This window comes from Conger conger, chromosome 4 (genome assembly GCF_963514075.1).
Source record: "Conger conger chromosome 4, fConCon1.1, whole genome shotgun sequence".
NCBI lineage: Eukaryota > Metazoa > Chordata > Actinopteri > Anguilliformes > Congridae > Conger > Conger conger.
In genome coordinates, this window is record NC_083763.1 from 6,045,146 (window position 1) to 6,115,927 (window position 70,782).

General features: G+C 45.2%; 4 protein-coding genes across 10 annotated transcripts in view; all 4 read right to left on the minus strand.

The window, feature by feature from the left end:
• Positions 1–2,325: 2,325 nt before the first annotated feature.
• On the minus strand, positions 2,326–25,780 carry ptbp1b (polypyrimidine tract binding protein 1b). 3 transcript variants are annotated; one of them, XM_061237914.1, is made up of 16 exons: positions 25,658–25,780; positions 23,956–24,009; positions 20,757–20,787; positions 13,715–13,784; positions 13,075–13,247; positions 12,756–12,902; positions 11,195–11,365; positions 10,267–10,377; positions 9,567–9,744; positions 9,042–9,119; positions 8,554–8,696; positions 6,239–6,272; positions 4,745–4,837; positions 3,710–3,926; positions 3,524–3,601; positions 2,326–3,406 (listed from the first exon to the last, which is right to left on the minus strand). In XM_061237914.1, exons 1-16 carry the CDS (start codon positions 25,663–25,665, stop codon positions 3,274–3,276), a joined length of 1,719 nt encoding a protein of 572 aa, XP_061093898.1. In that variant the 5' UTR covers positions 25,666–25,780; the 3' UTR covers positions 2,326–3,273. The 3 variants fall into 3 exon arrangements, with proteins under 3 accessions (XP_061093898.1, XP_061093897.1, XP_061093900.1); XM_061237913.1 differs by having other exon boundaries at positions 9,549–9,744; XM_061237916.1 differs by lacking the exon at positions 20,757–20,787 and having other exon boundaries at positions 9,549–9,744; positions 25,658–25,755.
• A 2,529-nt stretch (positions 25,781–28,309) lies between these two features.
• si:ch211-262i1.4 (solute carrier family 46 member 2) lies at positions 28,310–34,697 on the minus strand. The gene is made up of 6 exons (XM_061239707.1): positions 34,368–34,697; positions 32,706–33,738; positions 32,019–32,348; positions 31,492–31,575; positions 30,277–30,433; positions 28,310–29,700 (listed from the first exon to the last, which is right to left on the minus strand). The coding sequence occupies exons 2-6, from the start codon at positions 33,343–33,345 to the stop codon at positions 29,643–29,645; spliced, it is 1,269 nt and encodes a 422-aa protein (XP_061095691.1). The 5' UTR covers positions 33,346–33,738; positions 34,368–34,697; the 3' UTR covers positions 28,310–29,642.
• Positions 34,698–37,190: 2,493 nt separating this feature from the next.
• Positions 37,191–50,020, minus strand: misp (mitotic spindle positioning). Of its 4 annotated transcripts, none has more exons than XM_061240564.1 (6): positions 49,686–50,020; positions 48,862–49,013; positions 42,759–45,282; positions 41,372–41,628; positions 40,421–40,459; positions 37,191–40,219 (listed from the first exon to the last, which is right to left on the minus strand). In XM_061240564.1, the coding sequence occupies exons 2-6, from the start codon at positions 48,919–48,921 to the stop codon at positions 40,130–40,132; spliced, it is 2,970 nt and encodes a 989-aa protein (XP_061096548.1). In that variant the 5' UTR covers positions 48,922–49,013; positions 49,686–50,020; the 3' UTR covers positions 37,191–40,129. The 4 variants fall into 4 exon arrangements, with proteins under 4 accessions (XP_061096548.1, XP_061096547.1, XP_061096549.1 ...); XM_061240563.1 differs by having other exon boundaries at positions 48,862–49,016; XM_061240565.1 differs by lacking the exon at positions 48,862–49,013.
• A 4,699-nt stretch (positions 50,021–54,719) lies between these two features.
• palm1a (paralemmin 1a) overlaps positions 54,720–70,782 on the minus strand; it is a 42,296-nt gene continuing 26,233 nt past the window's right edge. Inside the window, exons 4-9 of one of the 2 annotated variants that reach the window (XM_061240933.1) lie at positions 69,663–69,790; positions 68,359–68,467; positions 67,303–67,324; positions 66,308–66,373; positions 62,702–62,833; positions 54,720–60,243 (exon numbers count right to left, since the gene is read on the minus strand). In XM_061240933.1, the coding sequence (XP_061096917.1) occupies positions 59,720–60,243; positions 62,702–62,833; positions 66,308–66,373; positions 67,303–67,324; positions 68,359–68,467; positions 69,663–69,790 (981 nt within the window). In that variant the 3' untranslated portion in view covers positions 54,720–59,719. The remainder of the gene's footprint in view (positions 60,244–62,701; positions 62,834–66,307; positions 66,374–67,302; positions 67,325–68,358; positions 68,468–69,662; positions 69,791–70,782) is intronic. The other variant, XM_061240934.1, reaches the window with a different exon arrangement.

A 70,782-nucleotide genomic window follows, 5' to 3' on the forward strand; every position in this document is an offset into this window, starting at 1 on the left:
GTTATGGTCCAATTTGGTAAAGTTCAGGTAGAATGTTGCATACAATTACCTATTGTATATATACACATTTCTGACTACAGACTTGTGTGTGGGCCAGCATGCTCATTTCTGTAATATTTGAATAACGCCAGGAAGAACACCAAACATGCACCTTAACTGAATTCTATCAAAATCCCAGCAGTGTAGTCCAAACACCGTCAGTCATCATTACTGTTATTGTGATCTACTCAAAATTAAAGGAAAGAAAGAACAGATACAACGAGCACATCACATTAGTTTGTAAAGACACCATGAATACGGTTAAGAGTGATAAAATGTACACAGAGATAAAGGCAACAAGAAGCCAGGCGTTACACGGTACAAAAAAAAGTCATGGCAAGCACACGCAAGAAAAGAGAAATAGACTAGATGTGGAAGCAGAAATAAACGAAAGATTTATTGAAGGCACAAGATCCAGAAAGGAGAAAGTCATTACCAAAACAATAGATTACGTGGGGAAAATATAAGACACATCTTGTTAGAAAATATGTTTTAATTTCTTTTTGTTCTTGTAATACAAACTTAAATGGCTCCACAATGGCCCGAAAACAACCTTGGTTGTAGATGTAATCAAAATATACATTGGTTTTATCAGATATAAAACTTGTGTATTGCTTCCCAAATCACCTTCTGTGGTACAAAAGCATGACTATGTACAACTTCCCTCCCCCCCCCCCCCCTCCCCCAAGCTGATCCTGTCCATTACTGCCCTTGGAAATGTGAACAGCGCATTACAGGGTCACTATATTTTAACTGAGGAGGCTTTGCAACTGTGTGCAAGTCTCCATAATTTGGTAAAGTCCATTTCTTGCCAGCTTTGTACAGCAACTTTCCTCCCCTGCCCTAATCAAAATATCCATTAATGGACTGCTGGAACCAATGACAATCAATTCCTCTCGACTTAGTTGCATGAATGTCACAAGGTTTTTACAAAATATGGTTTAAATATCCAATTCATCTAGCGCAGAACCCAGTTTCAGCACACGTTTAACACATGCACAATCCATTTCTGACCACTGTAACGATATGGGCCAAGGCCATACCATCCAGATAAGACAGCCATGGTCCAATGCGGTTTTCCAAATGCTATAGGAAAACAAGCAGGCTACACATTTGGGTTGATTAAACAGAGCAGAAGTATAATAAAAAGGCTACACGCAAAACTCTAGGACGGTGGGGGAGAAGAAAAAAAAAAAACGAAAAAAAAACACTTTGGTCCTAGACATATCGTCATTACCCTGAAGAGATTGCAATACGTTATTGCTTTGCACCTGAACTATAAACTTAAAAATCAGAACAAAACAGATGTGTACTTTCTGATCAATAGAAGGGATCCGTTTTGTGGGATGAAGGTAAACCTCTTTAAGGTTTCACAGTCTCTCCTTCCGGGGAAGGCAGCGCAAGAAGGAATGACTCAGGAGTTAAGACCTAAAATTCACAGTGGTGATCCAACTGACTAATGTGGCATGAGCATCAAATCAAGCGCAGCGTGTCGCCTTCACCGAGGCACTGTCGTGTGATAAGCACCCCTCAAAGTCCCCACCCTACGGTGGCCAAGTCACTGCAATACTTTAAGGACACTTATGAAAGGGAACGCGGGACTGGTCAAAGCTCTGATTAAGAGCATAAGCACATTTTTAGATACGATGGCGTTGGGGCATTTAAGGTTGGACTGGTACTTGCGCAGTGTAACAAATATTCACCGAATGACAAAGCACCGGAGGCACCTTTTAAAAACACGAAACATTCCAAGAGCATCACAGCCGTCGGGACCCAAAATGTACCAGCGCAGAGCGGTTATGAGTTACAGCCCTCTGCAAGCCCCCAACATGGAGCCGAAGGATAATGAATGAGTGAACGAATGAATGAAGGATATGAATGAGTTTCTCGTTTCCTGGCATCTCAGTAATGCTACTTTCATAATAATAATAATAATAATAATAATAATAATAATAATGGTTGAGTCACTTATAAGGCAAGCGGAAACTTATCCACTCGTTATAGAGCTTGCAAAGGGCCTTCGTTTTGGTTTTGAGCTTCAGAAAAATCAGAAAATGATGCAGGCAATGCAAATTGGATGGGAATTGCAGAGGAACTTAAGACTAGATGCATAACACAAAAGAGAGTAAGACACAGTAACCAACACAGGCAAGTAAAGTCTCAGAGCAATATAGACTTCAGCAAAGGCACAGTGGTAAAAAAAAAGGTAGCCACTGACCCAAAGAGACCTACCAACTATGAACTACAGTATAAGAATGATACAAATATACTCCATACAATATTGGATTTGTACAAAAAAAAAACGATTGCATAAATTTAAAAATATAATGGAATGAAAATGATCTAATCTAAATATAGATACAGTAAATAAGATTTATAGGAATATAAACCCCACTATTCAAGGAGTCTTTCTTTTTTGAAAGCTAAATAATGCAACTGGGACAGTGAATGGTCCAAACTAAAACAAATAATCAAACTTTTCTTTGCAAGTTGACCCAAAAACACTACTTTTCTATCATTTCATATAACACCAATTGAAAGTTGGACTACTCAAAATTGCCCCTAGCTGCATGAACCGCTAGCAAGACGTTTAAACCCCATCATATCTCCAAACACGCAATATTAACAGAAATAAGCTGTAAACAGGATATTTGTGAAGACGTCTTAAATCGACCGGGAGTCATAACTGAAGGGGATTATTAATTATAAAAATGCCAGTGCATTTACTTATTGGAGAAATGAGCAGTAGGAATAGTATCGAGTAAGGCACAGGGCACTGTAGAGGCAGAACTGACATTCAGAACTCAATGGAAACACCAAGACCTAGTGGTACAAGTCCCTGACAGGAGAGAACAACAAACAAATGCAAAAGGCTGAATGATTGTGCAACCTGACTGCCCCCAGCACAGGAATCCTGGAGACCAGAGGGGTAAACTATTTGTACTTGAGGATCACCCGTGCGCAAACATGGGATCTCTTATATCAGCTCAAAACAGAAAGGGGGGGAAAATCACTAAAATTAACTCTTAAAAAGGCCAATTAAAAACCTATATCATTTTCTTCTGCGTGGTTCAAATTGGCGTTTCATATAGATCTACATATAGACAAATATTTAATAAAGGAATGATGGAAGTGAGTCTTGTGAACAAAGTCCCTCTGAACGAGTTCAGCGTTGAAGTCTAAAGTGACAGCCAATCGCGGCCGGCCGCCCGTCCGTCCGCCCATCCGCTCTGCTTAAATGGTAGATTTAGAGAAGGACACCCTCAGATGGTGGTTCTCGCCGAGGTCGTGATTGTGGAATTCAATCAGCGACTGGATCGCCTCCTCTACCGAGCCCATCTGGATCAGCGCCATCTTGCGATCTTTCCTGAGCGGAGACAAAATGGACGCCGATTATGAATCTCCTCGCATTCAATACGAGACCGACTGCAGTTCCACATTGGAACAGGAATTTACATGGAACAAATTTTGAAAATGTACTTACTGGAAGAACTTGAACGCCTTGACCAAAGAATCAGAGCTTCCAAACAGCGTCTTCAGGTCATCTTCAACCACGGATGGTCTGAAAGAACAAGCGTGTAAAAAAAAATCATTATGAATTCCCCCCACCCCTCGATTAGACAGAAGGACATTGAAAAGAAACATGGATCGCGTGGTGGCTCAAACGCACGGGATGTTGGAGAGGTGCAGAGTGGCTGACGGTGGGAAGATGTTCTGGTAGTTCTTGGAGCCGGGCTTCTTGAAGCGGTGAAGGGGAGAGTTGCTGAAGTCCTTGGTCAGGCCCTGGTCTTCCTGGCCTTCCCGGGGAAGCTGCACGTTGGTGTGCTTGGACAGGGTGACGCGCACCGCCTTCCCGTGCAACTTCTGCCCGTTCAGGTGGCTCATGGCTGGGGGAGGCGCCGACAAAGTATTATTAATCCATCCTCAACCTTTTCAGTGCCAAGCCTAATGTGAAGTGGCTACACCCAAACCAAAGAGGTTTCGGCTTCGGTTGAGAAAATGGATAAAGTTGAGAATTTAGTTTTATAATGGGGACACAAAATGAGTAGAGCAGCCATTTTGATTGGTTGAAAAGGTCCAGAGTGTCATCAGGCCTCTCGGGACCGAGCAATAAAGCCAGCCTGAACATTATGACCACTTTGCCCTAGCATTTTCAAATGCGTAGCGTTTTTAATCCGGTTACGTTTCTTAGTCCGTTCTATTAAATGTTTGCATATGTATACATTTCAAATGCAAACATTTTGTACTGCACTTTAAAGCAACTATTGCCATTTTTAAAATGTGGTTTATAAATAAAAATAACCCGCTTTCTAGCCTGACAGTTTGAGCCAAGCGCAAGTGAACAGGCTATAATGACACATGCACTTAATACAGATTCACAATTAACAGACTTTAAACTTCTACATTAATAAAAATAAAAATAAAAAAGTCATGCAAATTCCTGCTAAAGGGCATTTTAGAGGATTAAAATGTTAGGGAAATAGCATTTTATGCTCTCTCCCTGTACTATAAAAACCTTTTAACTCAGAGGGGGCGTTTTCCAGATTAAACTGTGGTGGAAAATAAAGCTGCAGATAAACAAATATTTAAAATTACCGTGACTCAAGACAGGTTTGTGTGCATTGCTGCGCACTGAGTAGGGCTAATTAACCGTTTTTATCATTTGGTTCCCAATATCCACACCCACATTTCTCACAATACTTACCCAGCTGGGCCTGTGTGGCATCTGCCATCTGCACCAGGGCATTCTCCTTCTTGTTGAAGAGGATTTTTACTCTCATGACATCACCGTATACACCTTTACAGAGTGCAGGGGAGGACAGGGAAGAGGGGAAACCATGAGAAACACTTTCTGTTTCAGCCCCTGCCACTAGCAGAGCCATCTGGGCAGGGCAAAAAAAAAACAATGCTACAAGGCTTCAATTATAAACACGGGGGGAAGCTGCTATATACAGTAACTTTTGTTCACAATCAAGTCACTCCATTTGTAATGATTCTGTAACACTCGATAGACCACTAACTGGGTCCCCATGCACCGAATGAATTCAAGGATGGCACTTGTGAAAGCCATTTCTGGTACCTCTGTACACAAGCTAGGCTAACGGGTTGCTAAGATTGTATCAGACATTAATTTCACTTGTATGCAACAATTACCCGTGACATTAAACCGTAACCACAAATTCAATCCAAAATGAAAAACTCCCAACAGAAAGTTTGACGAGTGTGGAAAATTTAAAATAACTTGTTTTTTCGAGCTCGTTAAATCTGGATTGCAGAAATGTGACACTGCAAAAAAAAAAAAAAAAAGGCGTGATGAAAGGGAAGGCAAGAAAAAGATAAAGTAACTCCAGCCCTTTGTCCAGGAACAACGGCTTTTTGTAAACTAGCAAAGAAGCACATTCCCTTTCAGACAGAATTGTGCCAGCCTAAACTATAAGGGCAGGGGGGGGGACAAGGAGACTAATCAAGGTTGTGAGAGGACAGCCATGGGTAAGAGCAATGTACAAGAGAAGAATCAGAAGAAACGATTCAGTCTATTGTACTTTATACACAAAATGGAAGCCTTGACCATAAACAAAAAGCAACTCCGTATTATATTAAAAAGCATGCAAACCCATTAAACATGCAAATTTGTAAAAATGGAGGACAGTCCAAGCCATTTAAAATTATGGAAATAATCTCAAAAAATCAAACAATGCAAAGAGGCAAAAAGATACAGCATCTCCAGAATGGCAAATTAGAACAATACACTGAAGAGAAGGGACAGAGCTTTCAGAGGCTTTTAAAAGATTCAGTTTGAGCCTTGCACTATAGATGGACTAATTATATATACACTACAGTCCCAGTTATATTTTTCACTTGTATAACTGCACCAAAGCAAATTAGTGGTAGTTTCTTCCTGACTAAATGCAATTTGCTGGAGCAGAATCACATTTATTCATTGTTCCACGCCAGACCCAATGGAAGGAACATTTCACAAGGGATTAGAAATAAACCCAGAAAATGCTGCAGCTTTTTGCCATTCCTTCAAACAGGCAAAACAAAATCCCAAAAAGCAGAAGCACTCATCACTTTAAAAATCAATTGGTTTAAAAAAAAAAAATAAGAAATTAATAAAACAAATTAAACCAGAGCAAAAAAAAAAAAAAAATTATAACTGAACAAACAAGTAATAAAAAATATGCTAATGATAACATACCGAAAAGAATAAAGAGGCATTGGGGTGTAACTCTCTTTATAGGACAGCAGAGGAAGGCAGCGAGGTAGGAAGGGACAGGGAAAGATCGGAGGCAGGAGAATGGAGGTTGAACAGATCATCCACAGCGAGGCAGATCCACGGGGAACGGCATAAAACGGTGGTTCAATCATGAAGATGGTTAATATTTTTTTTTTTTTTTTTTTTGGAAGTAGAAGATGGAGGGAGGGGGAGGGAGGGGGGAGGGGGGCATTGATGTGGTACAATTAATATTGTGTGTGTGTGTGTGTGTGTGTGTGTGTGTGTGTGTGTGAGAGAGAAAGTATGTGAGTGTGGTGTGTGTGTGTGTGTGTGTGTATTGGTGGGAGTATGTGCGAGAGAATGCAAGTGTGTGTGTGTGTGTGTGTGTGTGTGTGTGTGTGTGTGTGTGTTGGTGGGAGTATGTGCGAGAGAATGCAAGTGTGTGTGTGTGTGTGTGTTGGTGTGAGAGAATACAAGTGTGAGTGTGTGTATATTGGTGTGAGTGTAGGAGAATGCGTGTGTGAATGCGTGTGTGAGTGTGTGTGTGTGTGTGTATTGGTGGGAGTATGTGCGAGAGAATGCAAGTGTGTGTGTGTTGGTGTGAGAGAATACAAGTGTGAGTGTGTGTATATTGGTGTGAGTGTAGGAGAATGCGTGTGTGAATGCGTGTGTGTGTGTGTGTGTGTGTAATTGCACACAGGAGGCAGATGGCAGGGGAATAAATGGGGCGTGCAATCAGTTGGCAAAAAGAGGATCCAGGGTCAGGGTATTGAAACAAAAAAAGAGGGGAGAGGGGGAATGGGGAGGGAGAGAAACAAGGAAAAAGGAGGTAAAAAACAAGGTCAGTATACACAAAGAAATGTGGTGTCCCATCCTGCAGAGCTGGCTCATAAACGCTTTAATCAATAAAATGGTAATGAACCTAGAGGAACACCAAAATGAATGTTTAAACATGGCACACAGAAAAAGAGCAGACAATATTTCCCTTAATTTTACTGTGGCTGCTGAATTAGAATGGAACAATTAACGTTCAATTAAAATCATAATCAACAATTAGGAAGAAATGTCAATATTTAAAAAAGACTGTTGAATCCAATTTGCTGGAGAACATTTTACGGAGCTTTAGAAGTAGTTCTGAACTGCTGGGAGATTGTGGTACAGTGCACACCCACTGACAAACGCAGTAACATAACCATTTATACAAGTAAGCTTACGGAATTTTATAGGGAGCAAATGGGCAATATTAAAAACAAATAGTTTAAAACTCAAACTAAAGACTCTAAAGGCTCTAAATGACCAAGACCGGATATGTGCGTACATTAATTTTAGTAATGACTGCAAGTTACTGCACAATCTATTTCCACCATTGCAGACTGGCTTGTTTGGTTTACATTTATCAAACAGCAATCACTGGAGTCTCTGGGGCTGATGATAGAAATACCGTGGGGCCAAAACAAGCAATTCTGGCTACGTATAAAAAGACAATAAAACTCAAGGTCTACAATGAAACGTGTATACAAAATGGGGCCGGAACCTTTAAGTCAAGATGGCCGCTGAATAACAGTCGACTGGAATGATCAATTAAGACTTTCTAATTTACTCCCTGCAACAATACAGGTTTTCTGTGGGAAAAGTATGGCTATTGCTCAGTGACACCATGCCGGGAGAAATTGGAAAAGGAATGGTACGATGTTTAAGATGGAGCAGGACAGGGAATGAGGGGGGAATACTCAAAGGGGGGGGGGGGGGGGAAACAAAACAAACATAAAAATCGAGATGCCACAAAAGCTCAGCTGAACAAAACTGAATTCTTAAGAGGAGCAGCAATAGGGGAAATGGGAAGAGGCAGTGATAACCCTTCAGCGTACAGAATATTCTGGGGAGGCTGTAGTGGGGAATTTATATATAGAAACTAGGGAAAAAAAAAAAATACACCTGCCTTCAGTGTACTGGTAGTGCAGGCGGCTTCAACAACTGACATTCGCCTAGCTTAGCTTAGCGTAGCCTAGCCGAGGTTAGCCTATCACAGCTTAGCCTAGCCGAGGTTAGCCTCACACAGCTTAGCCTAGCCGAGGTTAGCCTCACACAGCTTAGCCGAGGTTAGCCTATGACAGCTTAGCCTAGCCGAGGTTAGCCTAGCCTTAACCTAGCCAACTTTAAAAACAGGAGCGGGGCCTACACATTCACATTAATATTGGTTTTAAATGTAGTGTATTCAGCAGGGGGCGAGCCAGGCCTCAGTGCGTGTGTGTGTGTGTGTGAGTGTGTGTGTGAGCTCACAGGGCGGCGGTGCTAACCTCAGGGTTCAGGTTACTGACGAGCATAACGCAGTGGCCCCCGGTGAGGCCAGAGAAGCCCAGCCGGCCGGCGGCTGCAGCAGCCGCAGCGCTGGGGAGGGCCAGGGAGGCCAGGGCCCCCGGCATCCCAGGGATAGACAGCCCTGAGGGCACACGTCCGACAAAAGGGGGAAAACAAACGGAAGAGTCGGGTTATTCAAAACGCAGTGAAATCACCGGCACTATTCCATCCCTTTCAGCGGTTTAAACTCAAAACCGTCCCCCCCCCTCCCAGTTCTGTGACCCGAAGCACATTTTCTTAGCATTTGCGAGTCGTTGAAAACTAGGGACACACTTGTCATTGATGGGATGGCAATGAGTGCTAACGGTTCCCCCCTTATGGAGAATCTTTAGCGTGCTAATCGGGAGCGAGCGTGCGTGCACGGTGAGTGGGCAGTCTGGTCCGTGAGGCGCTAGAGAGGGAAGGCGGTTAAACTCGGGTCACTGACCTGCCTGCTGAATGGCGAAGGCGGGAGGGAAGCCGTGCGCTCCGGCGTACGGGTTGGCAGAGATCAGCCCAGGGGCCCCTGCAGAGGAGAAGAGCCACAGAACGGCACAGTCACACAGGGGGGCCAGCGAGGGCCGAATACAGGGGCACACAACAAGGTTCAGGATTTTTGTTCCAACTTCCGGTCTTAATTATTCAATTGACTTAAACATATCTTAAATGCCAACCATTTATCTGACATGAACCCTAATGTCTATAACAGTAAGTCCCGCCCACCCTACTGTCTGTAATAGTAAGTCCTGCCCAACCTACAGTTTGTAATAGTAAGTCCCGCCCACCCTACTGTCTGTAATAGTAAGTCCCGCCCACCCTTCAGAGTGCAAGTGTATCCTAATGATTTCACTGCGCTCAAGTACAGGCTAGAACCAGGGTAATTCAGAGGAAATTTTTAAAAAATCAGGTAACAGGTAAGAACAAAAAGCAGCACGCAGAGCGGCCCTCCACCTACAGGAGTGCAGCGTCTCACCGAAGGCGGCAGCCATGGCGTGGTGGTCCAGGGTGGGCTGGCTGTCGCCCGTGGGCAGGTCCGGCCGCGTGTAGTCCCGGCTCTTGTCGTTGTTGTACTTCACGTTCAGGCTGGTGAGCTTGGAGAAGTTGATGTGCAGGGTGCAGCAGGCGTTGTAGATGTTCTGCCCGTCCAGAGACTGGAGAGAGAGAGGGAGAGAGAGGGAGAGAGAGGGAGAGAGAGGGAGAGAGAGGGAGAGAGAGGGAGAGAGAGGGAGAGAGAGGGGGAGAGAGGGAGAGAGAGGGAGAGAGAGGGAGAGAGAGGGAGAGGGAGAGAGAGAGAGGGAGAGGGAGAGAGAGAGAGGGGGAGAGAGAGGGGGAGAGAGAGGGAGAGATCCATCAATGTGGAGAAAATTCCCCAATTACATTACATTAATGTCATTTGGCAGACGCTCTTATCCAGAGCGACATACAACAAGTGCAAAGTGTATACCCATAACCAGGGATAAGTGCGCTGAGACCCTAAACGGAAGTACAAGTTCAACGGCTACCTGTACAACAAATTCCCAATCCTTCACAGTAAAAATAATATAATTATAACAACATCATAGGTGGAATGAAAAACTAGCCGAACAACTTGTTTGTTTCACACACAAGTTAAATAGGGCAAGTCAAATGATTCGTGCAGTACCGTCTCATGGCAGGCAGAGGGCGCCACTTACCAGTTTAGCATGCTGCGCCGTCAAGCCATCAGAATACTGCAGCAGGGCTTGGAACTGGTTATTCTTTCTGAACGTGATAATCTTCAAAACTGTGCCAAACTTAGAAAAGATCTGCGGAAGCAATTATACATGGGGTAAGCGGTTGGCCTGAATAAGTCTACCATTTTCAAAAATGGTAAATAAAAATTGGATAAAAGCCTGCTGTAAATGCAGGGGGTACAGTATCAGGTACAGTACGTAGGTACCTGGTGTAGCTCGCCGGTGGAGCGTGTGTGTGTGTGTGTGTGTGTGTGTGTGTGTGTGTGTGTGTGTGGTGAATGAGGCATTCATTGTAAAGAGTGTTGGATAAAAGCAAGTTGTAAATGCAGCAGGTAACTCACCATAGGTGTGAGTGAGAGTGAGAGTGAGAGTGAGAGTGAGAGTGAGAGTGTGAGTGTGAGTGTGAGTGTGAGTGTGAGTGTGAGTGTGAGTGTGAGTGTGTGTGTGTGTGTGTGTGTGTGTGTGTGTGTGTGTGTGTGTGTGTGTGTGTGAGTGTGAGTGTGTGTGTGTGTGTGTGTGTGAGTGTGAGTGTGTGTGTGTGTGTGAGAGAGTGTGTGAGTGAGTGAGTGAGTGAGTGTGTGTGTGAGTGTGAGTGTGTGTGTGTGTGTGTGTGTGTGTGTGTGTGTGTGTGTGTGTGTGTGTGTGTATGTGAGCGTGTGTGTGCGTGTGTGTGTGAGTGTGTGTGTGTGTGTGGGTGGGTGTGTGTGTGTGAGTGTGTGTGTGTGTGTGTGAGTGTGGGTGTGTGTGTGTGCGTGTGTGTGTGAGTGTGTGTGTGTGAGTGTGTGTGTGTGAGTGTGTGTGTGTGAGTGTGTGTGTGAGGTTAATTCCAGGCATTGTAAAGTTTGCTGTAAATGCAGTGGGGACAGCATTAGGGACAGCGGGCGGGTACCTGGTGCAGCACGTCCAGGGTGACGGGGTAGAACAGGTTCTCCACGATGATGCGCAGGACCGGACTGTGTCCGCCCATGCTGCCGGGGTCGGCCACGGCGGCCATGGTCATCCCGCCCGCCATCCCGCCCGTCTGGACCGCGTTCACCGCCTGCAGGGCCGCCTGAGCCCTCTGGGGGGAGACAGAGAGTGAGCCGGGCCGCCAAAACCACCGCCATTATTTTCTCAAGCTCATTTCCTGCTCGTTCCTGCTAGTTCCTGCTAGTTCCTGCCCGTCCGCGAGACTGCTTAGTAGCGCCACTGTGGTTGGCTCCAGTATGGGTCATTCAGACCCGTTTTCAATGCAAGGGTCAACGGGGCGAAGTCTATTTTCGTACGACGACAGCAGATATCCCCCACCCCCACAAGAACAGTCGGTTGTAATTGGGTGTTTTTTTTTCCCCCTCAGATAATGTCTCCCCATGCGTCCCCCCTATCATTAGGCCGGTACAGTAATACTTTGCGGGAGAACCAGGGAGAGATCACGTCACTGCGAAGTCACGCTCAGAGGAGCCACAGTCAGCTGCCCCCACTGCGCAGTCTCAGGCTCCAAACCGTACAACACGGGGGCGTCGGTAAACCCGATTTCCACAGACTCAGAACGCTTTTCACTCGCCCCCCGGGTGATGTAACAGGCATTTGATCCATAATTCCTCTAGTCTATGGCATGAGCACATTTTCCATCGCTCCCTTTCAAATGCCAGGAACACCAAAGTAGGTTTAACAAACTCTGAAAGCCACAAATTCTTTACGGAAAAAGCCAAGCTGGCACTGACTCATGCTCAATACAAATCGACCTGCCAGATTACTACAGCCCGGCATCGACATGGACCATAAATAAATACAATTAAAACGGCAGGGCGGGTAAAGCGGCAGCAAAAAAAAGACTTCAATCTTTTAAGAATTAGACCCGTACTTGCAGGATTCCACACGGGGTTTCCAAACCAAACTCAGCCTTCGGGGTGGTAGATATTCGTGCAAAGCGCAAACACAAACATCTAGGAATGCGGCGTGTTATCACTGGTTTAAATAATATTTACACTAAGGAGGAGCGGCCAGGGAGCGAGTTTCACTGCGGTTATCAGCTAAGAGGCCGCGGGGGTGAGGCACAGCTGGAACTAACAGCTCTGATGGCATGCCGTTTCCCAAGAAGCTATTCACAGGTAGGGGGGTGGGGGGCACGACTGCCTGGAGTAAAATGGTGCACAGCTCCACAAGGTAATCAAACCTGGGGCCTCGCAGAGACTCGGAACTCTACAAAAGACAGGAAACGGGAACAGCGTCAGCAAAACGGGGCTCATTGTTCGACGCTCCACTGCGTGGGAGGATGGGGGGGGAGGTTTTATGCGACACGGGCGCACAATACACGGCCAAAGTTCACTTCGAAAAGAAATCAGAAAGCCGTACCCACCTACGTACACACAACCGCCAAACACACAAATCCCTCGGGAAACGCCGACGCTTCGCACGAAGACGTCAATCCACCTGAAACGGCCGGCAAGACTCGCGCGTCTCCAACTCACCACCTGGTTGGGCGAGTTGTCGGTCTTCAGCTCCTTGTGATTGGAGTACTGCATGAAGATGGGGTGGTTCCGGATGACGGGGGTGAAGGAGGCGTAGTAGCTGACCATGGTCTGCGCGGCCTCCTCCGTGTTCATCTCCAGGAAGGCCTGAAACGAGAGACACCGTCAGGTTCCCCCCCGGTCAAGACCGGAAACCGAGACCAGAACCACACGAAAAGGCAGGGCCGGGCAATATAGCCGTTGCGGTACACTGAACAGCTTTTTTTAAAACGCAGTAAGAACCATCTCTGGCAGGCGGCGGTAGGGCCCGGCGCAGTACCTGGTTCTTCCCCTTCAGCATCAGCAGGTTGGTGACCTTGCCGAAGGGCAGGCCCAGGGAGATGACCTCGGCCTCGTTGATGTCGTTGGGAAGCTTGCGCACGTGTATGACGCGGGACGGGATTCCCGGGCTCCGGATTTCACCTTTGAACTTCTTGGTGTCGTTTCCATTCGCTGCAGGACGAGAGAAACAAAAACAAGACGCTTATGACAACTCTGTCTTGTTAGCAGTCCCATATTGTACACCAGCGCTATTCAACCCCTTGTACTGTGGGCCTCAGTATCTGCAGGTATTTTCTCTTACAGTACGCTACACCACCTGATTTCACCAATTAGCTTATCTGAACCAAGCAGCTCCAATAGTGAGTGAAATCAGGTGGTGTAGCGCAGGGTCGAAGCAAATCCCTGCAGACACTGCGGCCCGCACTTGACTTCCCTTTGGTTTGTTCTGGCTACAACGGTGGGGCAAATTAGCGTATCGTTGTGATGTCACAACCACACGGAAGTCCAAAAGGCCCGTTTAAAAGCACATTTTCTTCATACGGATTGTGTGGATTTGGCGACTGTGCATGCCAGTCGGTTTTTTTTTTCATATATAATACAATTTCCCACAATATGGACCTTCATAAAGCAAGGCTCACCTGGTCCAGAAGCGCTCATGATATAGGGTCCGTTAGAGACACAAGAGGAAAAAAGCTCGTCAGATCCTCTCTGCAATAGACAGAAAAACATCAAATTTACACAGTATTACAAAAAACTGCAGCTTTTACAGGCCTTTCAGAAACATTCCACATGCCGTGCACATTAAGCTCATAACCTGAAGGCAAACCAGTGACAAACCCCTAATGTGCCAACAAACAGCACTGTTAAAAAACAATTAAAACAAAAGCACTGCAATCACACTGGACATTCACTGCAGATCAGGCAAAAAGCGGTTTAGCACAAACCTTCCCCTTTGAACCTCGTATCGTACCTAAAAAATTGTTTGCGGTCGTCACGGGGCAACTTAAAATCGAGCCGAATACAAACGGGAACACATGTTCTCGTCCCAAGACCACGGGCCAGAGCCTAAAGCAGACCCGTCTACACAGGGGCAGTGCCCACTGCTCGGGATGCTGGGAAAGTAGGCAATCCCACAGGGCTCATCTCCACGCCATTCCACAACAACCCGTACAGAGGGGGCACCCCGCGACACGACAGGCATCCTGCGGGTACCCGTAGGACTGTCAGCGGGGACTTTTCATTGATGTGCTGTAGAGGGGGGGGGGGGGGGGGGGGGGGCCCTAGGCCATCGCTTTGAAGTGTTCCCAACCGTCCGCCATTAAAAACTCTACCCAGTTTTACATGTCCATTCTTCATGAACAGGCTGTTTTAGTGTTTTAAGGCTCACTGATATCACGTTCTGATTGGCCGGCTTAAAAGCCGAACGCAGACTGCGCCGAACGCTGGGATCCGTTCCGGCTACAGGGTGGGCGGGGCTGAAGCAAACAAGTTGTGAGGTCACAGCTTCACCGAAGTCAAAACAGCCAGTTTAAATGCATATTTGCTTTGAATTTATAGGGTGGGGGGGACGACGACTGCGTTTTGATAATGTATTTTTATAACCCCCTCAACTCCTTTATAACCCAAGGGAAGGGAAATGTGATTTTCCCCCACAATGTGACCTTTTAAAAAGCCTACGACAACATCGAGAAGAAGCAGCGTTCACAAAAACGCCCCAATTCCTGAAGCCGTGTCAGGACTTCAATAAAATAAAAAGTAGTGAGGGACAGCGCAGATCACCTCCCCAGCAGGAAGAGCTCAGATCACCTCCCCCGCACCTCCACTGCAGGGAGGGGGTCGTGTAGCGCCCCACGGATCGGCACGGCTCCAGGGGAGGAACACAAGCCTCAAAAAGGAGTCATTAATTCCCGGGTCGTCAAGCAGCAGGAATGAGTGGGAGGGAAGAGTCCAATTCCACAACCTCCCTCACACACACCCCCTGCACTAGACCAGGTTTCAGGATCACAGAGCTAGCAGGATAACCGCATCGAGTAAAAAAAAAAACATTTTAAAAAACCCGAAACCCTCACAAATCCGTAACTTAAAGAGCGGCGACATTTTCTGGAAAACTGCAATCTGCTCCGTAAAATACCCCCACCCCCCCACCCCCCACCGCCTGCTTATCTTAAGAATCTTAAAGCTCTGGGCTTCCTGTTTTCAGGCGATTCATTGTTCTGCAAGGTCCCATGTCGCAATTTGCGCTTGGATTGTCGTGCAAACGGTTTCCAAACTTAGAAGACTCCCGTCATCACAATGCAAGCGAGACCAGAGGGCCAGGAACACGAACAGCAAATAGAAAATAATGAAAAGGAAAAAAAAATTTAAAACGAAACCCACACAAGCCAGTTCACTACCCAGCCATTTAAAAAAGGACCACAATCTCATGCTTTTCAGTGCCGTTCCTGGAATAAGGGAAGTTAACCAAGGCCTAATCGTTGGCATACATCGTAAACTCCCCTCCTCGATAAAAAACTAAAAGCCACAAAAATGACACCACTGCATTTGGTTTGCAGAACTACCCGTAGATTTCGAACAGATGCACCCAGACTAGATACGTTAACATACAGTTATGGACTGTGTACAGCGAGGCCCGAATCAAAATTCAGGAAACGGTAAGATTGCGAAATAATAAAATGCACACAAAAAGCAAAAAGACAACACCAACGCCTTGGCCTCTCTCAATAACTGGACATGGCGATTCCATTAGACCGCATTGACATCACACTCCAAACGCATTTCCAGATTTGGCCTTCCACAAACCGAGCCAACGGCAGCAAAAAGAAACCGTCGCTACGCCTCATGTCATTACACCGCATCTATATTCAGGCGTTCAATACCCTTATCCTAGCTCGTACTTCATCACACAATTCAAATAAATCAGGTTAAATGCCTTAAATACTATGCCAGACGCAATACTGGCACTTCAGTAATTACATTAGTTTGGAATGCTCGAGGACCCTCACCCCATGACCTCTGACACGATGTGACTTCTGACTGGGAGTCAGTTTGCAACCCAGATTCAACTGCAGTGGAAGACCACCAGCCAGTGTGAGAAAAGTAAGCTATCGTATGCCACCTCAGAACACGCTACAGAAACCTACATGGAAACGCAACATTAGCCTAAAGATCCCCCCCCATTTTATGCTATAAATAATTTTGAAATGCTCCCTTCACGCAATTGGGATTGTTGGGAGGTCTAGGTAAGAGTGTTCTTCACGGCTCTTCTCTCACTTCTCTCGCCTCAGGCAGCAGCTTCAAGTGCAGACAATAACGGACTGTGTTAGACAGCCCCGCCCGCAATAAAACGGGCGTTGAACATCTGTAAACCGGTCTGGCAATCCCCGACCAGCGTCCCAAGATCCCAGAGCAGACGAACCCTGAAGAGACGCATCCCATTGGTCAGGTTCCAAGGAGCCCGGCAGACTGGTCGGTCGTGATTGGCTGGGAGCAGCTGAGCACCGTGTTAGCTGAGCCTAGAGAGCCCTCCACAAGACACTTCCTCGCAACTTTAAAATGTAGTTTTATTTCATTAATTTATCTATTTTTAAGTATCCGTTTCAGATATTTCCACACAGATTCCCTTTCCAGCCGCACCCCCCCCCCTTACCCATCTCACCCCCTTCTCTATACCCAGAATTTCTCATATATGCAGGCGGCCTGTAGCGTAGTGGTTAAGGTAAATGACTGGGACAGGCAAGGTTGGTGGTTCGAATCCCAGTGTAGCCACAATAAGATCCGCACAGCCATTGGGCCCTTGAGCAAGGCCCTTAACCCTGCATTGCTCCAGGGGAGGAGCTTAGTCTAGTCAACTGTACTTCGCTGGATAAGAGCGTCTGCCAAATGCCAATAATGTAATGTAATGTAATGTAATATATACCTATGTATTTTCAGCACATACCACTCATCAGAAACGGTCATTCTTCTCTCCAAGACCCCTTCACCCCCCTAAGGACAAGCACGCACTCCTACACAACTCCTCCCCCCCGACACACACACACACACACAAACACACACACACCACCACAACTCACATTTTAAAATACCAGCAGTGTGGTAACCCAATCAAAAACACATGTGGACGCGAGAGAGAGAGAGAAAGAGAGAGAAAGAAAACATTTAGCGAGTTCAGTCGCGGCGCGGCGCGTTCCTGCGTCCGGAGCCCCTGAGGCTTCGTGCTGCAGCCGGGCGGGAGGCCGGGGCAGAGCCGGGGCGCACAGACCCCGCTTTGTGTCCGCGCCATAATATCCCCACACAGACGGTCCTCGCCTGGAGGAGGGCCACAGCCTCTCCGCCAGACCGTCCTCCGTCTGGAGCCCCGGAGAGAGGCGGCTCGCACCACTGTATTCACAGAGCACTTCACAGGAGCGTGAGCGCGCAGGGGGGGGGGGAGCCGGGGCCCTTCAATGACCGCTTTTGTGCGTGCGAAGAGGGCAGAAAGATCAGCGTTGTACGCGGAAAAACAACACCGTTATCTGCGTCCGCATCATCGCTAAATAAGGCCGGTGGAAATATGAAACGGGACTATGAAAACGGCAACCTGCAGAAGCAGGAGGGGGGGGGGGGGGGGGGGGAGAAAACGGAGGGGGAAGATTTAAAGGTGAGGCAGGCAGGGAAAGAAAAGGGCCGAAACGGCCACTTAACAATGCGTTTGAGAAACGGGAGCCGTTGCCATGGAAGCACTGAATGTCACTCTCACCATGGAAACCCTACCCTAAGGCTTCCCAGGGTCATTTTAAACCCCACCCAACATTCTACGGCAGAAAGACAGCAGTTGTGTATCACGCAGTGATCTCACCTGCCCGTGTAAAGCCGTTCGGGCGCAACCTGCCTAACCCAGGAGATAAAAAAGGGACCAGCCCGCAATCACATGAATAATACAGCAGGGAGAAACAAAGGGTTTGTTTAGAGGTTGTTGTTTTTCCCATTTTGCTCAGGGTAGTTAATTTCAGGGAACTCCCCCCGCAACGGCGTTGAACAGACTTAACCCTTTAAAGATGCAAGCTAACAAATATGCCATTAGAATGTTCTGAACTGGACATTCTAATGATGACACAATCGCTACTGGCAACTGAACGCAATGGGAGTTCTAGAACACTGGCTTGGAATTTTTGAAAACATTCTGAAAAATAAACTATTCTCCAAACGGTTAAGAGTTCTCGGTGACGTGGCTAACCACTGAACTCTATACGCTCTGTGGCTGCTACACAAAAGGAACCGCCCAGCCCCCTAATGCCCCCCCATCCCAAACCCACGTCAGAGGGGGTGCTCATCATGGCCAGGCTAGCCCAGGTCCAGTCATCTCAGGGCCCGTTTCACCCCCTCCACAGGCCCGTGCCGAGCCTCTGCAGATCACCCCCTCTGAAGAGGATCCTGAAACTGACACATGCAGGAGAGGAACATGTGTGTTGATAGAAGGGGGCCCATCATATTTGCATACGATGAATGGACCCCATTCATCCCTTCATCGCGTTAGCGGAATCTCCCGTCCTTGGGGGAATGCTTTTGAGGGAAGCCATCTTGGGTGCTAAGGTAAACAATCGGCCGTTTGCGCTCCGAGCCCTTCCCCGCCCCCCGGCCTTTCACAGGGCGGGGGGCCGGACACCGCCCTACGTCACACTCGACACGCCCCAAAACAGCCTGGAGCACTGCTGATGGGCACATGATACCAGTAATCTGACTATGGAGAATGGGTTCAGGTCACAAAAGGCTTGACAGTGCAAGCTATCTCCCCTGTGGGAAAACTGACAAAAATACAAACCATTCAAAATGAGAATGGCCTTATTACCACTATACTGCAGCCTGTAAATTTAACTACCCCCAGCTTTCATTTCAAGTTTTCATATTCAAATGGTAACACAAGAATTGATGGCTGGTGCATGCGTACAATCTTACAAATCCTGCCATGTTCTTTTAACAGTGAAAAGCAAGATTGCTACTTTAACTATAGCTTACTAAATTACCCTAAAAGAGCTGGAATTCTTCAGGGCGAGAGGAGGTTTTCATTTTAGTTTTTAGACAAAATTGCCACGGTCGGCGGTTAGGAAACTTCAGAACGGGGGGGGGGGGGAATTCTCCTAAAGTGAAGCCATCCTTCAGTAGAGTTAGTAACGGGACGCCGCAGGGCCAGAGGAAACAAGACAAATACGGGTTGGAAAAAAAAAAAAAAAAAAAAAAAAAAAAAGGGCAGCTCCCCTTCCTGTGCAGATAAGACAAAGGACACTGTCATAGTGAGCCTTTAAAAAAATGCGTTCTCGCATTACTCTCATCACCGAGATATCGTCTCACAAACACCGTCTGCAACAATCGCCCTTTGTTCCGCACCTAGGTCAGGCCGGCGGGCGGCATTCCGCGTGCGATTATCTCTCACAGGCCACTGCGGCGCGCAAGCGGAGCGGAGTGCCTTTGAAGGCCGGGAGGACTGCGCCAGAACGGAGGTTTTAAAAAACCAATTACTATGACAGAAACGCGCCGCTCCCCGAATAACCTGCGCATTCCCTCAAATAAATCAGGAGCAGGACGGGCCTCTCGTTCGTTCGTACATACGTACGTACACATGTACGTACGTACGCTTAAAGCCAGAACCGAGTTCGGCCTCCTCGGACCGGAGCGCAACAGTACACTCCCCGCGCATTGTCTGGGAAAAGGCGCAGTTGCGGCGGGGGCAGGGTAAGGTTATTCATTTCCCCGACAGGAATGAAGAATGTAACAGCGCAAGCACAACGTGTACGGGCCTGTCGACAGCATCCTGTGACAAAGCGGGAGCGCCCGAAAAAACGCGGAGAGGGTCGGGAGAGTTTGGCGGAATCTGGGAGCCGGGGAGATTGGAATGTACCAACGGCATTCCAGGCACAGTGCCCAGCGAGCCAGCAATTACCGTTTCCACGGAAACAGCCATGTTCAGACCACTCCAGATGAAAACAGTTTAGTCAAGGGGTGGTGGGGGGGGGGGGGGTTGTGGGGAAGACTACAATCTTCTTGGGATGTTAGGAACTTCAGTCAAACCAAGCTGAAGAGTCATCATTTTATGCAGTCAAAGCTCAACTCTTGCATTCCTTTAATTTAATTTAATTCTGTGCCGGGTTGCGCCTTCTCAATATCCCACAAGCTTTTCGTTCCGTCAACCTGGACTCAATTACGGCATGCTAAAAAGCAGTGCGTGCACAACTGCATTCTCTGTGTCTTACCAAACCGTTTCTCTTTTAGCCAGTCTGCGTTTCTGAAAAACCTAATTTCCGGAAACACACAGGCAATGAGGTTTCCTAATGGAATACAGCTTCCTCACGAGTCTAGAGGACATCCTTTAAAACTGGACGAATCCTGTCACTGGACCCATTCATATGGGTTCTTCCTTGAACTGAATATTATACAATTACCCAAGGCCTTTAAACAGCAGCGATGAAACAAAAGTACTGGGTTTGCCACCCAACACCTGCTTAAAAAAAAAGAAAAACAGGTATGGGAAGTTCAACCCCAGAGCTCGGGTTACTCCACTCGGTAACGTACACCTGGTCTACATGGGGCACTGTTTAAATGATCACGCAGTACCCTCGTTTACGAAAAAATCTGATATGAAGGACTCACAGTAATTCCATTCAGCAAATATGGGGAGAGGCAGGAAATATGAGAGGAAGAGGTGCCTACCTTTGTACCAACTGTAATATCGTGGACACTGCTGTGAAGAGAAGGAGAAAGGAATGTTAGATAGCTAGCAGTAAAGATGAGAATTTAATTTGTAAAAGATACTGGAGGTTAAATAGTTAATGGAGGTCACAGATACATCCAGGGGTTGAGAGAAGGTTGGGGACTATGAGAAAAGGCAACAGTTTTGCAAGATCCAAATTTGAAGTTACCTGTAGCACACAGAGCATTAAAACGGAGAAACGGCAAAGCAATGGAAAAAAAGGATGACAACAGAAGTTTCGAAGCAGGTATGCCACACAGTTCAGCAGATAAGAATGAGTCTAGTCCTTCAGGGAAACAAGATTAAAAGGTGGCTATGAAATCACACACACACACACACACACACACACACACACACACACACACACACACACACACACACACACACACACACACACACACACACACACACACACACACACACACACACACACACACACACACACACAATTGGAGGAAGATGAAACCCAGGCATCAGTCCAAAATAAGCTTAGTCCTGTACGCAAATGGAAAAGCTGTGCTTTCAAAAAGTTTGTTGCTTCCTTTTTGTCAGATATTTAAAAAGACATGTACAATGGAGCTCAGTAAAAAATCTAGCCAATAATTTGTAAAAGCAGCATTTAATGAAAACAGGAGACAGTCAGGAAATGTGTATCCTTTCATGCAGGGAGTGTCTAACAAAGTGGACAAACTAGTCTCTTCTGCAAAGACTTCTTTGTATAGTACGCTTCAGAATAAGGACAAACTAGGGACTAGAACAAGCACTAGAGACCAAGACCGACATCTGGATGCAACTATAAATCTGCTATTACAACCAGCTATAATAGCAATGTACTTCAGCAATGTGTTGCGGAAGCCAATTACAGGGAAAGACTACTCACTATTAAACCAACATAACCATAAGCCACTAGTACAAATGCACTAGTCAGCACTAGTACAAATGTATTTAATATTCACTACAAAGTACTAACGGTACTAAGTCTTACTACTGGAAATGACAGCACCAAACCAGTTTTTAGTACATCCAAGAATTTAATCTTGCATCTCCTGGCCAAGAAAAAAAACCCTGCATTTGCACCAGCACACCTTGGATAAAGTCGGCCAAACGACCAACGGGTTCCACTTCCCACAGGGCTACTCTGTTCCTGAAATATGAGCAGAATTTCTGCGCACTGCCCTGTTGACACCGGCTCACATTAAACTCCCGTTCACATCCTGTTTCACATGGGCCCCGAGAAGGATACAGAGCAGTAGAGTGCTCATTCACACACAGCCTAAAGCAAGTATCCTATCCATGTTTCACAACCCCCCTCACACACAGACAGAGGGGAGATTATCCATCACAGCCTCCTCAAACACTCAATCCATAACACAAACTTCTGCGTTGATACACCTAGCGGGAAAATATCAAAGCAAGCAAGTATTCACAGGGAGTGCTAGCCCACAATTACTACTAATGCACATTACCATTATGAACCTCGCAACAGACAGAGTTCAAAAGCAATAGGTCATTTTGAGAAACGTAGGACAAATATACTTGGTTATTCAGGCCGACAGAAAGTCCACCGCACAAACAAAACGACCCAGAAGTCAGACAGCACAAATTGTGGTTTCCATTAGGCAAAAAGCAATGCAAAATGTCTAACAGACTTATGTGAAGCATTGAAACAAAACAATAAAGACAAGATTACATCTGTATTAGAATACCATTCCTCAGTTCTCCTCATTGGCCAAGTTCAACATTGTTCAGAAGAGAACACAAAGGCCATCACAGTAACGGCTAAATCCCTGTAAACAAGTTTATACCCTTTGACTCAACAGGCATGGCTTAGACACCAGTGACGCATTTATTTGATAGCAATGATTTAATCACTTGGCCAAACCCTAGATTAGCTACTTTCATTTACCTAAGCTCTTTACAAACACTTTATCATAAGCAAACCCAAAAATAGCTTAGGTCAACTAAAACATACTAGAGAGGCATGCACATCCGGAAATAGAAAATCTAGGTCTGTGAACATTACAATAAGGAAAACTGCAAAGATTAAAATGTACACACAATTCATCCTCTACTTCCATAGAAGCAATTTAATATACCAATATTATTTCACTCTCTTAGCCCAGCCAAAAAGAAAAACCATAGGACACTGGTATGTGCTGTGGATGTTAGGCTAACTGCAGAAGTTAGATTATGTCCCAGCCATTCAAGCTTGCAAATAATGGGGCAAAAATTAGGCCATACCTGGGTAATTATCCCAAATTAATTAACCTGGAGGGTTTAAACTCATCTGTCCATAGTCCCACTATTGTACAAAGCTGGTTTATAGTACTCATATTTGGCACATCACCATACCATCAAAAGTGGTTGGGTTTTAAAGCACATTTTCTGCCCATCAGCAAGCAAGCTTCACTAAATTAGGCCACCTTTTTCCATGTGGTGGAAATGGAAGATAGAAAAAGGTATTATGGCTTGAATCATATCCATGAAAGCATGCTAAAGGGAGGGATGAATATTGTGAACAATTTGAATATTCACTGGGCCAATAAATCTAATGTATGCAGTGCTACTGGACTCAGCTTTATGTCTCCAGTTCTGCATTGAATTGTCATTTCGCAATTTAATGCAGTAACAAGCATTCATTGTTTTGTTGATTAAATCCCTTCATGAATAATGAATTACAACAACAAGACCCTCCCACAGTTAGGAGCCAGATGTGTTGAATTCATAAAACTTGAGTTGCAAGGTTAGGCTAAAAGGTTAGCACCTTTTAAATTCAAAGATGGGTGCAAAAGTAATGGACGGAGACACACACACACACACACACACACACACACACTCTCTACAGTTTATAGATGCTGGCAACAATATTACCCGGTAAAACTCAATCACAGTGCACATAACAAACCTTCAGGGTTTTTTGTAATTTTTAACTTTCCGCATTCACATTCAGGAATGCAGGAAACGGCTCAAACTTTATCAGTAACTATTGAGGCGCTAAGCGCCGGCAGAGACCACATCAACAATTCTGCACATTCCAAGACAATTAACACAGGAAGGCGGCTGAAAAACGAGGTTAAAAAAAATTACTTCCACAAGCAGAGTGGAAAATGGTTCCATTCCAAAGGACAGCATGCACAGGTGAAAAATAGTTGAACTTACTCTATTTCCGTAGCGTAACTAGATCCCATAGGATACAAATCAGTCTCTAGACGGCTGTGGAAAGAGGGAGGAAGTTACACCACAATGCATTTTACCAACCACAGTAACTTTACTGTTATACAAACGCCAAGGTTTAAACTTTAACTAAGGTAATGTCAGCATACATGTTGATCTAAACACCCAAACATACCCTATGCTTAAGCCAGCATTGGAATACCAACGGGTGTCTGAGTCTCTTGAGGCAAACATTCCTTTAAAGCTTTATTATTTTTTTAACAGTATTTCTGTTCAGCTTGGAAGACAAATTAAATACCATGGTTATGGGTGTTAGCCAACATATCTTAAAACAAATGTAATGTGACACTAGGCACACCCGCCACAATCCAGGGCAGAACGTTAACATGGCGACCTGCAAAAATCTTTCCTCTTCATCGAAAGGTTTGAAATGTCTGTTATTTTGAAAAATACATTTCTGTTAGCAGGTCGTCTTCCTAAATCTATCGATCCATACGGTTACATTGTTAATCAATTCGACGATACGTTGATGTCTACAGATTCATTCTGCAAATTAAACAAGTCGGTTTACATAACGTCACTGGATACTGGATACGATAACGTTTTCGTGAATTTAGCCTGGTGCATCAAAAGAAGTAGCTAGCTACTAAACAACCCGTCAATTTTGATAGCCTGAAATCTAGCGCAACTGGTCGAACAAGTTGCGTGACAGTCAGCCTCATCAGTTTGATGTAATCAAATCAAACTGAACAAGGTTGGTGAATTCGATTTCAACTAGATTAGTCCAACGCCTTCCAAAGCTTGTAAGCTAGCTGGCAACGACCAGTCAAGTCTGTGTCGCCTAAAGTTGGTTAGTCTAGCTAGGCTATATAATGCCTGTTAAGTGGCTTGCTGTTTGTTAAAGACGATCATTGTTAAATATATTACGCGTATGATACGAATATTAGCTAGCTAGCTACGTTAACTTACTATATTACTGTGCACATTGCCCCCTTGGTCGAGTTGTTGCTTAGCTAAGTTAGTCGCATAAAACAGGAAACCAGTGATGCGTTCAGGGTTCTGCCACCCAACACTGTGCAAGAAACGGGAACGCAGTTGAAGATACTATGGCAAGCGCCAGTTTACACCCGAATCATACGTTTATAGTCCAAGAAAGTTAACGAAACAACGTTGTTAGGCTGTTTTCTGGAAACTTTAAAAATCCTACAGGTGGCTGGCATCGCAATTGAAGAGAAGAGTATTGGCCAACTAGTTTAATGTTGCTAATGTTGGCCATCTTTAAAAAAAAAAAAAAAAAAACTTTGTTTGCCCATACTGCTCACTAAATTACACTGATCAGTTTGCTAGTCAAGTAACTTAGCATGAGCTGAGCTAAGTGTTAGCTAAGCACAAAAAGCTAGCAATCTCGCTAGGCTAGCCCCCCCCCCAAAAGTTAGCCAGCCTGCCCAGCATCGCCGTGTTTGTTGTAGCCTGGAATAAGGAAGTTTCTATCGCAACGAAAGAAAATGTATGCTAGCTAAATTAGCTAGTTGCTAGCTGCATTGAACAGTTAATGAACGGCTACGTTAGCAAGCTCAGGTGAAAGTTTTTCAAAGTATATACAACATAAACACTTTTATCACGTGTTCGATTTTAGTTTGTAATAAATTCGAATGAAAAGCACAGTAATCTAATCTTTATTACTTACCCGTCCATTGCACAATACAGAACTACAGGTCAGAGCAGCGAGTGTGCAGTCTGGCCGAGTTTTCTTATACCCCTACAAAATGGCGGAGTAAAGATGCACTCTGATTAGCCCAGCGACTGGAGAGAACCAAAAAAGAGGTGGGCGCGGTGGGCGTCGAAAAACAGAAGTGCAAAGTGGTTGGACAAGACGACGATACCTCACAGAGGGCGGTCAAAAAAGTTGCATGTGAAGTTTGATTGTTGGCAGTAGTTGTCGATTAAACCTCCACCTTCGCGTTTCAAAAGGCTGGTTGGTCTAGGTACCCAATCTATCAAGTCAGTAGGCGGTTCAACCCTGTGTTGTTTCAGCCCAGGCCAACCTCGAGAGAAAACGTGTCTCGTTGTGCAAATCTGGGAGTGGGAGTGTCTACAATTTATTGTGTTCCAACAATTTCTCATCAATGGTCCACCAATTCATTCTAAAGAATCGTAACGCTAGGTTATTCAGTTCAGTCAATCCAAACATTGGAGTACATTTTTTTTGTTCTCAAACTGTCGTTTAAGCTGATGTATTATGCTCTAATTTTGGTCGTAAATTAAACATTTGTGTGTGTGCGATTTGTGTGTCGTGAAAGTTTTACATCAGATTTTAAAACGAATACAAAATGTCGGTCATAATGGCCAGGTGGTTGGCGAGAGTGATTATTCTCGTCAAACAGGAAAAGGACGGGGAAAGTGATACAATTGTTCACTTGCTAAATATTTAAAACGAAACGGCTAGCTTCCAGGAAAATGTCCTTGATACAAAACCCACACATTCGAACATCTGTCTGTCGACGCCCCTCCCAATTGTTTCGACACCACAGTAGGATGCTTGTTGACTGGAATTTAATTATAGGCTTATGTGCTCCACTGCTTTGAAAATCAACTTGTTGGCCCAATGCAGAGTTGGGACTACAATCACCAGTGAGTGTACTTCTAAAATTGTGGCTAACAGGAGTGCTGCTGTTTTTTTAATTTATTTTATTTTATTTATTTATAATTTTATGAAGGATCAGTCACACTAGGTTGAATCACCATGAAACATGATCAGAAAGTATCAGGCTTAAGGATACTCCATGTACTGCAATCGACAATCATGACAAAGTGGTTTATAGCCAATGTTTGATGTTGTTTCTTTTATGATTTCACATCCTCTCTCATTATTTAAATGAAACATGGACAGCACAATGAGAGCCATAAAAATTCCATACAAATTCAAGTGTAACGTCCAAACGTTTTTTTTTCCAAGCTGGTCCACCATATACTACTTAAGGAATACAATTTTCTTTGCTATTGAAACAGTAGAAAATCCACGTATCAGTGGCAGTAGTTGCTGCCATCCTTCTTTTGAGGTCCCATGAGATGTAAAGCTTGGTTTAACGAGAGTAGTGTATTGGAAAACGTCTTAATGAGCATAACGAGGTTGCTGAACACCAGAAAGCAAAATTACAAGCAGTCAGGATTGCTTAAACCCTTTCTCGGGCTTTGCTGTGTCAGTCAACGCTCTGTCAGCACAGTTCCCCGATCAGACCCTCGTCTAGCCGGATTGCTGTCGATTTGATTTCAGCCTCACCTGACATCAAAGCCTCTCCAACTCCTTTGATGTATAAAAGCCTCTGGAAAGGAAAGAGGCAGTGGTGAGATGTTGAAAAGAGAAAAGCAGAAGAAGAGGAAGAATTGTGCGAGTGTGTGTGTGTGTGTGTGTGTGAAAGAGAGAGATAGGTGTGGGGGGGGGGGGGGGGGCAGCTGTGTTAATATGATCACTAGTCAACATCTGATAATGGTTAAATTATCTTGTTTTCAGGAAGTTACTTTTTTTCACTGCCTAGAAAACACTTTTGAAAAACACATGTTTTTGATTGTTGCATTTAGTTGAGGAAAAGCCCGTGCTTACTTTTATTCTGTGGCATTTGATTGTGCTTAAGTATCATGTATGCTTTCAGAGCTGAAAGTGCTTGTTAAATGTTAGTTATGTCTTCTTACATATCGGCACAGCTTACATTCCTTGTCATTCCCACATCCAACCCAAAACCGTAATATATAATTTAGCCCATTCAGGGAAGATTTACCCTTCCATCAGTCACAAGTTCACATGCGTCGTCTTGGTACAAAAAGCTAATGCATTACAAGTGAAAAATGGCCAAAAGTCATAGCTTTAGCCCTTGGCTTGTTTAACGTCTGCTCCATGGGAGTAGTCTGCTGTATCGTGTAACAATATCAATACCTCAGCGACTCCCTTTCAGGAAATTACTTTTCCGTGTGGTTGCAGGTGACACACCTGTCCAGAGATGAATAATTTAGAGACCCCCCCTGGAGACAATACCAAAGCCTTTTGTCTCCATGGCAGCCGGCCATTCAATGCCAGGTCAGGTAACCAGGACCGGTAAGATAAGCTCCCAAAAGAAGGAAATGAGACAGATATGCAAATAAATGTCAACAGCACAAAATGAAATGTTTTTTTCAAAAATAGTTCCTTTGGAAAAGATTTGCAAAAATATTCAATAATTTAAGTGTATAATTGTGTATAACTAAGGAATATGAAAACTTTCACTTGGTCTTTAACTTAAACATAACACTTTGCATGATTTGTTATGTAAACAGAGAATTAAAAGATACAGAAGCACATGTAAAGTAATAGTTACGCAACAATTAAATTGTTCCTTTATTTCAATTCAATTTCAATGTGTATTGTGCTACAGCCTTTGACTGCAGGACATGGCAGACAGTCACAAGTCACCTTGTGTTTGACACGCTTAATGGAGGGCCCCATTAACAACAACTTATTTTGAGAACTTTGTTTTCCTGCCTTGTGCTATTTACAGCGGACTGTAGACAGCCCCTGGGTGGAATGGCTAGTGCGGTGAAATAAAAGGTTTTCTTTTTCTTTTTCTTTTCAAATTAAATGTTATGACATAGCAAATACTTGAGAATTTTCTGCTCCCAATGACAGTATTTAAATATTCCAATGTTCTAGCGCCACCCTGTGGCCAATTTGCCATTCACAGAGGGAACACATGAAATGTAATGTAACACTTAATTAATGCAGTTAAAAAAGTAATTTCTGGAAAGCAAATTAAGTATATCCATGATAGCAACTCACAATATTAATTAAGAAAATGCAAGTTTTCCAATATATCTGAGAACTATGTTTAGGTATTTTAGTCTGAAATATTAGTCTTCAAATTTATTTTATTTTATGTTGTACAGTTTCGAACATTACGATTTGTTTTCTGATTCCTGTAAGAATATAAAGAGGACTAGCTTATTTATAATAGCAATTTTCCAGCAGTCATAAAAATACATTCATATCTACATTCAGTGAGCACTTTATTAGGTATTTATTAAACTTATTTTTTAGACTTCTACTGCTGTAACCTATCCACTTAGAGTTATGATGCGTTGTGTGTTCAGAGATGCTCTTCTGCATACCACTGTTGTAATGTGTGGTTATTTGCGTTACTGTCTCCTTCCTGTCAGCTTTGACCAGTCTGGCCTTTCTCCTCTGACGTCTCTCATTAACAAAGTGTTTCTGTCTGCAGAACTGCTGCTCACTGGATAAAAAAAAATGTTCACCATTCTTTGCAAACTCTAGAGACTAGTGTGCGTGAAAATCCCAGGAGATCAGCAGTTTCTGATATTCTCAAACCACCCTGTCTACCACCAACAATCATTCCGTGGTCAAAGTCACTTAGATCAATTTTTTCCCCCAGTCTGATGGTTGATGTGAACATTAACTGAAGCTCCTGACCCGTATCTATATGATTGTATACATTCCACTGCTGTCACACAAATTGGCTGATTAGATAATCGCATGAATAAGTAGGTGTACAGGTGTTCCATACAGGAGTCTGGAGTCCTGTAGGTAGTTCACATACGACTGCTTTTTGTGCAGTTTACGTCATTGATGCAGTAGGCTATCTCAGGAACTGGAATCTGGAATCTCCAGTGTAGAAAAGGTGTTAGGATTAGCTGTTGACAGAAATGGGCATGTATCCTTTTCTAGTTCCTCTGCAATGGAGATACCTGTTGAAAAATCGAGGAGTGGACGTATTATTTACCATGTAGATTTGTTTTATTCAAAACAGATAATATACGGTATCTCTGTGTTGAGAGGACCTTAGATTGAATGTCTTGTACATGTATTTTATGAATTATTTAGAATAACTGAAAGTGATACAGTCTACATGGTACTATGAAAATTTCAGGAAATTAATATCGTTATGTTGGCAAAATTTGTGTGAAATATTAACATTCACAGAAGTATTTCTATGTTAATATGGCATTGAGTAATAGGGTACGTGTAATAAAAAGGATACCTATTCCTTTGGCACTCCACAAAACTATTAGTGGTCATTGATGTCATGTCTAAAATATCATACTGGAGTTTTTTACAGAAACAAAGACAGCATCGATGATCTCATAGATCTCATTGATAAGACTGTTCAATTCAAGGTTAAATAGATGGGTAAATATTAGAACAAGCCTGAATTCAAAAAAAGTTTGTGCCAGTCTGAGTTTCACTGTAAACCAACATCGGAGAAGTTGGTAAAGGTCAGTGGTTACTGGAATACTGAGGTCAGTGGTTACTGGTATACTCACAGTATGGGGATGACACTGAGGTAGCTGATGGCACATGAGGTTAAGAAGCAGAAGCCACTGTACCAGCCCAGGGTAAGGGGGTAAATGGAAGTGAAGAACAGCCCAGACAAGACTGTAGTCAAGGCCAAGGTGGCCTGTAGCCAGCCAAATACACGCCCTGAACACAAACACACAAAGAAGAAGGGTTGTAGTCATGGTTTTCCCCTGCTATCTGCCACATTGCTTTAGGCTGATGATGAAGAAACAAATGTTTTTTCCCTGAAGATGTCAGGCATCAACATGTTGTTTGCATTGTTTGGTATGTATTGGTTGCCATCAGAGTAGGTGATTCAAATGTCCCAGGAGACTAAAACGTTCATACTGTATATGTTCAATATCTTGTTAGTCATGGAAACAAACAAAAAATATCTTAAACATAGATTAAGTTCACTGTACTTAATTTTGTGATCACAATTTTGATAAAAATGTGATCAGATAGAACCCTTTTTAGTTACAAAATTACTTCTGGTGTCCTTGTGAATCATTTGTGTTTATGCATGCTATTTAAGCTTTGGTAAAAGTAGCTAGTAGTTTTAATAGTTTAAAAACAATATCAAACAATCTTGAAATTACTTTTACATTTGCAATTACAATCTATATCGGTCTCTGTAATAACAAGTGGGACATACTTACACAGACCCACTGTATGTTGTTATTGTTGCTTCTTTCTTGTAGTAAACAACCAGTATGTTATCAGTGCTGCTCACCACATAGGCATATATTGCTTTATGATATAATCTTACTCATTTCCTTTTCTCAAACCCTGGCTGTGGCTATTATCTGATCTGATTTAATTTCTGGTGATGTGTGTGAGGGTGGCACGGATGGTGCAGTGGGTAGCACTGCCGCCTCACTGCAAGGAGGTCCTGGGTTCGAATCCCCGTTGGCTGGGGCCTCTCTGTGTGGAGTTTGCATGTTCTCCCCGTGTTTGCATGGGTTTCCTCTCACAGTCCAAGGACATGCAGGTTAGGCTGATTGGAGAGTCTAAATTGCCCATAGTTATGAGTGTGTGAGTGAAAGGTGTATATGGACTGGTGACCTGTCCAGGGTGTATTCCTGCCTTTTGCCCAATGTATGCTGGGATAGGCTCCAGCGACCCTGTTCAGGATAAGCGGGTTAGGATAATGGATGGATGGATGGATAATGAATGAATGATGTGTGTGCACCTTTTCTTACCGTAGGACCGAGCATCCAGCTTTACGGACATCTGTGCTTTTATTGTGGGCATTGGGATACAAGAAAACATCATGATTCCACGCGCTGTTGGCACAAGAGAGATGTCATTGAAGCTATAAGTAACAGAATGAGCATTTCTGTTAAAACATCACCTGGTCTACTCTGTATGTATATGTATATGTGTCAATGTGTTTGTGAGTGTATGTACACTCAGTGACCACTTCATTAGGTAGATCTGCGCAACCTGCTTGTTAATGCAAATATTTAATCAGCTAATCATGTGGCAGCAACTAAATGCATAAAAGCATGCAGACGTGGTCAAGATGTTTTTTAGACCAAAAATTAGAATGGGGAAGAAATGTGATCTAAGTGACTTTGACTGTAGCATGATTGTTGGTGCCAGACTTAGGATTTAGGATTTAGTATCTCAGAAACCGCTGATCTCCTTGGGATTTTTCACGCGGAAACAGTCTCGAGAGTTTGCGGAGAACGGCGTCGGCCGTTCCCCTGCGCGTAGGCTCACTCACCGAAGAAGTAGACCCAGCTCCGGGTGGCGAAGGCCATGACGGCCATGCCGGTGCAGTTGGACGCCACGCCCAGCAGGATGAGGGCCGTGTCCCCCAGGGCCCGGGAGAGGAGCACCACGCCCAGGAAGCTGCTGACGTACATGGCGTTGGTGGCGGCGCTGCCGTAGCCCAACCAGACCGAGTCCCAGCCGAGCGGCGGCTTCTGCACGTAGAGCGTCAGCACGTCCTCCGCCCCGCTCATCCCCAGGTCGAACACCGCGATGGACACCAGGAGCAGGACCACGCCGCTCCTGTCCGTCCGGGCCGCCCGCCGGGACACCTCCAGCCAGCCTAGCGGAGCCTCCCCCCCGTCGGGCTCCGGGCTCTCCGCTCTCCCGGGCTCCGGGCTCTCCGCTCCTCCCCCGGGCTCCGGGCTCTCCGCTCTCCTGGGCTCCAGGCTCTCCGCTCTCCTGGGCTCCAGGCTCTCCGCTCTCCCGGGCTCCAGGCTCTCCACTCCCCATGGCTCCTGGCTGTCCTCTCCCCGGGGCTCCGGGCTCTCCGCTCCCCCGCTGGGCTCCGGGCTGTCCTCTTCCCCGCTGCCAGGCTCCAGGCTGTCCTCTCCCCCCCCAGGCTCGGGGCAGTCCTCTCCCCCCCCGGGCTCCGGGCTGTCCCGCCAGCGGCCAGGCTCCGGGCTGCCCCGCCCCCCGCCGGGCTCTGGATTGCCCTCCCCGCCGCCGGCGGCCCCGGGGATGGTGAGCAGGAAGGCGGAGTAGAGCAGACTCCCCACGCAGAGCAGGATGCTCATGACGATGAGGGGCACGCCGGCCCGGCCCAGCGGGTACAGGTGGCCCGACAGCAGGCCGCCGAGCACGGCCGTGGTGCCGTAGCAGAAGTCCACGGCGTTGATCTTCAGGCTCCGGCGCCGCTCGCCCGAGGTGAGCGAGGCCAGCGAGACCAGCGCGCCCCAGTACGCCGGCGTGCCCCCGCACAGCCCGTACGCCGCCGCCCCGGCGTACAGCGCCTCCAGCGGGAGCCGGAACAGCACGAAGGCCAGGAGCAGGCTCTTCCGCGCCACCGTGCCCACCTGCGGCAGCACCAGAAGCAGGCGGGGGCCGTGGCGGTGCGCCAGCCAGCCCAGGACCAGGGTGGAGACGAACGACAGCAGGGAGCACAGGCTGTTGTAGAGCAGCAGGAAGTGCGAGGCGATGGCCTGGGCCTGGTCGCTCCGGCCCTCCGCCAGCTCCAGGGCCCGCTGGTACACGGACAGGCTGAGGGCGGTGTCGTAGAAGGCGCTGCCCATGGTGTTTAAGATCACCACGGGTTCCACGAGAGTCCGGAAGCCCCCCATCGCTATGGTGGGAAGCAGCCCGTCGCCTAGCGGCTAAGGCCGAGACTGGGACCCCCGGGAGGTTGGTGGTTCAAGCTCAGGTATAGTCACGATAAGATCTGCACAGCTGTTGGGCCCTTAACCCCACATTGCTCCAGGAGGGATTGTCCCCTGCTGAGTTTGATCAAAAGTCGCTTTGGCTAAAAGCGTCAAGTAAATAACAGATCATTATTATAGAGGAGACCAAAGTGGATGCAGTCAGTACTGTGTTGTAGCCGAGTGTTGTGGACAGGTCACTACACCAGGCTATTTGTTTGTTTTTATGCGGTCTATCGAACGGGCAAAAGTTAACCAAACATCAGCTTGTTGGAACTTATCCAGCCTTCTTCAATGCAGGATGACCACCACAGGTGTCTGTAAGAGTGAGGAGAAGTAGAAGGGCCAGACTGGTCAAAAGTGACAGGAAGGAGACAGTAGCACAAATAACCACACATTACAACAGTGGTATGCAGAAGAGCATCTCTGAACATACAACACGTCAAACCTCTAAGTGGATAGGCTACAGCAGCAGAAGACAATTCTAATAAATACCTAATAAAGTCCTCACTGAGTGTAACATCTGCATTATGTAAACTATATGTTTCTGGCAGACATACTGTACCTTGGAAATTAGCCAGAAATACCATGAAAATTGTACATTGTCCGGGATCATGTGATGGAGATAGTTAGCCTACTGTATTCCAAATTTTGCATATAAAATTTTGCTCTGAGATCATTTTTTAGATTCCACGGATACAGTCGGCACTGCAGAGATTACAATCCACTAACAATGGCCGCTTCCAAAGGACTAGGTTGTAGCTAGGCTACTTGTATTTACTCTTAGTCCGGTCTGACAACACAAATCTATTGTGACGATTCCTGATACATTCTATGACATCACCTGACACCTTCCTCTTCTCTCTCTCTGTCTCTCTCTCTCTACCATACACAAGCACATACACAATGAATGGAGCCTTGAAAAATGCAAATAAAGTAAAACACACCGAGTTAGCGTAAACCTCTGTCCTGCAGTGTAGGTTAAATGGATACACTAACTGCTGATTTAAACACATGTCCCGGCAAATAGGGCAAACGCTTGCTACGCTAGCACCTCATATATAATCCAAGTGTAGCTCTGTAGTGGAAAAACGCTCAGACCTCGTGCCTCGACACTCCCGAAAAAGCCGCCTGACTGGTTCATCCAGACAGTCAGGTTTACGGGTTTTGCTTCCTGTAAATGATCTATTTAATGAAGGGAAGCCCATTAAAAAATATATTTTTCTTTTTCCTGAAATGCTAGAGAGAACAGTTCCAAAAGGGCAAGCAGATTTAAACCGGATTCAGTCATCCTTTTCATCCATCCCAACTGCCATGGGAGCGACATGGCTGAGGCAGTAAGAGCAGTTGTCTGGCAGTCGGAGGGTTGCCGGTTCGATCCCCCCCCCCCCCCCGGGCTGTGTTGAAGTGTCCCTGAGCAAGACACCTAACCCCCAAATGCTCCTGACGAGCTGGTTGGTGCCTTGCATGGCAGCCAATCGCCATTGGTGTGTGAGTGTGTGTATGAATGGGTGAATGAGAAGCATCAATTGTACAGTGCTTTGGATAAAGGCGCTATATAAAATAAAATGCCAACCAACCATGCTCACTGTGTTGACTCCCTGTGACATTACTCTTCCACCAAATCCTAGTTTTCAATCAAATACAAATTTTGATCTGATAACATTTCTTGCATACCTTAAACTTATTCTTGCACTGACATTGAAAGGTACTGTCACCTTTCATGTTTGTCATGTCATGTTTTATGTTTAGTTATTGTCTTGGTTATGTTATTGTCATGTCACGTATTATGTTAGTCTAGTATCACGTTTTTTATGTTTCATGTCATGTTATGTTTCATGTTTAGTTGTTGTTACGATTTAATTGTTAGTCTTGCCATGTCATGTTATTTAGTTTATTGTCATATTTCGCAAACTTGTTATGTCACAATTTATGTTTCATGTTACGTTGTACTGGTCATTGATTAGCATACACTTTTTCACGTCTTTCTGCAAATCTTGCATTCCTGCTTTCTCTCTCTCCCTTTCTGTCACTCACACCCTAATTGTTTCAATTTCCCTTGATCTACTAATGCTAGATCAGGATTGGGTAATACTAACATTGTAATCATGTGTTCATGTTACCTTACGTTTCTTGTGCATTTACTCATTTACTAATGCTAGGGCAGGATAGGTTTATTACTAACGATTACTAATTACCTCGTTAACTTGTCAATCCTCCACACCTGATTTCCATTCTCTTGCTGTTCCCAAGCTAATTGTCTACACCTGTCTTCACCTGCAAATAAAGCTCAGTTTCATGTCATGTCCTGAAATTGTTGCCTCCTGTTTGTCAGTGCGTCTTTTGACCGGTTTTGTCAGACCATTGCCTGCACCATGTTTACCATGTTTTTGCCTGCTGTTTTTGTATTTTTGCCCTGCGGAGCAGACTTCGGTCTTGACTCTTGCGCCGTCATCAACCCTGAGCCTGCCTACCTCCCGCCTGTACTTCTGCCCCGCTGGCAGCTTTCCTGGCTACCGGACGTCTTGCGTGGTGTACCGATTACGAGACTGCCTTCTCCCTCGGTACTGCGCTTTGGTTTTTTTGGCTGGATTTCTGCTTTGGCAGCACTGAACAATTGTCATAACACTAAAGCCTGTTTGAGCTTTAACCCTGACCCATTTCAATAGCATGAAAAGTGAAAGCACATGTAAAGAAGTTTCTTATGAAGCACTACATACCCAGCTGCCTTGGAGTCTTCGGCACAATGTTTTGAATGGTCATGACTCATCACCACTGAGTTTGGTCCTCCTGCTTCAAAGTCTTCCCACATAGACATACAATGTGAAGAATGGTAAACGGTAAATGGTCCACATTTATATAGAGCCTTTATCCAAAGTACCGAAGAGGAAGGAACTGACATGTGGAAGTAAAAATGAAAATAAAATTGCAGTGTTACAGTAACCAAAGCGACTGCGCGGGGAACACTATCTGGGCTAAACCTGATGCACTGGGCCAGTAGACACATGAATGCATTCTGCGGTTGATCTAAGAATTGAAACAATTCAGCAAACAGCATGCACACAGAAACAAATGATCAGCACAAGCTGGGGCATATCGGTTCTGGCGGTAGTTGTGAGCAGGATGAAACAATAAAACCGACTACCCAGAGGCAGGAGGCCAGCGCCAGGAAACAAGTGAGAGGGCGGTTTTTAAAAGGCCAGGACTGAAAAGGGGAAGGCCGCTTACTACTCGCTCAACATGGCCCAGGACTTCCTGCCCCTGGACTGTCTCATTTCCCGTTTCCACTGAATGCAACTGGGTCATTACCTTTCTTTAAGTCATCTGCTTTTCCTTGCGGTGTGCCATTGTGACAGTGCTCACTACTTCATCTTTTGTTTAAAAAAAACGGGGAACCACCAGATTAACCCAAGAACTCCCAACACATTGGTCGCAATGACCTATATATCAGTATAAAGCAAAGAAAGGAGAGCAATGCCATATTATTTGGTTTAAAGTAAAGTACTGTAAGAAGCTATAGGTAGCTGTGGTCATTAAAAAAATGTTTGTTCATTTTATTGAAAGTCTTTCATAAGTCAGTTCCTTCACAGACTAGCCAATGTTTTGTTTATTGCAGTGTGTGGTTAGCATTCTCTCATTGTCTTATATTGTTAGCTCTACGTACCTGTAGTGCTACTTTGTTGTATTGACTGAGTGCAACGGCATTTTCTTGTTTTCAGCATATTCCAAAAAAAAATTTCAAACACAACCAGAAATTAAGGACCCAGGAGTGAGATTATTTCATTTTATTTGTTTTCGCAATTCATCAATTCAATTAGCTTTATACAAGGAAATATATATATGTATTATTCTGAACAGGGTCGCAAGGGGGCTGGAGCCTATCCCAGAATACATTGGCAGGAATCCCAGCATACAAAGCATACAGCATACAAAGGCAGGAATACACCCTGGACAGGTTGCCAGTCCATTGCAGGGCACACACACCATTCACTCACACACTCATACCTATGGGTAATTTAGACTCTCCAATCAGCCTAAACTGCATGTCTTTGGACTGTGGGAGGAAGCCAGAGTACCCAGAGGAAACCCACGCAGACACGGGGAGAACATGCAAACTCCACACAGAGAGGCCCCGGCCGACCGAGATTCGAACCCAGGACCTCCTTGCTGTGAGGCGGCAGTGCTACCCACGCCGCCTATATGTATTATACAAAACTCAATTATTTCAAATATTTATCTTAATTTAATCACTTCATAATCTTTTTGTACCTTTCGTAAAACTCATATTGTACAAAAAACATAGTGTACAATAGATTTAAAATATGCCTTGTGTGCACTGTAGCTGTTCAAATGATGAAGTGATGTATCGCATGTTAGTAGCAGCCGATAACTGACTTATTGGTGAGCATGATGAAAACAAGAGCAAAGGCCACTCATGAAAGCCACCTAAAATGGCTTCCGTTGCTGGTAGTTGTGGTGATTGGAAACGCATATGATCGGGGCCGTGGTGGTGCAACAGGCTAAGATGCAGCAGACTTGCGGTTGCAGTTTGTTGCAGTTGCACACCAAGGACTGGGGTTTGGCATAGTTAGTTAGTTAGTGGAGCGGCATAATTGGCTCGCTGCTCCAGAGGGAGGGACTTGGCAGGGTTAGCGGGTCGCCACGCTCAACAGGGATGGCTGGTACAAGATCGGGAAAAAAATGGAAAATACAGAAATTAATGTATATAAAAATGCATATGATCCTCATCGGGAAAGACTGAACATTTTCTAGGCAACTTGCAGAGCTTTCTAGCCATACACATAATGAGCCAAGCCCCTGAAGTGAGGACCGTCTGTGAGCCCCTCATTCAACATCTCTCTTTAGCCTTCTAAGACCCAGGGGGAACGTATTACACGTTTGCACAATACAAGTGTCTACAAAAAAAAAACACGTTGCAGTGAAAATGTTTTCAAAAATATATTTTAATTCATTTTAATTAAATGTCCCTTATCTTAAGATAAATACTGTGTCAAGCTCACGAAAAGCTGAAATTGAATATCCTCCTTTGAGGATGCAGGATCTCAGGAGGTTAGATGCTCCCCTTAGGTAATGTATATTAATTTCAGGTTTCAGAGTTTTCTAGCTACACTCAAATATGATTTACTTAGATTCACTATCATAATACAAACTGCTGCTTTGATTCTTAAAAGTATTACAAGTGGCAGAGGACATTTTACAAATGTATTACATTTTATTGTGTAAATCATTTAAATTATCTTTACAGCAAACATGCAGCTTTGAAACTATCAAAAGCAGATGTACAATCCATACAAAAAAAGATATTGCATGCCATCCTAAAGTAAGAAAGATCGACCTGACAGTCAAATAAAACATTTTTTTAAACTATTTTCGGACCATGTTCAGAAAAAGGGCCTTGTTTTGTAACCCAAGCACATACATGACTAAGGTCCTAAGGTCTAAATTATATATAACTAACATGTCGTGACCAAGCAAAATTTCTCTGGCCAGTGTTTTTAATAAACTTCCCTGCTGAAAAACAATATTGCTCAAGCTAGGTTTTGAAACAGCTGGTAGCTGGTTTACCCATTCAGACAGCTCCATACTCAACATTGTTTGACCAGCTCATATTTTCAAGCTGTTCATAGCTGTATTTTACACCGGGGCTAATCTCACATTTATCAATCCAAAAACAACACACAGAGCAAATAGAGTCACTTCATGGGAAAATTGTCTTGAGCACGTAAGGAAAACACAGACATCTTAGCACTTTGCTACCTATTCCTATTCAAGTCTATTGTGAAGACCAGAAGAGATAATGGAAAGTTACATTCTAGGAAATTAGTGCCTACATCTCATTGTATGTGGAATGAATTTAGCGTAACTGATTTAATTCGTGTTAAGATATGGAGCTGGCTCTACCATGTTTGATTGTGCTCTTGTTATAAATAACCTAAGAGGAGGCTCTGTTCCTGTTTAATACACAATGCAGAGTCAGGATGAAAGCTCAGAACTCCCCTGCATTGGCTGGAGAAAAAAAAAAAAAACAGCTGACGCATGTTTTTTTTGTTTTGTTTTTTTCCTTTCGTTTTTTGGATCACTGCACTTTGGACATACTTGCCACTATACCCATCAAAAAAAGCCAATGCATTCTAAGCAGGCACTGTACTCAGCATGCAGCGTGTTCCACCTTCACTACATTCATATTTTTCCAGTGCGCAGTTAATTACCGTTTTCTCTGCTTCGATGGCCATCCATTTTGTCACTCTCTCATTCCTTCTCTGCTTCCTCCTACATTTCTCCTTGGAAAAAGAACCCCCCTCCCCCCAGTCACGTGCAGATAGAGTCCGGAATACTACACAGGAGAGAGAGATTTCATTGGCCAGCATAGAAATCGGAAAGAATTGGGGGACTGTTTGCTTCGGCAATTTCCATGACAACACAAATCATAATTATTATCCAACATTATCAGATGGGGCTTCAGCTGAGCTGAGCATCTCTGGACGGGGGTTTGTTCTCGTGGGGAAGCAGACCTATTTATTAGTTCAGCCAGACCAGAAAACTATAGCGGCCGACATTTGGTGTGACTGCAGAGAAGAGTTGGGAAGACAATCTTTTTGTGTCCTCGGAGCTGGTTGTTGAAGACGAGTGAGACGTCTTCCTCTCGCTCTTCCTCCTCACTCCCAGTAACAGACGCCGGGCGGAGGGCTCAGTTGGCTTCCTCGTTGGCGTATACCCCTGCCTCCCAGCGCAGAGCCTTCATGTTTTTGTGCCTGATGACTCGTGTGGCTTCCAGAACCTGCAAAGGAACACAAAAAAAAAAAACCCTCCTGAAATCAGACGCCAGTTGTACAATCCAGAAATAGCATTACAGACCTGAGCCATGCAGGCTGTCGTGTTACGGATACTACTGTGTGGTAAGAACTGCGATTTCAGCAGCCTTTCTAACACAGTCCTGGCAGTCAGTGCGCTTTAGCAAAGACAAAATGAACTCTCTTACCTCATTATTCACCTCATCGGTTGGCTGTATCCCTGCATACTACAAAAAGGAAAGGAAAAAATGCTCAGTGAATCCATATTCTAACACTTAATAACTAGCAGGATGATATGTCTTTATATGAACAGACTAAAGCCTTCAGCCTTCTAAAGCGGAAACGGCTCCTCTCTGAAAACATTTTTGCTCACACGAGACATGTTCAGTCACATTCGTTGTGACTTCCTTGTGAATACATTACTTGCTGGATACACAGCATAGCATACAATAAACTGTCAGAAACAGAGTGACAGTGGAGGTACATTTTTCCCACAGCACGCCATGCAGCTGGGGGCAGAAAGTAGGAAATTCAGGACACTCACTCACTCACTCACACACTCACTCACTCACTCACTCACACACTCACTCACTCACTCACTCACTCACACACTCACTCACTCACTCACTCACACACTCACTCACTCACACACTCACTCACTCACTCACTCACTCACTCACACACTCACTCACTCACTCACTCACTCACTCACTCACTCACTCACTCACTCACTCACTCACTCACACACTCACTCAGGGACAGTTTGCACACAGCCTGCACCAGATGCCCTCTAGAGGGTCATGGGTCTGCACAGGATCTGTGCTTGTTCTTAAAGGATGAAATGAGTACAGTGGTATTTTCTTTTGGTACAAATGAGTACCTTTTCCATGCAAAAAAGGTACAAATTACTTATATATGGCTGGTTCTGGGTACAATTTGATGTACCTACAGGGTACTGCCCCTGGGGAAAGCACTTGTACCTATTTAGGCAGTTTTCATACCTATATTTCTGAGAGTATATAATGATATAAACACTACATTCTAAATAAGGGCTCCGAAAATGACACGGCAGAGAGTTTTGCACACCTAAAACCTGTTATTGTGTGGAATTAAAACCTAAAATCTACAAACCCACTCACCGAGCTCTCCTCCAGTTTCAGCTTGGCCCGTCTTTCTTCGAAGTCCTCCAGCAGCGTCTCCGTGAGGCCCTTCTGTGTGGCAGAGCCCCCGGCCTCCGGCCCCGAACCCTGGGGCGTCAGGGGCGAAACCCTCGGGAGGGCCGGAGAGGCCTGGCGGTTGGACACCCACGGCTGGGGTGTCATCATCGACACGGAGGGAAGACGCATCGGCAGGTGTGCAGAGGGGGAGGGAGAAGCGGAGACCTTTATCCTTTTGTCTGGAAAAAAACCCCCAAAAATCATTATGAAATTATGCCATTGTGTTGCCTAAGAAAGTCTGAATGGTAAAATACTTCACTCCACTGTACAAGTACAAGAGCCCTCATCACTCTTAGCACATTGCAGAATATAGGACAAATGGATAAACATAGGTAGGACAAAGAAAAAACACATTATAAATGGTATATAGTGTTTTAGCATGTAATACATAATGTCTGTGAATGAGTTCATTGTGCTGTCAGAGTAATGAACAATCCCCAAGTACATCCTCCTCAGACAGACTTTTACTGATCTGCAAAACTATTCTGTCTATATTCTGATGTTACAGGAAGAACATCCACGTTATAGCTCTTTACAAGTGCAGTACACCACTTTCACCACCAGGTGGTCCACTTTCTCCACAACGATCTACCCACAGAGCAAAATGGGAGTTGAATAAGCTATTCTGTGCTTATACTTTGGTGTGTATTAACCTACTCATTCACTAGGTTTCGCTTTACCATTTTTGCTGCACAGGAAAATCCTTTCTTTCAATAATTAACAGCAATACAGCAGAGGCATTTCTTTAGCCTGCGCCACATGGCCAAAGTTCAGACACTAATAAAAAGTTAGTTGTTTCATCCAGCCTCTGAATTGTTGGGAGCAAGCACAAGTCAAGTGATTATGATCTCTGGTATTTATGATAATGAGAACATTGCAATGAGGGTTTATCCCAGTATTTATAACAGAAACTAGAAGCACTAAGGTCACAAACCTGGTCCTGCTTTTACGCTGTGCATTGGTTTTTAATTCTTCTATTTTAGTGGTGTTCCCAGTTAGGTTGTAATTTAGCCCGTGTAGACAGAAACATTTACAAAGAGCAATTAATAACCCAGTGGGTATTGAACAAGTAATCTCACAAATCATTATTGAAAATTCAAAACCTGGCCCTTGAACAAATAAAATTATATGATTAACATCACATTTTCATAGTGGAAAGGAAACCAGCACAGACCGTATGCCTCCTGGACCAAGAACTAAATGACCTTAAGCCATTGCAATTAACCTATGACCTCTACAATGTACAAACTCTAGTTATCCCGAGCACATTGATACATGCAACATCAAAATTGGAATCAGAGCTTCCTACCTGGAGTGAGAATTGAGCTGGTTAAGTGACTCTCTCTGGAGTCAACGGTGTCTGTGCTCCAGAGGGAAGTCTGACCGGTACTTTTGGCTATCCTTTCCTCAGGGAGCACAGTGCAGAGAGGCTTTTCCCGTTCGAAGACCTCATCCCTCAAGCCCTGCGGAGATGTTCCACCATCCTCCACACGTTGCGAGGGGTTTGGATCCATTGCGGTGGAGGCCGTCTTGTCCACGGTGTCGAGGCCCCCTTCGAGGGGCAGGGAGAGGCCTCCCGATTCGCGCAGTTTACGGAGATCCTCCTCTCGCTTCAGGTCCGACTCGATCTCCTTGCGGATGGCATCTGGGGTATGTAGACTGCGAGGCCTCAGGATGACCTGCTCTGAGATCCCGGGCCAGTGCAGACCGGGCTGACCGACTATAGACGGTACCAGCAATGGTGACATACTGCGTATGGAGGAGGGAGATGGGGAATCCACCAAAGAAGAATAGCTTTTCGATGATCCTTTGTTTTCCACCCGCCATGGCGAATGACTAAATGAGGTGCTCTGGGAAGTGATATATCTTTCGCCGAGTGTGTTATAACCCTTCTTCTGGCTGAGAGGGCTTTGTATCGAATACTCCGGACTAGTGATCCACAGTGCAGCTTCATCAGGGTGTCGGTGAGGGCAACAGGGGGAGAGTATCTCAGTCTCTGGGCTCCTAGTCCTCTCTACTGACGCCATGGCCTCCGGAGACTTCCTGTCCTCTTCGACACACGGCCTGACCTGTCGGGTGTCCACTAAGGTCCCGGTGAGGCTCTTCTTGGCAGGCGTGACTGGAATCTGGTCTTCTTGTAGCTCAAAGACTCTCTTCCTCTCCCCCAGCTCCTGGGCCATTCCACGGTCGTATAAACCCGGCACTTTCCCTTGGTGCTGAAGATCCTCTTCTCTCCGGCTGTCTTGCTCGATCTCTCGCTGTATGAAGAAGCTCACCCGGTTCTTCTCCCTGGCTTTGACGGGTGTCAGTGCGGGGCTCGCCGGAGAGAGCAGAGGCTTAGTCTTGATCTCCACCATCTCCTTTACATCGGTTCGCATGATTCCACGTTCACGCCGGAGGTTCTCCTCCCTCTCTTGGGCGATGCGGATCTCTCGCTCGATGGGGGTCTCTCCCTTACTTCCATGTTCTTGCCGGACGTTGTCCTCCCTTTCTTGGGAAATGCATGTGTCGTGTTCGGTGGGTGTCTCTCCCTCACTTGTGAACGAGACCACACCTCCAGTTCCTACTTCGAAAACATCATTTGAGGCATTGCCATCATAAGGATACCCACCACTTGGGTCCAGCGACTGATCCCCCAAACCAGAGTCAAGGTCATCGAAGCTAGTCTGAATCTTGGTGCTTCTTTCTTCAGTGATGGACACAGTCACAATCTTCCCTGCGAACACCCAGTTGATGTCCGGATTGGACTTCGGGCTTTGGCTCAACTCGAGCTCCTCAGGGAAACCACCCTCTTCCGCTTCCCTTGATGTGCCTGTAACCTCTGATTTTGAAGGGGTTTCGTGGTGCTCAGGAAACTGCAGGATCTGCTGGGGACTTTGCAGGAAGGGGTTGCGCTTGGACTGTTCCATCTTCAGAAACTGCTGTCGCGCTGCACTGAAGCTGATCTGCTCGGTGTCGACGGTACCGGACTCGGCCCCGCTCTGGAGCACCTCCACTTTGACTGGGCTGTAGTTCAGGCTCAAGCCCTCCAGCAGCCTTTGCGGGGAGTAACTGAGGTCCAAGCTCTCCAGCGCACTATACTGCTCTTTGAAGGCAGGTTTGAACTTGGGGGCCTGGCTGCGAATGATCTCCATTCTCTCCTCCGTCGCTTCCTGCCCCTCCGTGTCCTCTCTATCCTCAACCCTGTAGCGGGAATCGCTGTTGGCCTCCTCAAACAGCTTCTCGGGCCTCCGCTCCTCCACATACGCCCGCAGTTTGAAGTCGTTTCCCTCCTTCAGAACCGATAGCTTGGCCCCTCTCTCCGGGGAAGACATCCAAGCCTCGGTCCGCTCTGCCTCGGCGCTCATCTCCGCGAAGGAGTAGAAGCCGCTCTGGGATCCCGAGCTACTGCTAGGGCTGCAGGGACAACTGGTGCTGCTGGCGTCCGAGCCGTCGCTGCTGATGCTCTCATCCGAGACCGCGACCTGCTTGGCCTTCACCACCACATCCCGCGGACTGTCCCCCTCGTTCGACGTCACCGTCACGGAGGGCTGAGAGTGCATTATGGTGATGCTCCCGTAGCCGTAATCGCGCGGCTCCAAGGTGTCCCCCTCAGCCCGCTTGGTGCCGGGGCTCAGGATTGTTCTGAGGTCGTTCATGTCCAGCTTGGGAGAAAAGGGTTGCATTACCCACTTCTTGGGCGCGCTAGCCATTGGTGAAGTGTGTGGCGAGCCCTCCGGTGTAGACCAAGGAGCTTGTGTAATAGGTTGGCCGGAACGGATCAGAACGACATCATCCTTCTGGGTCAATGGCGATGTATTCTGTAGGTTGCCTGATGCAAGGCCTGAGTGTTTCTATAACCGGCAAAAGAGAAAAGCAAATCACAGGAATTCTTATTTTCTTTAGGGACCCCAATGTTTAGATATATTTATGCTAAACTTTGTTAAATTGCTAACTGTATTCATTTAAGAGGGATTAAATATAGTTTTGTAGTGTAAAAGCTGTGTAAAGCTGTTATCAAACAAAACTTTACCCTTTACCATTTGCTTAATAACACAAAACACATTAATGCAATATTAATATGTTTTGGCAATAAAATCAAAAGCAGAAGTAATTGGTTTGTAACAGTTTGCAAATAAAAGTCAGTTTGTAGTAAAACATGATGAAAATGAAGCATATAAACTGTGTTTAAAATATGAAATATAGAAATATGTCTGAGGAAGGACAGATTAAACTGTTTGACATAATGCATATCAGATTAATGGATTAGAGAAAATATTTAACAATCTAACTTTAGGTAAAGGGTGATGTGAGAAACCTGGATGATCTTTTTTTCCACAGAGACCATGTGGAAACAATGATCAGTTTCAGTTAATGCTCAACTCCTGTGAACTCACGGAAAATAAATGTGTCGAGGAAAAGGAAAACTTTATGGTCTTACAGTATACATTCCTGCCTGCGATGATCAGAACAGAAGTCATAGGAATAGAAGTAATGACATGCACCACTATCAGCAAGAAGGCCGGCTTGAAGCAAGGGTGTAACTCTCCTTTGGATACTGGGGGACTTGAAATGCATAGACCCTGTGAACTGCAATCCAGGGGCATACCCACCTGGTTGAATTTATTTTAAACCCCCCCCCCAAGCCCCCCCCCCCCATAAATTACACCCTCTGATCAGAATACTCATTGCCTAGGGCATCAGAACTATTTCCTTCAAGCTCTGTAGTACTTACTTGGCATCACAACATTGACCTTTAACAATGGAGACATTTGTCATAAAGCACCCCAGCAAAGAGAGAGACGGGGTAAATCACAAGAGCAAATATTATTTGCCCTTTCCTCTGGCTCGGAAACACCCCAGGGCTGTATGTTAACTTCTCCTCAACAGAGTTTCAGATGACGGTTTCTGGTCATGCAGCCAATTACCTACAGCGCTGTGTCTTAATGTACTTCCTGTGAGGTCACTCTCTTAGGGACAAAAATAGCGACATAAAAGCTGGCATGCTCAAAAAGAATTTCTGAATTTCTCATATTTTTTCTCCTCCATGCATTTTGGTAAAGGCTGTTATACTGTATTGTACTGTATGTGTCTTCATCCTGCCAGCAGAACTTTAGTTAATTCTGATAACAGCCGAATCCTTTGCAGTGAACTGAGTGCCAATGAAATAAGAAAGTAAATTGGTCAAGTCTAGTATTGAAATAAATATTTTAAGAATTGCTTCAGTGCAGAAGACATACTTTTCAAAACGTATACAGGCTTGGTGAAAGACAGGCTTATATTCAAACTGAAAGGACAAACAGTTTGCGTTGAGAATTTGCAGCTGTGTTTTTGCGGGAGGTGATTGTGTTTGTGTTTTAGAGTTGGGCTTCATAGGGCAGTCGCATGTTAATAAGAGGGACTCCTGGAGAATCCAAGGGAGTGAGAGAGGAATGTGCGCTCTTAAATCACACGGGATGAGGAGATCGCTGACGCAAACAGGGGACGCAGGATCTAACCAACAGCAAGACAGAAGCAAGATTCCGCCTCTTAATGAAGCAGCTTCACAAAAAATATTCTGGGACTGACATTATTCTTCTGAAATACCTGGCTGAGTTTGGTTTAAAAAAAATTATTTTAATAGCAGCATTTTGAAGAGTGTAGAGAACGAAAAATACATTCAAATCATCTGTATAATTTAGTAAAAACAGTGGCCCTCTTTCTGTGGATTTTGATTGTTATGTAAATTCGATAGAGCACTCATACTGTACACCAGGGACCTATGGAACTTTCTGTTGTATTTGAGACTTGAAATGTCCTGGAAAACTGGACGGACTAACTTGCCTGATCAGGTCTTCTGCGACATAATTAATTTACAGTGTTGTTTCCCCACATCTCGTACCATTTACAGCATACAATGAGAATTCTTAAGGTGCCACAGTGATAAGAGTGGCTAAATGCCCAGATATTGCCACAAACACACCACTGAACATTGCCCTCTTAATCGCAACAGTCATCCCCATTAGTATACATCAGGTATTATGTACATCAGTAATTATATATTAGATTTTCTATTAGATTTTGGCAGTGGTCTCACAACCATTCGCATCTCTGGGTTACTGCAATTGGCCTCAGTTAGAACATACACAGGTCATAAACCAGAGTACAATGAGCCTTGCACATTCCTGGTATACAATTATTAGTGATACATAGCTGCACTCTCAGAAATAATGTGACAGTGGAGGCACTTTCTTTGTTCTTCAATGATCAAAATTTCCAAATGTCTGTTTAGGAAAAAAAAAAACTAACTTTTGTACCTTCTTAGGCAGTTTTCATACCTTAATTTCTGAGAGTGAATGAATGTTCACTCTGTATGCAAGATAAAATATCTATGTAACATAAAGATCAGTCCAATAAAGTCCAATAAAGATCAATGTAGCTTGCAGTGCAGGCTGACTTTCACACCCTCATTGCAGAGAGCACAGTGTTGGAGGAAACCAGAAAGAAATTAAATGCCCTCAGATGATTTCCATCTACTCATTCCAAAGTCCACTAATAAAATAATTCAATTTAGCACGCATATGTAGAAAGATAGCGGTATCTGCAAATACTGGTTTGCTAATATTCAACAAATACCTACACCTTGGGTTTTGTGTCATATTATTTCCCTCTTGGTGTATGTTTTCAATGGGCCCAAAGAATTTTGGAGTTCCTTGATACTTGCTTTAGACCCCAAACCCCCGAATATGCTCCTACACCTGCCATTGTAAAGCAGGAGGCCATCAATTCAGAACTTAAAATGAGTTCTAATACAATATAACTCTGTTATGACCACTAGGATGGCTTTCGGGGTTCTTGCGACATGCTGCTTCTCAGGTCTATTGCTGATGACTCACGTAGGCCTGATGGCCTTTAACCATTTAGAGCAAACACACCTGAATATTTCAGGCAGTAATCGTGTGTATTCCGAGACCATATTGCAACATATAGGAACTACAACAAGAAAACAGCAAACACCCACACTAAAAAATTGTGCTTGCAGCGCATACAGCATTTGATATGCTTCCATCAGGGAGCTTCCACTCCATGAACTCACCTTCCAAACGACGGGTGGAAAGGAGTGCTCTTACGCAAATGTATTAGTGCTGCGTTTTAAAAATAGCGCTCCCTGATAAAACAGTGATCTGCATAATAGATAGAGTACCGAGTAGAAGCAGAGAGAGATGGGAACATTGATCTGATAGAAAGGAAGGTTCCAGAGTCAATACACATTATACGCTTGGGTTAACTCACTCCAGTCAGTCCCTAGTTTTTGCCCCTGCTGAAGGTTACAGTGCCCAGGTGCCCTCTTGGAGTGTCACAGTGTCACTGTGAAGAACACGCTCTCCGTCTCGGAGTGTGTGTGTGCGCGTCTGTGTGTGTTCGCCCGTGCGTCTCACGTTGGGACTGCGTACCCCAGATAAGCGCACTTCGTCACTGCTTCCAGGAACTGCCGTGCCCGGCCCGTGCCTCATTGGCTGAGCCCGGGACAGCGGGGAGCCGCTGAGTGGCAGGAGATAGAGCCACACCGCTCACATATGAACCATCTCCACCCCAGAGCAAAACCCTGCTAGAGAAATACAGCAGCGGGGGGGGGCAGGCCACAGTGGGCCACAGCTCACTTTTAACACTTTTAACTCAAAGAAACAGTAAATACAGTGTAAGTGTTTGTCAAGATTTAGTCAGGGATTGCAAATTCCCTTAAAAGTCTAGCCTAAACGTTGTCAGCTACAGCCCAGAGTAACATCTTCCGCAGTGTGCCACCACTCACTCTAAACCCCAAGAAGCAGTAAATGTACATATTTGGGGAAATGTAGTCAGGGATTGGTTACTCCCTGAAAGGTCTAGCCGAAACATCTCCAGCTTCCAATAAAAAAAATGCTGAATGATTTGGTTGCACTCAAATGTGTATACAGTGATAAAAAACAGTAAGACAGACGCAGCCAAATTGCCCTTAAATTGAGAGAGGTCACAGAAGTCCTACAATGAGGCAACCAGTAAAGACACCCCAGAGACTGACAAAGAGGCATATTGGTAAATGTACAAGACCACGAACGTGGAGAGATTCACTGCCGAAATAATGCCATCTCCCTGTGACACACTTCCTCTACCAAATTCCAGCAGCCATATCTACCACTTTTACCACAAAAATAGCTGAGTAGCAACTTAACAGTGGGGCAGCTATGGCATACAATAAGACAAAAATATGTTAGTTTCAAATTTAATTTAAAATACTTACCTCAATCTATGCACGTATGTTATCGGTAGTGAGAAAATGTCTCTTGTCAGTGAGTCAGAATTTCGGTCTTCCTGTCTCCTGAGCCGTCGGGACTTTGTCTTTTTGCAGGCAAAGTTCAGTTTATATCGCGCCACGCGTCAGTAGCCTACCACACCCTCCCACTAGAGTGGGAAAGAAAGCTAGAAACTACAGACTTTTAAAACAATTGAGGAAGAGAGATTCTCCAGAAAACACCAGGAAAGACTACAGACGATTAGATAAGATGTTCTGCACTTTTCAGATGAGTCCACTGAAATTTGTTGTGAAAGAAAACAACGGTTTCACAGAAAACGTTTCATTGGCCTTCCTCCCATCATGAAGCAGATAATTTATGAAGGAGCCCGCCCTTAGCAGTGCCACCTGAATTTCTGTTCATACCCTCTCAGGAATAAAGGTACAAAAAGTGCCTAAAAGGGTATAAATGCTTGTCACTGGGGTGGTACCTATAGGAACATAAAATTGTACCCCGAGCCAACAATATATAATTAATTTGGATTTGAAAATGTACTCATTTGTACCCAAAGAGATCCTGACTGTACTTTCAGGGTACATTTGGGAAATTTGATACTTGAAGAACAAAAATGTACCTCCACTGCCACTTTATTTCTGAGAGTGGGGTTTCTTTCAATAGCACTGTATATGGTCCAAACTGTACAGTCTTTGACCTACACTGTACGAGGTAAGGACCCTATTTTTAATACATTACATTTAAGAATATGTGAAATTGATCTGTTAATATTATTAATATTTATCCCTTATCTTACCTTATGATAAGGGCAAACATCCTACCTAATGTATTGGATTAGCCATTGCAGTCTACTTCTCAGATAGAAATACACAGAAATTAATCATTCTGGAGGGACCGATATTTGGAATACAATCAGCAGGTTCATCCTGTGAATGCATCGACACAGAGCTCATCCACCGACTTCCCTCTGTTACTGAAGCGCTGAAAGTGGGAAGAGTTTTAGCGCCCTCTAGTGCCGATGGTATCCGTAAGGCCTTTGACTGTTACTTGTTGTAAACAGGCGATTCCACTTCACCAGATTCAGCGCAGAAAGCAAGGGTATTCACGGGTCTAGTGGTTGCACAAAGACGATCGCCATCATGCGGATCATATAGCTGCAGGTGTATTGGGGAACCTAAGGCCTAACGTTTGGAGTAAACTTCACGTTGCCCTCTCAGACATAAAGGTACAAATTGTCGCTCAGGCGTCACCCTTTAGGTACATGAAATTATGCCCCCATATATTATTCATCAGTATCTTTGTTGCCTGGAAAATATACTCATTTGTACCCAATTTGTCACTGTACTTTCAGGGTACATTTTGAAATTTTGATCCTTGAGGAACAAAAATATAGCTACACTGCCGCTTTATTTCTGAGAGCACGTTATCACTGAGGTAAACAGAGGAAATAACACAGAGGATCCCGTAGGGAATGGACGGATGCCGGCAGGTGTCTCTTACCTTGGGGTCATGATCCATGCTCTTACACAGGACCTGCCATGGCGGTGTGTATTTGAACATCCTGCGACTGGACTGTGCACTGTGTGTGTGTGTGTGTGTGTGTGTGTGTGTGCGCGAGTGCGTGTGTGTGTGCACTTTATGCTGGCAACCAGTAAAGACACCCCAGGGACTGACAAAGAGGCATATTGGTAAATGTACAAGACCACGAACGTGGAGAGATTCACTGCCGAAATAATGCCATCTCCCTGTGACACACTTCCTCTCCCAAATTCCAGCAGCCATATCTACCACTTTTACCACAAAAATAGCTGAGTAGCAACTTAACAGTGGGGCAGCTATGGCATACAATAAGACACAAATATGTTAGTTTAAAATTTAATTTAAAATGCTTACCTCAATCTATGCACGTATGTTATTGGTAGTGAGAAAATGTCTCTTGTCAGTGAGTCAGAATTTCGGTCTTCCTGTCTCCTGAGCCGTCGGGACTTTGTCTTTTTGCAGGCAAAGTTCAGTTTATATCGCGCCACGCGTCAGTAGCCTACCACACCCTCCCACTAGAGTGGGAAAGAGAGCTAGAAACGACAGACTTTTAAAACAATTGAGGAAGAGATATCAAAAGATTCTCCAGAAAACACCAGGAAAGACTGCAGACGATTTGATAAGATATTCTGCACTTTTCAGATGAGTCCACTGAAATTTGTTGTGAAAGAAAACAACGGTTTCACAGAAAACGTTTCATTGGCCTTCCTCCCATCATGAAGCAGATAATTTATGAAGGAGCCCGCCCTTAGCAGTGCCACCTGAATTTCTGTTCATACCCTCTCAGGAATAAAGGTACAAAAAGTGCCTAAAAGGGTATAAATGCTTGTCACTGGGGTGGTACCTATCGGAACATAAAATTGTACCCCGAGCCAACAATATATAATTAATTTGGATTTGAAAATGTACTCATTTGTACCCAAAGAGATCCTTACTGTACTTTCAGGGTACATTTGGGAAATTTGATACTTGAAGAACAAAAATGTACCTCCACTGTCACTTTATTTCTAAGAGTGTGGTTTCTTTCAATAGCACTGTATACGGTCCAAACTGTACAGTCTTTGACCTACACTGTACGAGGTAAGGACCCTATTTTTAATACATTACATTTAAGAATATGTGAAATTGATCTGTTAATATTATTAATATTTATCCCTTATCTTACCTTATGATAAGGGCAAACATCCTACCTAATGTATTGGATTAGCCATTGCAGTCTACTTCTCAGATAAAAATACACAGAAATTAATCATTCTGGAGGGACCGATATTTGGAATACAATCAGCAGGTTCATCCTGTGAACGCATCGACACAGAGCTCATCCACCGACTTCCCTCTGTTACTGAAGCGCTGAAAGTGGGAAGAGTTTTAGCGCCCTCTAGTGCCGATGGTATCCGTAAGGCCTTTGACTGTTACTTGTTGTAAACAGGCGATTCCACTTCACCAGATTCAGCGCAGAAAGCAAGGGTATTCACCGGTCTAGCGGTCGCACAAAGACTATCGCCATCATGCGGATCATATAGCTGCAGCTGTTTGGGGAACCTAAGGCCAAACGTTTGGAGTAAACTTCACGTTGCCCTCTCAGACATAAAGGTACAAATTGTCGCTCAAGCAGCACCCTTTAGGTGCATGAAATTATGCCCCCAAATATTATTCATTAGTACCTTTGTTGCCTGGAAAACATACTCATTTGTACCCAATTTGTCACTGTACTTTCAGGGTACATTTTGAAATTTTGATCCTTGAGGAACAAAAATATAGTTCCACTGCCGCTTTATTTCTGAGAGCACGTTATCACTGAGGTAAACAGAGGAAATAACGCAGAGGATCCCGTAGGGAATGGACGGATGCCGGCAGGTGTCTCTTACCTTGGGGTCATGATCCATGCTCTTACACAGGACCTGCCATGGCGGTGTGTATTTGAACATCCTGCGACTGGACTGTGCACTGTGTGTGTGTGTGTGTGTGTGTGTGTGTGTGTGTGTGAGCGAGTGCGTGTGTGTGTGTGCACTTTATGCAGGTCGGGTTATGTTGTGCAAGCTTGTGTGCCACAGGTTCCACGGTGAGATGCGGGATCCAATCAAATGCAACCAGGCGTGATCATTCTGAAAGTCCGGACAAAAGTGAGAAAATTAAGAAAACACCACATGGGACAACTCATACACCTTGTCATTGTTTGTGCTTGTTTGAGTTCATACACTGTACACACATGAAATTCAACTTCATTTAAATGAAAATGACCCCCTCCTCAAACCCATAATCTGTAGTAAAGGTGCTAAAATAATTAGCTATTAGCATTCGCCACACTGACACAATTGTGTACTCATTCTCCATTCTCCATTTAAAGCTATTGAAAGATCAAAAACTTTGACGGTGTTTCCTTGGGAATGTCCACAATTTCAGAGAACAGAGGAGCTGGACACACACACACACTCCAGAACCCACCTCGCAGTCCGTGACACGCCCGTTGTCGAAACCCCAGGTTTCTGCGCCTCAGCTCCGGGGCGCGTGTCCCACTCTCCAGCCCGTCTGTCCGAACGCAGACGCTGGTCGGCTGGAGACCCTGTGCTTCCGGCCTTGCCCCGGGGGGGGGGGGGGGGGAGTCGATGGCTGTATTGGACCAGGATGCCCCAGAATAGCTCCTCCTTTTGGGTCCTGTGTGGGCATACCCATTCCACCCCCCCACCCACCCCCCCTGCCTCTCTCTCTCCTGTCCATCAAACCTCACTGGAGGTATACAGGGCCTCTGAGGGGTTCCCGTAGACAATGCCGGGGTGGCGTGACCGGACAGCTGTTTTTTTCTGGCCGTGTGTGCGTGCTGAGGGCAGGGGAATTGCGCTGGAATGCTGCTGACTGTCAGCAAGATCCCAAACAAAAGGCAAACAATTCTCCCCAATCCTTCCCCACAACCACCTCCCCGAAAAACATGACCACCCCGGTGTAGAATCCGGCTTGGACCAGCTTGAAATACCAGCTACTCGCCGGTTCAAAACATAGCGTGAGCTGGTCAAACCGTGTTGAGTGTGGAGCTGGTCTGAGCTGGTCAACCAGCCACCAGCTGTTTAAAAACCTAGCGTGAGCTGTTATTTTCAGCAGGGCAATGACCAGACCACTCTGCGGTCTTTCTGCTCCAACCGAGTAACCTACGATTCAGGCCTGAAGTGCTGTGTGCTCAGGAAGAGGGGGATGTAGGCTCACCTTACTTGTCACTCTCAACAGGAAGGTGCCGCCATTTTGTGACAGGGCGAGGCAGCTACCCAAGAGCGATTGGCTCCAGGGGGAGAAAGCGTAGACACAACCCGACCCCTTCCCCTGAAGGGACATCCAATCAAAATGAAATAAAATATGTTTTAAAATATTTTTGTTATCCAAGACAGTTGTATTTTGTAAAATACTTCAGGTTTTTCTTTTTTCTTCTCCTGGGTCTCAGGAGGTTAAAAGGAAGTAAACCAAAGTGGGGGCGGGGGGAATAAGGAGATACAACGACATTTTGATGCACATCACATTTTATTTTTCATCAACACTTTCTACATCACTTTCCAGTCAGAAGAGAGAAAACCTTCACAGCTAACAGAGCAACAGGACCATCGAGCAGCGACATCGAGCCACTGCTCATCTTTCGCCAAAGCACTGACCGAAAGAAGGGGGAAACGGAGGACTCCACTACAGTAAGAGAAGGAGACATTTTCCTTTTTTTTTTTCCACAAGAACAGTTATTTGTATAGATATATACTTATAAAAGGCATGCACATTTACAAAAGAGGCCTAGCCGGAACCAGACCACAAGGCATTGGGGGTGTGTAGCACATCATAACTGGAATGTTAGTACAGGAGTGGGCGCGGTGGAGTGCAGGTCTGAGGTTACTATGGCGATGACGAGAGCAATGGGAGCCAGCGGAACACAGGCCGACCGCCAGACCAGCTCCACGGCAGCTACACCAATCCCAGCACTGATGGGCAAACTCTCCTTACTTCCTCTCGGGCAGGACGTCTCGCTAATCTGCCAGTGTAGATCGTTTAGATTTTACCGGACGAGGTTTAGAACGTTTAGATCTACCGGACGAAGTTTGAACCTTTCGATTTACCGGACGAAGTTGGAACGTTTAGATCTACCGGACGAAGTTTGAACGTTCGATTTACCGGACAAAGTTAGAACATTCGATTTACCGGACGAGATTTGAATGTTTGATTTACCGGACGAAGTTAGAACGTTTGATTTACCGGACAAAGTTTGAGCATTCGATTTACCGGACAAGATTTGAATGTTTGATTTACCGGACAAAGTTTGAGCATTCGATTTACCGGACAAGATTTGAATGTTGGATTTACCGGACAAAGTTAGAAAGTTTGATTTACCGGACAAAGTTTGAGCATTCGATTTACCGGACAGTTACCTCACAGTTACTGCCATCCCACTTTCGTTCTCCCCCCCCCAAGGAAAGCCCATCACAGCCATGAGGGCTACGGGAGGAAGTCTGTTCTGATCCAGAATGTTAAACGGACCAAATTAAGTACAGTTCCCTGGTGTTAAATCCAGCTATGACCAGCTTGAAATGACCACCAACCAGCTGTTTCAAAACATAGCTTGAGCTAGTCAAACCATGTGGGGCAGGGAGCTGGTCTGAACAGGTCAGCCAGCTACCAGCGGTTTGAAAACCTAGCTCAAGCTGTTTTTTTTTTTTCAGCAGGGTTTAGTCAATTTAGTTTACAGTTCCTTAGAGGAAATGCACTGCTGCTTGTCTCATTGGACTGTGGGTTGAAGGGCGCGGCTGCCATTTACACTCCACATTCAAGTCTCTACACTGAATGAAAAGCACGCTGCATTGTATAATGGGTTCCGCCATTTTGTGTGTTCGATCTTTGTTCATTTCAATATGCCTGTAAGGTATTAATTTACTGCTCTTTAGAGGCATAACGTGTCAAGCCTTTTGTCCAGATCTCTTACGTTTCCGCAGGTTTCCCGAGCTTAGTTAACAGAATCGGGTTGCTTTTGTTAAAAAAGCTGCACAAAAAAGATTATGCGGAGCTTTTACAAGCGGAGGACCGCAGGACTACAGAGCTGGACACAAGGGGCATTCCAGTTCCTGACCAAGAGAGGTCAGTCCGTGAATGATCTCAAACGATAAGCACCCCAGTGAGACACAGAGCCAAGTCCTCACTAAGATGGCAATTCCTGTTCTATGCTCTCGGCAGAAGACGCATTCAGACCGGCGTACATTCAGTTTGTCTGCCAACGTGTCGTATTCTGGAGCTGAAATTAAGCAGAGAGAACTTGCCGGCAAACCCCACCAGTGCTCACCAACACTTCAGAGATACGGGATTACCACAAGTCCTGTCAACGAGAATGTGGAACTACACCCGTTCCCCACATTTTAGAAAGTCAGTCAAATATCTTACTCAACTTGCTTATGATACATGTATACAGTACTGTTAGTTTTATTTGAAAATGACAATTCACAGAAGCTGGATTTAATGACACATTTTTTATGTACAGTACAGCATGAAAAAGGTGGTATACCTGTCAAGCAATATTTAAAACACTGTCCTTGTAACACGTACAGTGCATTAGTAACATCAGGGATCTTGAGCGAGGTGCGCATGTTGTGTTTTCGTTTTGTATCCACGCTCAGATATGGAAATGGATGACCCAGGCTAGTGACAAAATGAAGAGTGAGCTTGCATGCTTGTAAATGTTTTGCATAGGTGTGGATAGAAAAGTGTGGGAATATTACTCAGCAGAGCTCAGCAGTCACCAGCACGGACAGAGGAGGATCAGGTCAACACCTCAGTCTGTTGGAGTTAGTGTGCTGGCTGGGCCACGCATATATTTCCACACCTTTTGCGTATGGTATTGAAAACCGGCATCTGTTTCTTCCACTGGTACCAGTCTTAACACAACCAAAGTGTCTTGTATTTGGTGTAAGATGTTCTCATGTCATCCTTCTTCTTATCACTTCACCCTTACTTTAATACGCATTTAACTGCTCCTAAGTTACTAGGATGGATCAAATGCAGAGGACGCATGTCATTGCCTTGGAAGGAAAGGACAATATAACTGAATCTAATTGAGTCCAATTAGTTTGATCAAGCTCACCTCGGAAGGCCAAGTGTTTTTAATTGAGATGATCAAATTTCCGAGTTAATACTTCATAAACATTGTTTCATGTGGACTATAAAACAATACACACCACATACCTATCTAAATACTGGTTAAAATAAGGTTAGTTGTCTCTTAAAACAGAATCTACCATGCATTTGTGATGTCTTACGGCAGGCTTAAGATTTGAAACCAGACCATCCACTATTCAGCCAACTGTTCATTTAAGATGTTTATTTCACTTGTAAGTAACATGTGGGCCTTTCATTACATCAAGGCTTGTCAGCACCTTGGCCAAACACAGCCAGCTTGCCCATTCAGCCACCGGCTTAGCTCACCAATAAAACACAGAAGACAATAATCACATGACCTTTCAGCTCAGCGAGATACTTCGCTCCTAAGATGGCTCCCAAATAAAGCTCCTACCACTCCTAATGCAGCAAAAGTAAAAAAAAGAATAGAATGATGAACCAAACATAATTGTTCAAAGTTAGCCACACTGCAAAACAGCTATCATGTCCGAAAATGATCCAGACAAAAGTAGAAGCAACGTGAGCAAAACTGACCACTCGGAAAAAAGACTCGCTGACAACTTCCTGGAATGTGATGTTTCAAATCCCTGCTTTTTTTAACTTCGGGTCTTTAACCCGGTCAAAGATACACACCGACATCCACCATAGCACAGACGCACAGGCAGGTTATTCTGTGACCTGTTTGTTGTCATTAATGAGAGGAGAAAGTTTAGTTGAGATAGTCCGGCATGACCTTGAGGGGGATCGATTGAAAACTATGAAAAACAGCGTTCTTCAGTATGAACCCCTTCTTTCACACATTGGAAACGCTTCGGTCAACCACACACACACACACACACACACACATACACACACGCATACAACTTGTAGCACTAAATGGGATCAGAACAGCATCAAAAACTCTTAACTTGCCATAACCATCAAGTTTAATACACACTGTTTTGAGCTTCGAAGGAATTAAAGGTACAGTATACTTGACACTGACATATTATTTTGTTATTCGGACTCAAACGATTATCTACTTTTAACACAGGCTGTCGATCTTCAGACGCAGAGGCGTCAAGCGCTATCCAGCTATTTTCACGGGGATCCTGGTTCGTCGGGAGAGATCAAGCTGAACGGAGGGGACCAGATGGACGTCGCTGCATACACAATAGCATTTATTTCCAGTCTCAGGCCTCAGTGTGAAACACCATTCAATTCGCTACTGTCATTACTACAGTTATATGGGTGGGTATTTCTGATTCAGTTGCAGGAGCAATACGGACAAAAATAACTTTTCGGTTCCAGAAAGAAAAGTTCGTGTTTCGTGAGTCACGGCGCAGTGTGTGTCAGGACGCCACGGAGCCGCGCGTTTCAGAATATTGTACAGAACTGGCACCTGAATAAAGCACTCAGCTCACAGGAGACTGAATCTGGTAAGGTCTCCAATGGCCAGTCGGATGACATAAGAGGCAAATCTGTGTCCAGCACGCGTAACAAACAGCCGTTACAAGACACACGCTAAGAACGAAATCCCATCTGTGACCTCCCACTTAAATGACCTTCCCCCTTATGGAGTATGCCTGAAATGGTATGGTAATAATCACTGCTCTTTCTTTCTGGAACACCAAAACCCAAGGAATACTCTCACAGCATTATCAGTCATAAATATATCGATGCAGTCGCTGAAATTATACATTTTCTTTGTTCCCGCTGGTTAATTCATTATGACTCTTTTGAAAAATAAAATTCATTAGCATGGTATGCAGTGCACTGAACCCCATGTTGCAGCACGCACCAACCAGGTCTTTTCTCAAAATGAAAGCAAAAAAAAAAAAAAAAAACTAAACAAAATAATAAAAAAAACAAATAAATATATCTTTAAAATACACAATTTATATAGAGAGATATACATAGATATATGTGTCCTTCATACGGTAAGATAAGACTATAAAATTCATGACAGTGTATAAGAGATGTCATTTAAAAAAATATTTATTGGACAGCGCTTGAACAACTTAAAACTCTGGGGGGTGAGGGTAGCAGTCCCTCTCTGCTGTCAAATCTCAACGGTCAAAGGTCAAAGCGTGACTATAGAGGCACGGCTCGCCTTCTGACAGATTCTGTTTTAGCGGAGACGATTGTACACTCCAGATGCAAACACAGAGAAAAAAAGAAAAGAAAAAAGTACAAAAAAAAAAAGGAAAAACAAAAAAAATCTAAAATCAAAAATAAACTGGAGGGGAGGGGGGGGAACAACTGCTGTTCGAAAGATACAGAAACACTTTTCTTTTTAGTTGTTGGTAAGTTTATTTGTTGCTGTTTTTTCTTTTTTTTCTTCCTGTGAAAAGTCAAGTTCGCGGGGGCAACGGCGCGCTCACATGACGGTGCAGCACTTGCAGGGCTGTTTCTCCTTGGTGTTGAGATCCGCCCCGGGCGCCTCGGGCTCCCCCTTCTCGCCCTTCTCCCCGGCGCCCTCCTGGGCCTTGACGGGGTCGGCCGCGCTCCCGTTGGGCGGGGCCTGCTCATCCTTGGGCGCGTCTCCGCCGCCGCCCTTGGCCTCGCCGTCCTCGATGACCACCAGCTCGGCCTTCACCGAGCCCTCCAGGCCCAGCACCTTCTTGGTCTCCGCCTCGTCGTCCACGTTCTCGTACCCCATGAACACCATGGTGACGGGGTTCTCGGCGCTGGCCTCGCCCACCACCCCGCCCGCCCCGGGGGCCGGCTTGGCCTCCATGCCGGTGATCTCCGCCTTGGGCGCGTCGCCCCCGCCCGCTTTGGGCGTGCCCCCGCCCTCGGTGGCCCCGTCGGCCTTGTGGATCAGCTCCTCCACCTCCGAGGAGCTCAGCAGGTGCACGCCGTTCTCCACCGCGCCGTCCGCCCCGCGCACCTCGTGCACAACTGCAGGGGCGAGACAGGTCAAAGGTCAAAGGGCGGCAGGGTCGACACCGTGGCGGGGGGGGGGGGGGGAAGCAGCGTGTTTCACAATAAGCGACACGAACATCGTACACTCTCAGAAATAAAGTGACGGCAGAGGCAGAGATACATTTTGGTTCCTCAAGGATCAGATTTCCCAAAAGTACAGTAATGTTCACTTCGGGTGCAAACGAGTACGCTTTCCAAACAAAAAAGGGACAAGCTGATTACAAATTGCAGGCTAGGGGTACAACTGTATGCACCTATCGGGCAGTGGTTCCCAAAGCTTTCCTCGAGTACCCCCAACCGGTCCCATGCTCCACCTCAAGGACACCTGATGCAGTTAATCAAGCCCTTGATTGGGTGTCAGGTGGTGTTGAGGTGGAGCACATCACACACCTGGAGCAGGTACTCCAGGAGAGGTCTGAGAACCACTGCTATAGGGTACCACCCCAGCGACAAGCATTTTTAGGCACTCTTCTTTCGTACCTTTATTCCTGAGAGCGTTGTGGATTCACTGAGGATCGGTACAACGGGGGATTCTGATGCAACCCGGGGGCAATATGAGTGCCGGGCTCGGGGTATTAACGGCTGCCGTGAGTCACACAGGCTGCCGCAGCACAGTGCAGCCACAGGTGAGGACGAGAGGAGCGGGATAGGCGGAGCGAGAGAAAGAGGGAAAAGAGTGAGAGAGAGAGAGAGCGTGTGCGCGTGGGAGACGCCAGGAAAAGCCCGGCGCGGGGCGGAATGATGCCCGCTGTCGGTGACTCATCCGTGTGAGGGAGGTGTGCATCATATCTGCGCGCTCAGCTGCGTGTGGGTGTGCATCTGCCGCGGGCGCTACTGCCTCTCCGCACGTACGTCGGGAGAAAAGGTGGGGAGGCGGGGGGAAACATGCGGAGAGGCTGCCTGATGCGAGCTGGAATTTCTGCCAGGAAATGTTTGCTTTACAATCTATCTCAGCTGTGCATTTTAGTCAGCTTCAAAGTTGTTTCTGAAACCGTCTTGTAGAAATGCGCCAGCACCACGTCTCAACAAGACTTAAGTTTAACCCTTTAAGAGTGTAAGATCACAAATATGTGACTAGAGCGCTGATGCTCTTAATGGTGATGTCACAATCACTGCTGGCGACCGAAAGCAATGTCAAGAGTTCTAGAACACCGATTCGGAATTTTGAATTAAAACATTCCAAGAAAAAAAAAAGAACAACGCTTCAAGGGGTCAACGCAACCTGCTCCATGATATCCTCCTGAACTGAAATGAGGTCCTCATGCACTCTGACGGGACACGGCAGTGCCCAGTGACGCAGAGTACAAGGCTGCCACAGGGACTGTGCCTCTTCAGTGTAGCCCTTATATCTGAGGGTGTCAGGACTCCCACAGCCTCCACAGGGGTGGAAGGGTGTGTGAAGGAAGGCCAGCCTTGCCCTGTTTTTCCTGGAAGGCTAATTTGATACGTTAGCTGACGCTTTTTATCCAAAGCGACTTACAGTTGATTAGACTAAGCAGGGAACAATCCATCCCTGGCGCAATGTGGGGTTAAGGGCCTCGCTTAAGGATCTTATCGTGGCCACACCGGGGCTTGAATCGCCTTTCCGGGTCCCAGTCTCACAAGGCTCCAGACTGCCCATCATGTCTGCCCCCCCACCCCACCCCCAGGAGAGTGTGAGTGAGAGGAGAGGTGCATGTGAGGGACAAGCGGTGGGGTGGGTCACGTCCAGTGCAAGTAAAGAACCTTCTGTTACAGGGTGACAAAGTGACCATCCTCTGCCTTATGGACAGGTGTAAGCCCACTGTACCCAGGGTTGTGCTCTTCCCTGCTGTATAATCCAGCTATTCCAGCTTGACCGGCTTGAAAATTGAGTCGGCCATAAGCTGGTCTAGCTGAGTATGAGCTGGTCGACCAGCTAGTGCTGGTAGCTTGTCTGAGCTCGTAGCTTGTCAACCAGCTACCAGGAGTTTCAAGAAAATAGGTTGAGGTGGGATTAGCATGTCAAGCTGGGAGCTGGTGTAAACCAGCTGTTCAACCAGCTGTTTCAAAACCTAGCGTGAGCTGCTTTTTTTCAGCAGGGTTGTTCAAATTACACAAAATACACAGAGGAAGAATTACTGGAGAGCTTTTTGTTGGTCACTTTGCAGCAGAATGCCATCCTAATGTAGATCTTTCTTGTACTTTATGAGAAGTATGGATGGAACTATCAATATTAATATCATAGAAAATATTATGGTTTGATAGAGTATGACAATTTAGGTGTCAGATCAGATTTGCAGCTAGGATGTGGCTATATTAAGATTCAACCACACAGTTGGCTACATATCTGTGGATGTCATTGTGAGCCTTTTCCTAATAATGTACCCTTAAAAAAAAAGTACATATTTGACACTTCTCGTAAAGCTTTTTATATATTATGATTAGGCTCTTCCGCCATAAGCGCTGAAGTCACCTTTTTGGTCATCCTCATATACCTTGACCCCTTGGTGGGAGAGGTCTTTAGGCAGCAGAGTATTGGTGGACAACACTTTAGTCTCGCCCGTGAGTCTGTCCTTTTCAATGGTGATCTCTACCGAGTACATCGCTGGATACCAACAAGAGGAGACGTTAGGGGCCTGCAGACATTCTCTCTCTCTCTCTCTCTCTCTCTCTTTCACTCACTCTCTCAGCTCTCTCTCTCATTTTCACATAGTCAGTCTATCAAGAGTCTATCAATCAATCAATCAATGTCACCCTTTAGCAATGCTATATAGAGTACTTCAAAACGTACGCCATGGATTATTTCATACTGTATATATACTACGCTAATGCTATGCTAATGCCTATCACTACTTGACCAAATTATATTTCAAAGTACTTTCCGAGTTCTATTTCCACAACAGAGTTAGTAGGTACAATTAGTCCAATTACGTTTAGTAACACTAATGAGACCCCAAGGGAATTAGAATGTAGCATGTGTAGATGTGTAGACTGTTTTATAAGCAAGTTATACAACACCAACTCTACCTTACTGCATACTGGGAGATTCCGTTTTCAGACTCTAATATGTCATATTTCTATTCAGTAAGCATTGAGAGAATTTTGTCAGGATGTCAAGAAACTGTCAAAGAATTTCATAATCACGGTTAGTTTTTGTATGACAAAAGGGAGACTATTTTTGTCTACTGCAAATTTTGGTGACACACTGGTTTGTTTTTTTGAGACGTGATTTGAAAAAGGTTATGTTGGACAACGTGACAAATGCTGTGAGTCTCAAGCTGTCATGGCAACCAGAGAGGGGTTACAAGTAACAGCCAGTTTTTTTTTTTTCTCCTTCCAACAGAGTGCTGTTGCCATGGCAGCAGCAAATTCACAAAAGGAGTTTTTAAGGGTGTTTGCTCTGAAATACTATTACAGTTGCATACTCAAAATGTAGGCCTGGCAGACTTTGCACTAACATTCAGATTTGCTATGGTGCACACATGACCAGACATACATACACACGCAACACACACGCATGCAGACAGGTGGCTAGAGTAATCTGGACAGAAAGACAGAACAGAAGACAATGTTAATATCAGACAGGAGACCTTTACAGACAATGCCAGAGTACATAATTAGACTAATTCATACAGGTGAATGACAGGACGCACAAAGGCAACAATGCTATGCTGATGAAACAAGGCATCTGAAATGCGTAATTGAATGATGAGAACAAATAAACACAATTGTGGCAAAAATTGCTTTCGCTCTTTGCTCTCTCTGCAAATGCACTCAATCGTATTGTTTCTCTTACAAGTAAGTAATCAGATTGAAAAGACCCTCGCTCTCACCAGAAACAGAACACCCACAACGTGAATTGAAAAGAATCACTTGACTTTAGCCCTTCTTACTCATGTTCCCTTACACACACACACACGCCTGCATACGTGTAAACACTCTCACACACACACGCCTGCATACATGTAAACACTCTCTCGCACACACACGCCTGCATACGTGTAAACACTCTCTCGCACACACACACACGCCACCAGAAGAAGAGCTTGGGGCTTCATAAAAGCTCTTCAGCGTAATTGTTTCGGCCTTTTTACTTCCTACAGAACACAAATAACAAAAAATGCTCTCGAACTCCAATGCTATTACCATATTGATTCGCATGCGGGCTGTGTTTGAGTTGGAGTTTGCAGGGAACGACGGTTGCGATGTGATAAATCTCCACACGAAAAAAAAAAAAAAAGGCGCTCTGAATGAAATCAAACACTGACTGCAGTGATGTCACAAATCAGTAAGTGCCCTCGAGTTGGGGTGGGGGAGGGCGGGGGGGCGGGCGAACGGCTCAAACAGCACGATAACAAATGACTCCTGTTCTCTCTCTCCATGAGCTGCCTCGCCTGAGAAAGAGGCCCTTCAGTTTAATTTCTCACGCCTCCTTTAGGACGGCGGTGCCCCTTACGGAGGTAAATGTTTGTTTAACAGGGACAAGAGCCAATCTGACAGAGGGAGGAAGAGAAGAACCCTAACTCAATATTACTGGGAAAATAGAAAAGACTAGAAAAGGGGCAGCGATGATGTAGCACTGGGTGGTGCTAATGGTACGATGAGCTAATGAGCTAAAGCTACAGTTACTCGCTGAAGATGCGGGAAACGGTTCGGACCGCTTCACCGCGGTCACATCTGTCAGCATGGCAAGGGGTGTGGTTTAGCGGGAAGGAAGCAGGGCGATCTGAGGACCACGCCCCCTGGTGGTCCAGACCTTTTCACACTCTACCTTAGCCCTCCCTCCTGAAAAATGTTGCACTTATGATGACGACTATATTACATTACATAATCCTCCCCTGAAGCAATGCAGGGTTAAGGGCCTTGCTCAAGGGCCCAACGGCTGTGCAGATCTTATTGTGGCTACACCGGGATTAGAACCACCGACCTTGCGTGTCCCAATCATTTACCTTAACCACCGCGCTACAGGCCGCCCGACTATATGTTTAGAACAGCATTCCATGTGTATTTTCCTAGTTCTGGATGTGATGCTTTGACTTGTGGTAGAACCTATGCACTTGTAAGTCGCTTTGGATTAAAAGCGTCTGCCAAATGACTAAAATGTAAATGTAAATGTAAAAATGTAAATGGTTAATAAAGCACTGGTGCAATCCGGAATTTCTATATCTCCCCGTGGCCAACTCGTCTATCCTCTGCGCGTTTTATGTATATGCGGAGCAGGGTGAGGGAGGAAGAGAGGGAATTCTGATGAATAAATAAAAGGTCTTCGGCCGTCATCCTCGCAGGATCAGGACTAAAGAAGAACAACTTCAAATAAGAAAGGCAAATAAAAGCGAACCAAACAGCAGTTTTTCAGCTCTGTAGCTTTTCCCGCTTTCACACAGCTCTCTGTCTCTGGCACGTCTCTCTGCTCCCTGGCGGCTCAGACGCCTACTGCGGAAAAGAGCACACGTCTAACAGCCCGGACCAATTTGAAATGTAGTCCAGGTGTGTGCCTACTTAACCAGTCGGCATGGTCCTCCGATTGCCCCGCCTCCTTCCTGCAAACCGCACCGCATCACAGTCAGCGACAGCTATATGCTCAGGTCTTAGATGCTCAATAACCTCCCCACCTTTTAAGCAGGACAGTGTTGGACTCTTTAGGTCTAACCTCAAAAGATAAGGAATTTGGGAAGAGTAAAATATTGCATTGTAAATGCTTCCTATGTCTCAAAAAAAAAAGGCCCATCAAAGACTTGCCTGTCCCGCTGACCTCCATTAAGCCAGCAACCGGGAATCTATCTAAAAATTGGCTACGCTAAGCAAAACAATAAAACGCTTCCATTTTCGCACAGCACGCATCCCTTAGTTGAAACAACACTCGAAGCCATCGTAAATGAAGCGAGCTAAATTTAGATGACATAATAACTCATTAAAACCGTGACTTTATGAAAGGCAGATGTGTGATGTAGGCTGAAATCTCTTTGCGTAGCAAATAAGTAGAGTGTATAAGATACAGAAAAGAGGAAAATGTGCATTGTAATGGTATTGTAGTGGTTTTATAAAATTGCTATTTTGGCAACAGGGTGCAGACACTCACCTGCCTTCATCATATCTGAGGCACCTCCGGACTTGTCCTGACGAGGGCTGTTGTGAACTTTGACCACTACGAAGGGCCAAGGAATTAGGATGTGGGAATGAACAGGAAAGCAGAGAGAGTAACACAGAGACAGACAGTCCGGAAGGATGGACAGTGAAGTGTGGAAACCACAGAGCAGATCCTAGTGTGCTCATATACAGGTACATACACGGGGTGCTGCGACTCACCTGTATTCTGAAGGCATACATCACTGTGTTTAAAGGCAAACTCAGTCATTTCCACAGAAAAGTATGAGGATGGCGACCAAGTTGAGCTTAACGAGCTTTTGTTACTGTTGGAGTTCGCGTGAGGCTACGAGGGCAATGCGAAGTGCTGAAGTAGCTAGGCATTTATTTGGCAAAACGTTAGTGAACTATTCTTTGGACATCTTGCCTGGGGAGTGAGTAATGAGTTTGTTTCCATGGTGCTGAGCTGAGCAAGGACTCCAAGACGTCCATTATACGAATCAAAGAAGAGGAATCAAGTGCGGAAGATGGAAGATGAAGGAAGCAGTGTGGTTCCGACGCTAATTTTAAATAACCAATACAAATTTTTCCCTTTTAAAATGCTTTTTATGCGGATTTTTACTGGGAGAATAATTCTATACAACTATGCACTATGTCTTTGTCGTTTAGAATTATATTAGCAACCAAAATTTCTGGGTGAGCCTTTAACATGCTTTGCATCAGAAGAAGCAACATTAAATATGATGCATTTACATAAGTGACTTTATTTAGAACTCGGACTCAATGAAGTTTCATCGTGGCCGGTTAAGTCTATGAATTAATATAATGACTTCAGAAAATTTTAAAACAGCTGAAATACCGTAACAAAAACCTGAAACCGAAATGGTAATTACGCAAATACCATGGCAACTGACTCCAGGTTGACCTCACAGCCGGTTACGGTGCACAATAAAACAAGAGGAATGGAGGTGAGACTGTACAAAGTCTTACCTTTCACAGAGCCAGCAGGATTCTGCAAGAGAAGAGACAAAATGAAAACCAAGTGAAAACATGGCCACATCAAATGCACTCTGCTATCTGCTATAGTTGCTGTCACAACTGAAAAGCAACACACACACACACACACACACACACACACACACATAAAGATGCCAGCAAATTAAAGAACAGCCGGGAAAAATATTTAAAAATATTTATTTCATATCACAATCAAAATAAGTTTAATTGTGTTGTCCTCAACTTTCAAGAAATGTAAAGCGCAAATATGTATAACAGAAATATTCCACCCTTCGAGAACATCTAAACATCATCAGCCAATTTGATGTTTGCAACCAAGCAGCACTGAACAATAAACTTTCATGGATATGTGTCAGCATCGCCTGCAGCCACATACTGACAAAAATCTTTTTATTTCACACTGTTCAAAAAGTCTGCTAGTGCCGTCCATTGAGCCACGCCCATTTCCTGAATAATGATCAGAGGACAGCGTGATTAGCCTATTACCTAAAATGGCTGCAAGTCAGTGGTGGCTGCTTAACTGGAAAGAGCAGTGAATTGGAGACAGACTTGTGGGAAGTCAGCATTGACAAGCAGAGGAAAGAGCTATCAAAACCAATGATTAAACAGAGAGAGACAGCGAGAGAGAGAGACAGGAAACATTGCTTCTTGTTGCTATGAAACCCTTTTAAAAAAGCACCATAGAGCGCAACCATTATAGACTTCCCCCTTGGCAGAGACCCCTGTCAACAACGGTTCCATATTCACCGCCTGTCAGTGCCTGAACCGGAGCCTCTGAGGCAATTCAGACTGTCAGGAATAATATTTGTAATAATCACATAATTTCAAGCTGGCAGAGTGTGAATGTCAGCGGCAGTGCGATAACCTAGCGGTAAGGGAAAAAAACAAAAAAAACCACAAGGGGTTTGTGAAGGAAGATGCTGAGCCCCACTTAGCCCCCTGTCCTCGCTGTTCTCCCCGCGGCTCTCACTGCGTCTACACCCAGCCGGTCCGCTGCGTCCCCGGCCCCTCCAGGGGGCACGAACTCACTTTGTTGTCTCCGGTCTTGGCCGCCTCCTCCTTGGCCGCGTCCGTCAGGTTCTCTTTGGTGGAGGTCGCGGACACACCTGTCTCCAGCTCCTCCAGCTCCTGCTCCAGCCTGGGGAGGGGGGCGCACAGAGGAGGACGGTTTTTTTTTTTTGGGGGGGGGGGGGGGGGGGGGTCACGACATTGTGAAGAAAACCTCCGTGACAGATCTCACAGGGACCGGTCATTTTAAACCCCCCCACCCCCTGCCCTGACATTCTGAGCTCAAATAGAGGCCAACTGGGCTCCGCACAATCCTGTCCTGTCGGGATGAATGGTTCATACAGAGTGCCACGACGACCAGTGAATGAGCTCGAAAAAATGCTGATTCCGGCGAGAGACAGCGGGGAAAAAGGAGCGCTCAGGAAAGCCATGTCCAGAATGTCGACAGTTGACGCATCTCTCCCGAGCCCTGTGCCACTCCACCTCACCTCCCCGCCCCGGCAGTGGCAGTTCTGGGGACACACTTATTTATTCGCTGGCTTGCCAGCTTGTTTTTTTTTTTTTTTTTACCAAAGCCTCCCGCCAGCCAGCCACTGCCCAACACAACTGCCAGGGAGGGGCTTCATCAGGCGGACTCACACAGGCCGGGCAGCCAGGGGCGGAAGATTGATGCCGCTGTTTTGTTGTCAGCAGAAAGAAAAGGAGTAAAAGTTGTCTTGGCCGGTCGAGTCTGTCTGAGGCAGCAGTGCGATGAATCCCCCTATAGACGCCCACAGGCTGTCTGCACTCCTCCTGCCTACCCAGGAAGCTTAGCCTGAACCACTAGATGTGCACATATAAACTTTATTTTAAGCCGTTTTATTTTTATTTTAAGCCACTCCATCACGTTCTCCTTTTACAGCAGATAGAATGTGTTGTATGTGCTGTGCTGTAAAGTTCATAATAGTATATGCACACGGTTTATATATAACATATCATTTTGCACTATAATATATCTTTGAGATAAGTAGTTCCATAATAAACTACTGTTCCCAACATGTAAGTAGGTTGCACAGAGTCACAGAACTGAGGCTTCCATTATTTGTAACGCAACTTGAAAACATTTTATTTAAAGTATGGGAGTGGTAAAAAAAAGAAAAAAGCACTCAGATAACTTCTCTGCTACATGCGTCTTGACCAACGTTGCCAAGCTACCGCCATTACATGGAAAGCGTAGCCCACTCCTGTCCCAGAATGCACCAGCAACAGAGGAAAAATAAAACACAGCTTTCCTCACAATTCATATTTGGCCCCACATTTGTATCTGTTTTCCCCCTTAAACCCACCTGCCAATAGACTCTTCCAGACCCTTGGTCTTGGCCTCGTCTTCCTGAAGCTGTTTCTTCGCTTCATCCTCCTCCGGACCAGCAGAGGGCGCCCCGTCCAGCAGCCATCGTTCCCGCAACGCCTTTGACTGCACAGGTTGCAAGAAAATGATTTTTTAAAATTAATTTTATACTTTTAAGCTCATTAGAAACTGGGAAGAAGATACTCATCTCCATTGCTTTTCATGAGGGGAAACTGTACTCCAGAATCATGTGCACAGCCAATATGTTTTTAAAGTGGCCAGGATTATGGTATACCGTTTTTTCAATGAACACTTTTGTTGCTGTTTTTCAATTAACAGGTGAAGTCAGACTGCAGGAGGCTTGGGGAGAAAGGGATTCACAGCTATAACTGTAGCACAGCAACAAACAACTCAGGGTAGTTCACGTGTACATACAAACACAACAAACACATTGGTAGACAATACAGCTATAATATGGGAAATTAAACTAGCTACTAAGATTTTGTGACCTTGGTGAGGTCCAACCCGAATCATCACTTAATTTTTTCAATGGAATGACATGACATCCGTAACAGACAATAAGCAAAATGGCAAAACTGTCAAAGTAACTGTGTAAAAATGTAACGGTTAGGTCTTCACACTTATCATATTAGAATGTGAATTTTTTAAAAATAGCAAGGGATTAAAATTAATTATTCATGCGTTCCAGGCAGCCTGGGCAAAATTTTAAGCCAAGCCTAGCCTATGAATCCTGAAGTTCCTCAAGGAAAATCTGAGATATGAGAATTGACTGACTGAAGCGATGCATTGAAGTCGCCGCAGAAGACGTTCTGACAGACGCGACGCGGAGCGGTTACGCGCGGTTAGCCTTGTTAGCTGCCACCGCGGGGCCCCCGGAGCGGAGATGTTGTTTGACAGGAATCGGGTTTTTTTTTATCTGCGGGGATCCTTCTGACCCTCTTCCGCCCACGTCTCCGCCCCGGCCAAGCAGCCACCACTTATTTACTCCAGCCCGGCCGAGGCCAGAGACGTCAATTAGCTTCCAGTTGGCCGGTCGGCTCACAGTCTGCGCTAATGCACGCGCTGAGCCAGGAGGGCCCCCGCCATTAAGGAGGATA

Excerpts from the sequence above, each read along its gene's own strand:
- ptbp1b (XM_061237913.1), bottom strand. Across the intron at positions 11,366-12,755 it reads ACAACTCGCCCAACCAGGTG|AGGGCTCAGGCGGCCCTGCA; the intron begins GTGAGTTGGAGA and ends GTCTCCCCCCAG. Across the intron at positions 6,273-8,553 it reads TCAGTAACCTGAACCCTGAG|AGAGTTACACCCCAATGCCT; the intron begins GTTAGCACCGCC and ends TGTCCTATAAAG.
- si:ch211-262i1.4 (XM_061239707.1), bottom strand. The coding sequence starts at position 33,345 with ATGGGGGGCTTCCGGACTCTCGTGGAACCCGTGGTGATCTTAAACACC. Across the intron at positions 31,576-32,018 it reads GAGCTGGGTCTACTTCTTCG|CGCGTGGAATCATGATGTTT; the intron begins GTGAGTGAGCCT and ends TTGTGCCAACAG. Across the intron at positions 30,434-31,491 it reads GCTGGATGCTCGGTCCTACG|GGCGTGTATTTGGCTGGCTA; the intron begins GTAAGAAAAGGT and ends GTTTGTGTTCAG.
- misp (XM_061240564.1), bottom strand. The coding sequence starts at position 48,921 with ATGAGGCACGGGCCGGGCACGGCAGTTCCTGGAAGCAGTGACGAAGTG. Across the intron at positions 40,460-41,371 it reads TGAAACTGGAGGAGAGCTCG|TATGCAGGGATACAGCCAAC; the intron begins GTGAGTGGGTTT and ends TCCTTTTTGTAG. Across the intron at positions 40,220-40,420 it reads CCGATGAGGTGAATAATGAG|GTTCTGGAAGCCACACGAGT; the intron begins GTAAGAGAGTTC and ends GTTCCTTTGCAG.